Here is a 60,948-nt window from a genome sequence, read left to right on the forward strand (position 1 = left end):
GCGTCCTCTCTGTCTTATGCGGAGCTGTGTCCCCAACGCCTCGCACACGTGTGGCCTCGACAGATGCTTGTGACGTGAGGGGCTTGGCAGCCCACGATTCCGAGAAACTCCCGGGGGAGGTGCTGCCCACCGAGTCCCCTTCTGCGCCCGGCCTGGCGGCAGGAACTTGCTGCCCGCTGCCCGCTTTCTTGGGATCTCGGAATTCCGTTTCCTCCAGGAAAAGGCTCTTATGACATCACAGCGCCCTCTCCTGTGCCGCAGTGACATCACCACCGCCGCTCGCTGCGTCACAAGCCCGTCCCCAAGGCCCTTTCCCTTCCCTTGGAAGCCCCCAACCTCCCCCCGCCCAGAGACAGCCCGCCGCCCGCCCCCGCCAGGTGTGCCTCCGACTCCGACTACGCCCGCCTGCGCGCCGATGACGTCACGCCCCAGCGCTGGCGTCACGTGTCCCCCACCCCCTCGTCGTCGGGGGCGGGGCTTGAGGGGCCCTTCCGGTCGGCGGAGCCCGGCGGCCAGAGCGGCGGCGGCGGCCGAGTGGCGGGCATGGCGGGCGCGGGGGGCGAGGCGCGGTTCGCGGGGCTGTCGCTGGTGCAGCTGAACGAGCTGCTGGAGGACGAGGGGCAGCTGGCGGCCATGGTGCAGCGGATGGAGGAGGTGAGCGGCCGCGAGGGCAGGGCCGCGCCGGCGGGGGCGGGACCGGGACGGGTCGGGGGAGCGGGGGCCGGAACGGGGTCCCGGGTGCGGGGGCCGGAACGGGGTCGGGGGAGCGGGGGCCGGAACGGGGTCGGAGGAGCGGGGGCCGGGACGGGTCGGGGGTGCGGGGACCGGGACGGGGTCCCGGGTGCGGGGACCGGGACGGGGTCCCGGGTGCGGGCTGAGCCGGGAAAAGCGTCCGTGCGCGGGGCTGGGGGCCCGAGGCTGGGAATGGAGCGGGGGTGAGAGCCAGGGGTGGGGTTCTGGGGTCGCAGAGGACTGTGGCTGAGGCTGGTGGGCGAGGAGGGAATGGGGTGGAGATTGGGTTGCAGAGGGGGCTGTAGCGGAGGATTAGGGGTGACAAGCTGAGGGCGCCCAGGGCTTGGTCCGGACAGAGATTGGGGAGCTTAAGGGGAAGGTGGAGGGATACAGAGAGACTGAGGCAGGTACTGGGGGCTGAGTCGACCAGCGGGATTGAGCTTTAGGAGAGAATTTGGGGGGGCTGAGTGACTGTAGCTGGTCTGGGAGGTGGTTGGGGGCTGAGTGTCTGTAGCTGGTCTGGGAGGTGGTTGGGGGCTGAGTGACTGTAGCTGGTCTGGGAGGTGGTTGGGGGCTGAGTGACTGTAGCTGGTCTGGGAGGTGGTTGGGGGCTGAGTGACTGTAGCTGGTCTGGGAGGAGGTTGGGGTCTGAATGTCTGTAGCTGGTCTGGGAGGTGGTTGGGGGCTGAGTGACTATAGCTGGTCTGGGAGGTGGTTGGGGGGCTGAGTGTCTGTAGCTGGTCTGGGAGGTGGTTGGGGGCTGAGTGACTGTAGCTGGTCTGGGAGGTGGTTGGGGGGCTGAGTGTCTGTAGCTGGTCTGGGAGGTGGTTGGGGGCTGAGTGACTGTAACTGGTCTGGGAGGAAGTTGGGGGCTGAGTGACTGTAACTGGTCTGGGAGGAAGTTGGGGGGCTGAGTGACTGTAACTGGTCTGGGAGGTGGTTGGGGGCTGAGTGTCTGTAGCTGGTCTGGGAGGAAGTTGGGGGGCTGAGTGTCTGTAACTGGTCTGGGAGGTGGTTGGGGGCTGAGTGTCTGTAGCTGGTCTGGGAGGAAGTTGGGGGGCTGAGTGTCTATAGCTGGTCTGGGAGGTGGTTGGGGGGCTGAGTGACTGTAGCTGGTCTGGGAGGTGGTTGGGGGCTGAGTGTCTGTAGCTGGTCTGGGAGGTGGTTGGGGGCTGAGTGTCTGTAGCTGGTCTGGGAGGAAGATGGGGGCTGAGTGACTGTAACTGGTCTGGGAGGAGGTTGGGGGCTGAGTGACTGTAGCTGGTCTGGGAGGTGGTTGGGGGCTGAGTGTCTGTAGCTGGTCTGGGAGGTGGTTGGGGGCTGAGTGTCTGTAGCTGGTCTGGGAGGTGGTTGGGGGCTGAGTGTCTGTAGCTGGTCTGGGAGGTGGTTGGGGGCTGAGTGTCTGTAGCTGGTCTGGGAGGTAGTTGGGGGCTGAGTGACTGTAGCTGGTCTGGGAGGAGGTTGGGGTCTGAGTGTCTGTAGCTGGTCTGGGAGGTGGTTGGGGGCTGAGTGACTGTAGCTGGTCTGGGAGGTGGTTCTGGGGCTGAGTGACTGTAGCTGGTCTGGGAGGTCGTTGGGGGGCTGAGTGACTATAGCTGGTCTGGGAGGTAGTTGGGGGGCTGAGTGACTGTAGCTGGTCTGGGAGGTGGTTGGGGGATGAGTGACTATAGCTGGTCTGGGAGGTAGTTGGGGGCTGAGTGTCTGTAGCTGGTCTGGGAGGTGGTTCTGGGGCTGAGTGACTGTAGCTGGTCTGGGAGGTCGTTGGGGGGCTGAGTGACTATAGCTGGTCTGGGAGGTAGTTGGGGGGCTGAGTGACTATAGCTGGTCTGGGAGGTGGTTGGGGGATGAGTGACTATAGCTGGTCTGGGAGGTAGTTGGGGGCTGAGTGACTGTAGCTGGTCTGGGAGGTAGTTGGGGGGCTGAGTGACTATAGCTGGTCTGGGAGGTGGTTGGGGGATGAGTGACTGTAGCTGGTCTGGGAGGTAGTTGGGGGCTGAGTGACTGTAGCTGGTCTGGGAGGTAGTTGGGGGGCTGAGTGACTATAGCTGGTCTGGGAGGTAGTTGGGGGGCTGAGTGTCTGTAGCTGGTCTGGGAGGTAGTGGGGGGCTGAGTGACTATAGCTGGTGTGGGAGGTGGTTGGGGGATGAGTGACTATAGCTGGTCTGGGAGGTAGTTGGGGGCTGAGTGTCTGTAGCTGGTCTGGGAGGTGGTTGGGGGCTGAGTGACTGTAGCTGGTCTGGGAGGAGGTTGGGGTCTGAGTGGCTAGCTGGTCTGGGAGGTGGTTGGGGGGCTGAGTGTCTGTAGCTGGTCTGGGAGGTGGTTGGGGGCTGAGTGTCTGTAGCTGGTCTGGGAGGTGGTTGGGGGCTGAGTGACTGTAGCTGGTCTGGGAGGAGGTTGGGGGCTGAGTGACTGTAGCTGGTCTGGGAGGTGGTTCTGGGGCTGAGTGTCTGTAGCTGGTCTGGGAGGTGGTTGGGGGCTGAGTGTCTGTAGCTGGTCTGGGAGGTGGTTGGGGGCTGAGTGACTGTAGCTGGTCTGGGAGGTCGTTGGGGGCTGAGTGACTGTAGCTGGTCTGGGAGGTGGTTGGGGGCTGAGTGTCTGTAGTTGGTCTGGGAGGTGGTTGGGGGGCTGAGTGACTGTAGCTGGTCTGGGAGGAAGTTGGGGGGCTGAGTGACTGTAGCTGGTCTGGGAGGTGGTTGGGGGGCTGAGTGACTGTAGCTGGTCTGGGAGGTGGTTGGGGGGCTGAGTGACTGTAGCTGGTCTGGGAGGAAGTTGGGGGGCTGAGTGTCTGTAGCTGGTCTGGGAAGTCGTTGGGGGCCTGAGTGACTGTAGCTGGTCTGGGAGGTGGTTCTGGGGCTGAGTGACTGTAGCTGGTCTGGGAGGTCGTTGGGGGGCTGAGTGACTGTAGCTGGTCTGGGAGGAAGTTGGGGGGCTGAGTGTCTGTAGCTGGTCTGGGAGGTGGTTGGGGGCTGAGTGTCTGTAGCTGGTCTGGGAGGTGGTTGGGGGCTGAGTGTCTGTAGCTGGTCTGGGAGGTAGTTGGGGGCTGAGTGACTGTAGCTGGTCTGGGAGGAGGTTGGGGTCTGAGTGTCTGTAGCTGGTCTGGGAGGTGGTTCTGGGGCTGAGTGACTGTAGCTGGTCTGGGAGGTCGTTGGGGGGCTGAGTGACTATAGCTGGTCTGGGAGGTAGTTGGGGGGCTGAGTGACTATAGCTGGTCTGGGAGGTGGTTGGGGGATGAGTGACTATAGCTGGTCTGGGAGGTAGTTGGGGGCTGAGTGTCTGTAGCTGGTCTGGGAGGTGGTTCTGGGGCTGAGTGACTGTAGCTGGTCTGGGAGGTCGTTGGGGGGCTGAGTGACTATAGCTGGTCTGGGAGGTAGTTGGGGGGCTGAGTGTCTTTAGCTGGTCTGGGAGGTGGTTGGGGATGAGTGACTATAGCTGGTCTGGGAGGTAGTTGGGGGCTGAGTGACTGTAGCTGGTCTGGGAGGTAGTTGGGGGGCTGAGTGACTATAGCTGGTCTGGGAGGTGGTTGGGGGATGAGTGACTATAGCTGGTCTGGGAGGTAGTTGGGGGCTGAGTGACTGTAGCTGGTCTGGGAGGTAGTTGGGGGGCTGAGTGACTATAGCTGGTCTGGGAGGTAGTTGGGGGGCTGAGTGTCTGTAGCTGGTCTGGGAGGTAGTGGGGGGCTGAGTGACTATAGCTGGTCTGGGAGGTGGTTGGGGGATGAGTGACTATAGCTGGTCTGGGAGGTAGTTGGGGGCTGAGTGTCTGTAGCTGGTCTGGGAGGTGGTTGGGGGCTGAGTGACTGTAGCTGGTCTGGGAGGAGGTTGGGGTCTGAGTGGCTAGCTGGTCTGGGAGGTGGTTGGGGGGCTGAGTGTCTGTAGCTGGTCTGGGAGGTGGTTGGGGGCTGAGTGTCTGTAGCTGGTCTGGGAGGTGGTTGGGGGCTGAGTGACTGTAGCTGGTCTGGGAGGAGGTTGGGGGCTGAGTGACTGTAGCTGGTCTGGGAGGTGGTTCTGGGGCTGAGTGTCTGTAGCTGGTCTGGGAGGTGGTTGGGGGCTGAGTGTCTGTAGCTGGTCTGGGAGGTGGTTGGGGGCTGAGTGACTGTAGCTGGTCTGGGAGGTCGTTGGGGGCTGAGTGACTGTAGCTGGTCTGGGAGGTGGTTGGGGGCTGAGTGTCTGTAGTTGGTCTGGGAGGTGGTTGGGGGGCTGAGTGACTGTAGCTGGTCTGGGAGGAAGTTGGGGGGCTGAGTGACTGTAGCTGGTCTGGGAGGTGGTTGGGGGCTGAGTGACTGTAGCTGGTCTGGGAGGTGGTTGGGGGGCTGAGTGACTGTAGCTGGTCTGGGAGGAAGTTGGGGGGCTGAGTGTCTGTAGCTGGTCTGGGAAGTCGTTGGGGGCCTGAGTGACTGTAGCTGGTCTGGGAGGTGGTTCTGGGGCTGAGTGACTGTAGCTGGTCTGGGAGGTCGTTGGGGGGCTGAGTGACTGTAGCTGGTCTGGGAGGAAGTTGGGGGGCTGAGTGTCTGTAGCTGGTCTGGGAGGAAGTTGGGGGGCTGAGTGTCTGTAGCTGGTCTGGGCGGTCGTTGGGGGGCTTAGTGACTGTAGCTGGTCTGGGAGGTGGTTGGGGGGCTGAGTGGCTGTAACTGGTCTGGGAGGAAGTTGGGGGGCTGAGTGTCTGTAGCTGGTCTGGGAGGTGGTTGGGGGCTGAGTGTCTGTAGCTGGTCTGGGAGGTGGTTCTGGGGCTGAGTGTCTGTAGCTGGTCTGGGATGTAGTTGGGGGCTGAGTGGCTGTAGCTGGTCTGGGAGGTGGTTGGGGGCTGAGTGACTGTAGCTGGTCTGGAAGGTAGTGGGGGGCTGAGTGGCTATAGCTGCGTCTGGGAGGTAGTTGGGGGGCTGAGTTGACTGTAGCTGGTCTGGGAGGTAGTTGGGGGCTGAGTGGCTGTAGCTGGTCTGGGAGGAAGTTGGGGGCTGAGTGGCTGTAGCTGGTCTGGGAGGTAGTTGGGGGCTGAGTGACTGTAGCTGGTCTGGAAGGTAGTGGGGGGCTGAGTGGCTATAGCTGGGTCTGGGAGGTAGTTGGGGGGCTGAGTTGACTGTAGCTGGTCTGGGAGGTAGTTGGGGGCTGAGTGGCTGTAGCTGGTCTGGGAGGTAGTTGGGGGGCTGAGTGACTGTAGCTGGTCTGGAAGGTAGTGGGGGGCTGAGTGTCTGTAGCTGGTCTGGGAGGTGGTTGGGGGGCTGAGTTGACTGTAGCTGGTCTGGGAGGTGGTTGGGGGCTGAGTGACTGTAGCTGGTCTGGGAGGTGGTTGGGGGGCTGAGTGACTGTAGCTGGTCTGGAAGGTAGTGGGGGGCTGAGTGGCTATAGCTGGTCTGGGAGGTGGTTGGGGGGCTGAGTGACTGTAGCTGGTCTGGGAGGTCGTTGGGGGCTGACTGGCTATAGCTGGGTCTCGGAGGTGGTTCTGGGGCTGAGTTCTGTAGCCTGGTCTGGAAGGTAGTTCTGAGATGGGTTTTACGACTGCGCCGGGGTCTCCGAGGTATAAGATGTGAGGGCTCTGTGTCTCCCCGGGTTCTCGGGGTTTGTCTGTGTGAGGTAATGGCCCTAACAGTTATCCAGGGGCTTGTCCGGTGGGTGGGCCTAAGGGAGGGGCGGTGGCAGGACCCCTTTCCCTGTAAGAGTTCCCCCCCACACCCACATAAAAGGGTATGCTCTGCCCTAGTGTAATCCCCCCCCCCTCCCCCCGAGATTTCCTTGGCTGTTTATTGGAGGAAGATGAACTGGGGGGAGAGGTTTGGGAGCTGACAGCCCATCCCCACCTCTAGAACCTCCTGCCCGATCGCGCTCACGGTAACTGCCCTCACCCTGTGCCTTTGCCGCGTCTGCTTGCTTCTCCCTTTCTCCAGACTCTCTCTGAAGTCCTATCCGGGGGTCTGGGCCCGTCCCGCTCTCCGGCCCACTCTCCCTCTCCTTTGTCTCTGAAGTCGGGGCCTTCCCACTCCCGCCCGCGGGCTGCCCCTCGCCAGAAGCCTGTGGGGGGCTTCGGCTGTCTTTCCCAGGAGGGATTGTTAGCACTGAGCCAGCCCCCTGAAAAGGGGGCTTGTCTGGAGGTTGCACATTCAGAATCCCTGGAAAACCCTCAACAGGTCATTGTCCGAGCCACAGAGAGGCCACTGTAGTGAGACGGTATCAGTCTTCCCCTTAATGCGCCCCTTGTGTTCGCTGGCCTGTAACTTGGCACAGGCCCCGCTGCTCCGAGATGCAGCGGCCCCCGTTTGTGGTCTCCGGGTGGCACTTTCCGTCCCGGAGGATAATGAGCGACAAAACCCATCTTTCCTGACGGAGTGAGAGTTTCACGTCCCCAAAGAAAGAAAACCTTCGCTTCCTGTGCCTGCTTTTCCGTCGCCAAGGAGACCTGTGGTTGGCCGCCCGCAGGCATCTTTCTAGTTCAATAACCAAGTGAGAGGTGTGTTTTTCTTCGTGTAACCCACCTTATTTCTCTCTCTGTGACTGTCCCGGTTCAGGGAGGAGGGGGTCTGTCCTTCTGCCGGCGGAACGTGAATAGAAAGAAGCCGCCTTTTGGTGGAGGGAAGGTTGTGCAAGTCCAGGAACTCGCCGCCCGCCCGAGGCTGTGGGGCCTCGCTGGTCTCCTCTTCCTGGGAACTGGAGGTTATTCTTTAAAGGGAAAGGCCAGTTCATGGAGCCGGTTTTGGTGGCGTGTGGGTTTTGGTGTCTTGTGTTGGCGTAAAGGTGACCTTCACACCTGAGTGTCCGCACAGAGACCCAGCGCGGGCCGAGTCCACTTGTCTCGACCGCGTGGTGCACGTTCATAACTCAGCAGGCGTTTGTTCTGGGGGCGTCGTGCTTTCAAATAAAACAAGGAAGCGGGAGGCCAAGACCAGAATACCGTTCTTAGCCGGCAGCTCACCTGGCCCCCGGCACACGCGGCGAGTCCTGCCGCCCCGGCCCCGGGCAGCGGGCTCTGGAGGAACGGGGGTGCCGCCGAACAGCCGAAGCTCTGCCGTGGCAGTGTTTGCTGGAGTGACTCGTCCGTTTGTTTGGGGGTGGTTGTGAGACACGGCAGAAGGAAATGCCTCGTGAACTGTCCACTCTCGAACCACGTGGAACACGTGTGCTGCGGTGGTAAAGAACACCCGGGCTTTGGAATCGGACAGCCCGGGCTGGACTCGGCCACCCCCAGCTGTGTGAGTGCAGGCAAGTCACTGTACCTCCCTGAGCGTCCGGAGAAGGGTAATGTGGCCGTATTTGTGTCATGGAGTTGGTGTGCGGGTTATGTGAGATGGTGCATGCTAAGTCCTTAACACAGCCCATAGTCGGTGCTCAGTAGTGTAACTGCAAGTTGTTATTTTTGTATTTTGGTTCATCCTCACCTGAGGATATTTTTTTCCATTTCCATTTTCATAGTGGAAGGGAGGGAGGGAGAGAGAGAAACGTCAGTGTGAGAGAGACAAGTCAACTGGTGGCCTCCGGCACGAGCCCCAACCAGGATTGGGGCGTGAACCGCAGCCCAGGTGCGTGCCCTTGACCAGGAATCGAACCCGAGACCCTTCGGTGCACAGGCCGACGCTCTAGCCACTGAGCACACCCGGCCAGTGGTTACAGACCTCTGTAGTTCTCCCTTTTTAGAAAGTTACTGGCAATCCTCAATACCAGGTCACCCGGACACATCCGTAGGCTTGTTTCAAGAACGTTGAGCACATGTTCACTTGCCGTCAGCCTGAGAAACGTTTTGCCTCCCTGTGGTCAAAGGTTTCTGTGCCTCAGTAGGTCTAGGATGAGCCGGTAAATGGAACAGGCCTTTGGCAGCGCGGAATCGCCTAACCTGAACCAGAGGCTCTGTTTTGTTTCCTGTGTGTTTTCTAATTGGCAGAAGGACGTGTTTTAAATTGCAGAGGAAGGCCTCTGGAAGCCCGAGGGGATACTTTGCGGCCACTGGAAAGTGTGGCTGGGTTTCGAAGGCTTTCATTCACTCTTAGGTTTAAAGACAGCGGGTGTGAGCGGCAGGCGTGACAGTCCCGTCTTCCAGGCCCTGTGTGCATCCTTTCCTGTCCTCCTGTCCATGTCGGCTCCCTGTGGGTGGCACACCTAGTGACCGTGTTCGTTCCTACTGCCCGGGGCGCATGTTTCAGATGCACATGTTTTTACTTGTTTTCAGCTATTTGTACGTGGCCTTGTATTCAGAGTTACTTGTACACTAGAGGCCCGGTGCACGAAATTCATGCAGGGGGCGGGGCGGCCCCCCCCCGCCCCCCCGCCTCGGCCCAGCCTGCACCCTCTCCAATCCAGGACCCCCCAGGGGATGTCCGACTGCTGGTTCTCACAATCCTGGACCGCTGGCTCCTAAGCGCTCCCCTGCCTGCCTGCCTGGTTGCCCCTAATTGCCCCCCCCACCCCCTGCTGGCCTGATTGCCCCTTGCTGCCTCTGCATGCCAGCCTGATCGCCCTTAACTGCCCCCCTGCCAGCTTGGTCATCCCCTAACTGCCCCCCTGCTGCTGGACAGGTAGCCCCCAACTGCCCCCTCCCTGCTGGCCTGATCGCTCCTAACTGCCCCCCCCCCCCCGCCACCAGCCTGGTCACCCCTTACTGCCCCCCACTGCTCCCCCCGCCAGCCAGGTCTCCCCACGCAGCCTGCTTTTTAGTCATTTGGTCGTCCCTCACTAACTCCCAGCTGGCCTGGTCGGAGGCAGCCATCTTGTGAGGGTGTGAGGGTTAATTTGCATATCACGTCTTTATTATACAGGATGGTCTTGTATTCAGAGTTACTTGTATTTGGCCGAGGAATTGGCCTTTCTCTCTGGGTCCCCATGATCCCTGTGAACCTCGTGGACCTGCAGGAACTTGCCTGGGGGATTGGGGAGCTACCCTGACCCCTGGGGTCACTCTCCCAGTGTGCCTTTTGGGGAAATGCTGATTGATTGGTGCTAAGGATCCAATTCAGGATTTCCGTTCCTCTGGCAAGTGAGAATGCCCACCTGCCCCACGGTCTGAAGTGCCGTTGTGTTGAGGAAAGCACCCAGTCTCGTCTGGAAGGAGCGGTTTTCTTCTCGGAGGCATGCTCTGCAGAGCGTGTGGGGCCGCCAGGCGGCTGCGGGAATCACAGGGGCTCATTGAAATGGACCAACCTCGCCGCACACGTGGGCGTGCTGGGCGAGGGGTGTGTGGAAGCTAGGGTGTAAACGTCCGCTGTGCGGCCGGCGTTGGTTCCTGTCCGGTCATCACTGCATGTATAACGCCTTCAGCTGCTATGTCTGCCTCTGCTCTCCCGTGGACCTGTTACTTTAACTCTTGAGTAAAAAATGACCATGCTCGGGGTATTTCCCGAAATGTGGTTTTTATCTGATTTTACCTTTTTTTAAAGGAGGCACCCAGCGAGTCGGGTGCCCTTATGTGGGCCCTTGGAGCTCTGTGCTTCGTTCCTCCCCTGACGGGGATAGTGGCCTGCCCGCCTCTCAGGGTTCTCATGGGGCGAGGGCAGGAGCCTGCAGCGGGGCTGCTCCCCTTCTTTAAGGAGGGGATTTCAGGCCTGTCAGCCTGGTCCCTTAGTTCGTCGCCCTCTGCTGCTTCTGCATCGATTGACAGCGCCTTGGGGGACAGAGGCCAGCGCGGAGGCCAGCAGTGTGGTTGCTCCGCCTCCCCTGGGGCAGGTTCCTTGGGAAAAGAGAGAGGATAATGGCCCGGCCAGCGTGGCTCAGTGGTCGAGCTTCGACCTATGAACCAGGAGGTCACGGTTTGATTCCCAGTCAGGGCACAGGCCCCGGTTGCACGCTCCAGCCCCAGTGAGGCAGGGGGAGGGCATGCAGGAGGCAGCTGATCCGTGAGCCCCCCCATCACTGATGTTTCTATCTCTCCTCTCTGAAATCAATAAAAATACATATTTTTAAAAATAATGGGGCCCTAACCGGTTTGGCTCAGTGGATAGAGCGTCGGCCTGCGGACTCAAGGGTCCCAGGTTCGATTTTGGTCAAGGTTGCGGGCACATCCCCAGTAGGGAGTGTGCAGGAGGCAGCTGATCAATGTTTCTCTCTCATCAATGTTTCTAACTCTCTGTCCCTCTCCCTTCCTCTCTGTAAAAAAAAATCAATAAAATATATTTTAAAACAATAATGGGGGATACTAACCAGTAACCGACTGCAGAGGGTGGTCGGGGGATTCAGCGCTAAGCCTGTAGGATGCTCGCCGTGGTCCCATGGCACGGGGGGAGCACCCAGTGAATTCCTGTTCGCTGTCGTTGCTGAAACAAAGGCCCAGTATTTTTGCTGCCATTTCCGGAAGGTTCCGTTTCAGGTCCACAGCGTGGGTCACGGACTGTGCAGGCCATCATCCGGGATGGCGGGGAGCGGGGGGGTGCCCAGCAGGGTGACTGTGCTAGGCTAGTGCCACTGAGCTGCACGCGGTTGAAAGGGGATCTGTGCTCCTCTAAGCGCGACCTGCCCCCCGCCCCCCGCCCCCCCGGATCAGTGTTTGTTACGAGCTGTAAAGGCCTCTGAGCACTGTGAGACGGACAGAAGCGGGGGATCAGGAAGAAGCTGTGGCAGGAAGGCCCGGGACAGGTTTATGACCAGCGAGTTGCCGTCCGCCTCTGCCAGATCAGATTTGCTACGAGCAGGGACAGGACGGGCAGGGAGGCGGGCGGGGCAGGGTGCCAGCGTGTGGGCTCAGTGGCGGAGCAGAGGGGCTCTGGGGATGAACCTGGCAGCCGCGTGTGGGCGGGATTAGCAGTTGGCGCAGGGACATTCCCGAAGCCCAGGTCTCGGGGATGCGGAAGGGCAGGTGAGAGGAACTTGGATTGGAGCTCAGGTTCTGGAGAGGAGGCCGGCTGCGGGCTCCCTGCCACCTCGGTGCCTTGGTGGGGTTGTCCCACCCCTGCCCCTACCCACTGGAGGGGCCCTGCAGCCTCACCCTCCGGACTCTCCCCACCCCCTCCATCACTGACACGTGGTCCCTACGCCTCTTCGATGACTCTCCTGGGGCACGACACATGTTGTGTAAGTCCGTCCCTGCCCCGTGGCCCTGCTGAGCCTGGGACGTGTCTATCCCTGTCCTCGCACCCAGACGCTGCCTGGCCCACGGGAGGTGCCGAGTGCTGCTGAGTGAGTGGAGGGAGCGGGCCGGGGCGGGAGGGGTCACAGAGACCCGCGCCAGCCTGGGTGTGGGGGCACACAGGGCAGTCACACTGTCTGGCTGGCACATGGGGAGCCGCGGGGGCCACATTTGGGGGCCAACTTCCTCCCAGTGCTCGTTGCAACCGAAGGGACTGTAAGAGGTTGAAAGGTCACCAGGAGGGATTATGGGCTGGGAGGAGGAGGGCGGTGGCATCAGAGGGCGGTGACCTCCTTTGCGGACGGGCCGACATCCTCCTGTCCGGGGCCCCGGCAGCCGGCGGACTGGCCGGAAGAGGAACCAGGAGGAGACCCGACTGGTGGCCTCCGTCACGTGCGGAGCTGATGGCTCCGGGGCTCAGCCGACGCGGTTGCTTATTTACTTGGCTTTGGCCACGGGATTGGAGCGGGCGGTGGGGGGGTGGCAGGTACACAGGGCAGGCTGTCTGTCGGGCTCTGCGGCAGCCTCTGCTCACACGCGCGATCTCGGATGCGGCTGGGAGCCCTGCGGTTTATCTCCTCGGCCCCGTGGGGTCTCAGCTTCCATCGTGGGCGGGAGGACTGTCTGACCCAGTGGTGCAGGGCAGGGAGGTTCTCGGTGGGGCTTCTCCACGGGAAGGAGGAGGTAGACAGGTGGGGTGGCTTGGTCGTCACCAGGTTACCCTGCAGCTTGGGATTGTGGGAGCCTTTGGTTTCTGTGCCGAAGAGTGGGTGCGAAAGGCCGACTTTGGGATAGTTTGTGTCAGTACAAGCAGCGGCCTGTGGTTAATGCTGCTTCCAAATCGGGTCTTTTGTGACGGCCAAGGTTATCGAAGGCACCTGGAGGCTACATTGCTACCCGTGGCCCAGTGCTGGGGTGGCCACCGGTCAGCACGTCCGTTAACCTGGCACAGCTGAGGTCGAGGACGACGTGAAACCGCTGAGCCGCGTAGCTCCCCTCTAGGGTAAAGCGGTGTGCGTGTGCCCCAGTAGTGATACATACAGGCGTGCCCCAGCGGGAGGGAGTCACAGTGAGTCTGGACTAGGGAGACCACAGGGAGGGTTTCCTAGGAGGTGCCCCTGAGCCGGGACTCGGGGTGGGTTACTCAGATCAGGAGGGAGAGGGCTTCCGTAGGGCATGGGCGGGCAGCAGGGACCAGGGCGGGGCCGGGTGGGGGGACAGGCCGAGGGGCAGGCAGAGACAGGTGGCCTCATGCCTCTAGCCCAGGCCTGGCAGTTCCTGTGGAGGACGTGGGCAGCCAGTGGGCGGGGGTGGGGGTCAGACAGAAAGCAGGCAGAGCCGTTGGAGGCCGGAAAACGATGGATCAAAAGGCCTCTGGGTGGCCAGTCCCGACGTGGGCGGCTTTCCCCGGGCGCCAGCGCAGCCGGTCTCGCTCTGCTCGCAGTTCAGGGAACGGCCTGAGTCCTGCGGTTTATCCGCCAATGGCAGATTCTTAAGGGTGTCGGGAAAAGCCAGAACACCGCCAAGAAGTAAGTGATAGAAAAGGAGGAGCCAGATTATAAAAAGCTGCACAAAAATGGAAGGGCGGCTGGTAAGCCTCGTGGTTACGACGGGCCTGGGTTGCTAGGAAACCATGGACACCGATTAACCTCCCAACGCGCCAGTTTGCTTATCTTTAAACGGGAGCACTGTGATACCGGGGAGCTGTCTGCGGTGGCAGGGCTCCGTGAACTGCTGAGCCCAGGGCGTGGCGGTAGCAAGTGCCCGGGAGCCAGGAGCGGTCAGTGGTTGGGGCCACTTGGGGGCGTGCTTCCCGTGGAGGCCGGATTGTGTGGGTGCTCACGGAGATTCCTTAAAGGGGTTCCCTAGTAAGCGGAGAGCAGAGCGGTGGTGAGGTCAGAGGGTGTCCCTTTGTCTTGCTTTGTTTGGTCCGCCTGCCAGGGGAAGCTCCCCGAGGGGCACGTGTGGCAAGTGCTTATTTAGGGGATAAGCCGCCATCTGCTTCCATAGCCCACGGCACGGGCTTATCACAGATGGTGCCTAGTTACTTGTTATTCATTCGCAAGGTCAGTTCTGCCTCATCAGAGGCGTCCTGCCTTCTCCGGTTAAAAGGGCAGGGAAGCCCTGGCCGGTTTGGCTCAGTGGATAGAGCAGTGGCCGTCAAACCTCGGCTAGCGAGCCACATGCGGCTCTTTGGCCCCTTGAGTGTGGCTCTGCCACAAAATACCACGTGCGGGCGCGCACGTACAGTGCAAAGTTGACTTAAAACTTTAAAGTTTATTAAGTTAATTTTAGGGAACGTTGTGGAGTGAAAGAAGATGTAGTGTCGAGGATGGAGAAAGGTATGTTGAGATGGTTTGGACATATAGAGAGGATGAACGAAAGGAGGTAGACGAAACAAGTACACAAGACGAGTGTGGATGGGAGAGTTGGAAGGGGTCGACCTCAGCGAACGTACCTCAATCAGATTGAGGACGTTCTTAGCAAAGGCCAGCTTAGGAGTACCCTAATGAAGTTAATAACATTGTACCTACCTATATAGTGTAAGTTTAAAAAATTTGGCTCTCAAAAGAAATTTCAATTGTTGTACTGTTGATGTTTGGCTCTGTTGACTAATGAGTTTGCCCAACACTGGGATAGAGCATCGGCCTGCGGACTGAAGGGTCCCGGGTTCGATTCTGGTCAAGGGCACATTCCCCAGGTTGCAGGCTCCATCCCCAGTTGTGGGCATGCAGGAAGCAGTCAGTCAATATTTCTTTCATCATTGATGTTTCTCTCCCTCTCTCTCTCTCTCTCCCTCTCCCTTCCTTTCTGAAATCAATAAAAATATACATACACACACATACATATGTATATGTCCTATATAATAAAAGCACAGTATGCAAATTGTCCTCAACCAGGGGGTGGGCCGGCCGGGGAAGGGAGAGAGGCCCCGGCCAGCAGCCGCTGGGGACCCTATCAGTGCACGAATTTTTTAAAAAAAGTCAGGGAAATATATAGTATTTTAAATTTCTGATCCCAACAGACCAAATCTAATAACATTTTTTATGTGTTATTATAGAATAGAAATTTAATTACAGAAAACTGGAGAGGAAAATATACAATCACATGTAATAGCACCACTCAGAGCTGACTGTTAACAGACATTTCATACGTTTTCTTTCTTTCTCCGCCAGGATCATTATGTATATACCTTTTTCTGTTTGTTTTGTGTTATTCGCTGGGCCTTTTCTTACCAGAATATAAGAAAATGGCTAGTGGTTGAGCATCGACCTGTGAATCAGGAAGTCATGGTTGGGTTCCCAGTCTGGGCACATGCCCGGGTTGTGGGCTCAATCCCCAGGAGCGGGTGTGCAGGAGGCAGCTGGTCAGTTATTCTCTCCCATCATTGATTGATCTTTCTATCTCTCCCTCTCCCTTCTTCTCTGAAATCAATTATAAAAAAAAAAAATGTATCTGGGCAGTTTTTTTATCAGAATGTTCTTCCATGACATTTAAAATATATATGTATTTCTTTATTGATTTCAGAGAGGAAGGGAAAGGGAGAGAGAGAAACATCAATGATGAGAGAGAATCATTGATCGGCTGCCTCCTGCACGCCCCCCACTGGGGATCGAGCCGGCGACCCAGGCATGTGCCCTTGGCCGGAACCGAACCCGGGACCCTTCAGTCCGCAGGCCGACGCTCTATCCACTGAGCCACACCGGCCAGGGCTTCCATGGCATTTTTAATGGTCACATGATATTTCACTGTGTGGCTGTGTCTTAATTTACGTGGCCATTCCCTTGCTCTAGGATATTTAGCTGCTCTTTTTTTGTTGTTGCTCTCATGTTATATTACAGTTAACACCGGTGAACATACATCTATTAAAGTATTTTTTGAAAATAAGTCTTAAGTATTTAGCCACTTTTAGTTAGAACATCTGCTTCCCTGGATCAGGTATAATTGCAAAGTGGTTTGTTTGTTTTTTGGTTATGAAATTTAAGTAGAATAGCTGGTTCTCCTTCGATTCATCCCTTTCTTCTTTAGCCACAGACTTAAAAAATAAAATTCCCTTCTTAGAATAGCATTTTCTCACATTGACTGGGAGATGGGTAATTTCAAGCACGTGAGAGTGAGTGTTATCTGTTAAACGAAACTCGAAACTCAAGTCGGGTGGCGGGAAGTGCGTGAGGGTCAAGCTGCGCTTTGCACGTCAGAGCACAGGTAGTTGGGGGGTGGGGTGCAGAGCCTTAGCGAGAAACCCAGGACCCGCTGGCTGCACCTGTGTCAAGGCCCCGGCACACCCTGAGCTCTGCGCACACACGGCTGCTTTGGCTGCTGGTCCCGGCCAGAAACTGCTACTGAGAAAAACCGGGTTTCGAAATTGCCTTCCGTTACGCGGCGGGGAGGAGGGGCCATTCATTGACCTCCTTGCACTAAAGCAGGCCAGGGATTGGCCCTGTCCGTCCCTTTATCCAATATGATTGCGTGCCCCCCCAACCCCCCACGACCGTGACCATGACCGTGACCGGGTGGCAGGCATTTCTGCTCCCACCAGGCAGCTGCACCTCTACCCAGAGTCGAGCGTGTTTGCTCTCAGACCGGTTGTTCTGGTTTGGCAGTCACAGCCGTGCCACGATTCCATTCAGTACTGTGGCAGCTGCTGAGCCACCGGCGTGAGGAGAGGGAAAAGTGGGCGCAGGGCAGCACCCACTGCCTGCTGCTCGAGGAGAAAGCAGCTGGAGAACCAGGGGCAGGCCAGCTTGGGGGGAATCGGGGAATTCTAGATGCCGCTCGCCCTGCCCGTCCCGCGCCTGGCAGCTCTCCGCGGGCGAGGCCGCCGTCCGGGCAGAAACACTTCCGTCACTCGAGCTGGTGGGTGCTTCCTTTCTAGGAAGAGACCTTTGTCCCCAACCGGGGGTGGGGAGCCCTTTTGGCCAAGGGCCACGTGGGTATTTCGAACATCACTCGCGGGCCATACAGAATGATCGGCTCAAAAAATAGCCTGTATGTGGCCAAACATTTAATCGACTCTCCCCGATGCCTCGGCTGGGCCCGGCCAAATGATTCCGCGGGCCTCCTACAGCCCGTGGGCCGGACGTTCCCCACCCCTGCCTCCCAAGGAGAAAAGGGGCAGGTGTCTTTATGATTTTGTTTATTCAGTGATTCCCTGTTTCAAGCAAACTGCTCGGTGAGCCGGCAGCTAACTGGTTCCGATGGTCGTGGGTGAGGGCTCTCGGGGCTTCCCTGGCCCCCCTGCTGACACCGGGCTCTGTGGCCAGGTGGGCCCGGCGTGCGGAGCCCTGGCCGGGAGGAGCCTGGGACGAGGCGGTTCCCTGTGATCAGCTGAGTGTCCCCTCCACACCCTGCCCTCCTCCTCCTCCTCCTCCCCTTCCCCCACCCTTCCCCCCCCCCCCCCAGAGCCCCAGGCCTTAGAAGGTCAGTGCTGGTCTCCAGTGACAGTCACAGCTCGGACAGTTCTCGGAACCGCACACCTGTAATAGCCACATCATCCAGGAAGGGGCAGGGCTAGGGCTGTTTTCTCTGAATATTAGCTAATGAGGCTTCCAGGGAAAAGCAACAGCAGAAACGCCCGGAATAGGGTTCCGCCAGGACTAGGAGGCCATCCGTCCAGTTGTGTGAGCCCGAGACCACCTGCCTCTGTCCGGGCGGCCCATTGGTTTTCCAGCCCAGCCTTTGCCTGTGTGCGGTCACTAGCCCTCAGAGGGAGGGACGCACTGATTTCAGGTTCGAGCCAGCCCCACGCGGAGGGGCGGTCCGGGCGACACCCCACGGCCTGCTGCTCTCTGAGGGCAGCCGGTTCTGTCTCAACCAGCGGGACTTCGGGTCTTCAGTCAAAAACAGCCCCCTCGGCCTCTCGGTTCTGCCTGTCGCGTGGGGTGCTCTGGTGGGAGGTTCGATGAGCCGCTGGCCCCGTCCTTCCCCGCAGGCTGCAGTCCGGGGACGGTTTCCCACGCCCACGAGGTTGCCGTCTTTTAGGGCGTTTCATCGTGCTTGCGGCGTTCTCGCTGTATTGTCCCACATCTTTCACCTTGGTAACATGCTGCACAGTCCGACTCTGCAGCCACTGCGGGTTTTTGGTTTTTTATGAAAACTCAAAGGAACGCTTGGGAAGCACCGCGGGCGTGTGGGTAGCACGCAGCTCTGGGCACGTGCGGGCTTGGGGCACAGGGTCCACCTGGAAGCCGCGGGGAGATGAGCTACCCCGGACAGGTGTTCTCACGGAATGGGGGAGGAATTTGGGCTTCCTAATCCCCTGACCTTTCAAATCCAAGGCCACACTCACAGTGCAGGTGGTGCTGCTGGAATTGACCTTGAAGTAACTGGCGAGCTCGAGCAGGTGCAGCACAATGAAGGCGACGAGGTTAAGCTGGCGAACGCCTGCCAGCCTTTCATCACCTAATCCGCGAGCCGGCGGTTTAAAGTCCCGTGCAACCCAACCTTTGCTGCCGTGGAAAACCACGGCAGGCTTGTCTCCGCCTTTGTCTCTGGGCTATAGAGAACTGTCCGTTTAATGTTACCTGGAGAGGAAAATAGCAAAATCCAAAAGGAACCGGTATGTCTCCGAGGGAGGGCCAGTCTGGGTCAGGGACAGCACAGCCCAGATGGGTCTGGGGCCACACACAGGGCAGAGAACTGTCAGCCCCAGGGTCAGCTGCTGGCCAAGTTGGAGTGTCCCCCGCTTGGCTCTGGACTTTGAGCATCAGAAAAATGAGGGACTACCCCCCAGCAAGCTTATTGGTCATTTTTCAAGGTTGCTTGAGCATTGAATCAATCTACTAAACATGGGTTACAACGGGGAGGGCAGGGGTGGGCGGAATCAAACAGTTATCCTGCTCTTTAGCCCTGGCCGGTTTGGCTCAATGGAGAGAGCATTGACCTGTGGACTCAAGGGTCCTGGGTGCAATTCCAGTCAAGGGCATGTACCTCAGCTGCGGGCTCGATCCCCAGCCCTGGTCAGGGCATGTGCAAAGGCAACCAATTGATGTGTCTCTCATATTGATGTTTCTCTCTCTGTCTCTCCCCTTCCCTTCCACTCTCTCTAAAAATCAGTGGAAGAATATCTTCAGGTGAGGATTAACAACAACAAAACAACATTTATCCCGGTTTTCCTATAGAAACCATTTCAGATACTCAAACCGAGGAGGCAAAAAGCTCTCTACAGAAGAATTCCAGCCCTCACGCACAGAAGACGAAATTAAATAATTACTGTTAACTTTAGGAAGTGTGATTGTGGCCTGTAGTGAGAATTACAGTCCTTGCCCATTAGAGATACATATTAAAGACTTTAAGCCTGCAGTGATCAGGTGGCTGAGATTTGCTTTAAGCCCTGAAGCGAGCTTGGGAATGGTGCTGCCTGTGGACCTGGGGAAGGTCCACAGGGACTCCTGACACGTCTCCCGGCTCTGCTCTGTGCTTGACGATATCCGCAATGAAAAGGTAAATCAGAGATAAATAGAAGTGAAACGCAGGCCATTCCTGGGACTTGAAAACAGGGAAATGATAGTAGACTGGACCGTCAGTGGCAGAGAGCAGCTTTCCCAGCGTAATTTACACACAGTCCTGTAGAAACACGTCGAGAGAGACGGTCCTCACACGTGGCGTCGGAGCCCTGGGGTTCCTCACGACACCTGGGACTTTGCTGGTCTCTGACGGCAGCACCTCCTCAGGTTGCACCTCCTCCTTAGAGAAAGGGGGACAGGTCTGTCCAGCCCTCCGCCTCCGAGAGGAGGGGATGGAGGTGATGCGTGGAGAGGGGGTCGCAGGGCCAGGCCTGCAGGGAGTGCTCAGCAAGCGCTGGCCGATCCTGCTGAGGTGGAGGCTGTCCCATCACCGGTGACGCACTCACTCGCATCTTTAAATTCACATCTGTTTTGATTTTGTTTTCTCTTTCCGGCCTTTCATGGGAAGAGCAGGTGCAGTCTGTGTTGGGGGGGGGGGCTGCGGGCGGGGGCTGCAGTGCAGGGCGAGCGCCGCGCAGCCCACGGGCCTGTCTCCGTGGACGGTCGTGAGGGCCTGCTGTGTTCTGGCTGCCGCCTCCCCAGAGCCTGGCACGGAGAGGTGCTCCATACGTGTTTCCTGAAGTTCGTGAGTTTTTTAACGGATGTGTGAGTTTCGGGGCAGCGAGGCCGTCGTCGTCGCAGCCTCGCTCTCCCGTGGTCCTGGCACAATCTCCAAAGACGGGGGGCCACGTCCTGCCACCGAGAAAGGTGTGACGGTGTGAGGCCGGCTCGCGTCCAGCGTGTCTGCATTCTCTGCCTTAGCGGGAGTTTGCTTTAAGGCAGTCACCGCATCATCCGAATTCTTCCCTTTCCGGTTCACCGCCAAACCATGGCCCGCCGTGCGAGCGAGGAAAGCCGTTTCCAGCCCCCAGCGGGTGGTGTGTAGTGATGGTGTGTCTGTGGTGCTGCTGTGGAGCAGTGTATGGTAAACATTTAGGAAGCTAATCTCCAGAGCAGTTTAGCAAGTTAACAGTTAACCGACAGTGGCCTGAGGCCCGAGGTCCTGATCCCTGCAGATTAGGCTGAGGGGTGTTTAGAGAGAGGCCTGTTGGCCGGGGTCAGGTTCTGGGCCTTGGAGTGAGCACTCGATTCTCTTAAGGGGGCGTGTGAGCTCCCATGTCATTTTATTTAACCGGGAAAGCCCTGCTGGTTTCGTCAGCCAGGCTCTGGCAAGACGGCCCCCAGCTCAGCGACTTGAGAGGCGAGTCCTAAAGGTGCGCTTCACCAGGAAACCTGGGCGTAGACCCCAGGGCCGGGGCAGGCCTGGCCTTGGGGGTGTGTTGCCTCCAGACCCCAGGGGTGGAGAGAACAGAGAGGGAGAGAGGGCTGCTTTGAATGGGGAGATGGGTCTGGCCACCTACAGTCACCCCATGGGGAGGGGACCCAGAGAACCCCATCCTCAGTCCCCATCGCCAAGTCCAGCAAGAACTAGAAGGCAAGGGGCCTGTTGAACTGGTCCTGGGGCCCAGCTCAGCCAGTTGGCCCCTGGGGCACAGAGCAGGATGGAGACAGACGGACATTCCAACACCGTGTCAGTGCCCTGGGGCTGCCACAACAAGGACTACAAATTTGGTGGCTTAAAACAGGGATAGGGAATGTCTGGCCCTCGGGCCACATAAGGCCCCTGAAATCACTTGGCCGGCGAAGGCATTAGGGGCGAGTTAATTAAATGCTTGACCAAATACAGCAGGCTACTTCTTAAGCTGGTAATTTGTATGGCCCACGAGTGATGTTATAAATATCCAGGAAAAGGGTTCCCCGTCCCTGGCTTAAAACAAGAAAGCGACTCTCCCAGTTCCAGAGGCCTGAGGTCTGAAACCGGTGCCCACACGCCCCCTGGAGGCTGCCGGGAAGTGCTCCTGCCCTCCCAGCCTCTGCTGGCCGTGGCTCCCGGGCTCGTGGCCGCGTCGCTGCAGTCTCTGCCTCGTCTGCGCGGCCCCTCTGTATCTGCCTAGTCTGTGTGTCTCTTACCAGGACACGCGTGGCTGGTTGAGGGCCACTCCGATCATCCAGGGAGATCTGGTCTCCGGACCCTTAACTTGGTCACATCTGCAAAGACCCTTTTCCCAAACAAGGCCATGCTCCCGCGATCCAGGGATGAGGATGTGGACTCATCTTTGGGGGGGGGGGGGGTGCCATTCCGCCCACTCCAAGCACCATCACTCCCAGGAGTACAAACTCCATTGTGACACAGCAGCTCCCCAGGCCTCCCCCCCCACCCCACCCCATTTTTGATGAATGAACAGTTACCTGAACAAGCACAATGGACTGCGGTACAAATGCACTCACCCCCAAGGTGTGCACTGACCACCCTGCAGTAGATACTTCATGTGGGTGGAGCATGTGGGTTCCACCTCCACAGAGCTGTGCCTCAGGGACGCCCGGCCATCACGTGGGCGAGATTGTACGGCTTGTGGGGCTGTGGGGTGGTGGTGGGTGAGCACCGCAACCACGTCTCCAGCACTAAACGGGGTGTTGAGCGTTTAAAGACCCCCAGCACCACCAAGCATCTCCGTGTGTTTGTTGAAATTCACTAACATAACTCAGTAATGGCACTGACTTCGCTATAAGGACTGTATTACAAGGGGACGCAGAGGACTGCCCCGAGCATGTTGCCGTACGCTGGGTGAGCTTGGAAATGGGCAGGTTTAGGAAGGCACAACTCTCAGAGCTGAGGTAGCCGGACCGGCCAGCGCCAATCAGAATCCCACGTCGCAGAGCCTTCTGCAGACCCAAGCCTCTGAGCCGGCCAGGCTGCCGGCGGGTGGAGGCGTCCCTCTCCCGTCCCCACGCGTCTCATTTGTAACCGTTGCATGTGTCATTCAGGGGGAGTTCACATTTGTTTGCTTTTTGACCTTTATTTCCTGCCATATTCCTTCAACCAAATAAGTAAGTAAGTAGTGACTAGTGTGTTTGAGGTGGAAAGTGCGTTCTGCGGGAATGTTGTCATTGCTGGGAGCATCCCAGAGGGAAAGGGCCGGACGTTCTGCCTGGACAAGTACAATCAAAACCTGTTTTCTTTTCTAAAACAAAGACAGCTGATTTCCCTGCCGCCTCTGCCCTATGGCTCTGCTAACACCCAACAGATTATTTTTATTTTTAAAATATATTTTTATTGATTTCATAGAGGAAGGGAGATGGAGAGAGAGACATTAATGATGAGAGAATCATCGATCAGATGCCTCTTGTACGCCCTCCACTGAAGATCAAGCCTGCAACCTGGGCATCGAACCATGACCTCCTGGTTCCTATGTCGAGGCTCAACCACTGAGCCACGCCGGCCGGGCCAGGTTTGTTTATTGTTAATTAAAAAATAAATTTTTCAGTAAATTTGTACGTTTATTATATACAAGCAGAAAAGAGAAAGTAACAAGGTCACACAGTCCAGAGCCGCCGTTGACTTTGGGGGGACACCCATCCAGACAGCGCTGCTCAGGGGAGACAGATGGGCAGAGATGGCCCCGGCCGTCGGGTCCTGCTGTAAACGCTGCTTCGGCAGCTCATTTTCCTTCCATCGTGAGCAGAAAGGGGAACTGCAGTGAAACCGAGCACAGCGATAAACATGCTTCCTACCACAGCGAGATTATTTCCTGAAAAGATTGCTCTCTGGTTAAGAAAAAGGATCATGAGAACCATCGAGGGTTGGCGACAGTTTTCAATTTCAGGCGTCTGCTGGCTCGGCACCGCGGCTCCCGAAGTGCGGTGGCCCCTCCACGGCGTCTCAGGTTCCTGTACAGAGCGAGCGGCCACAGCGGCCAGGATCGGGAGTCGGGCTGTCACCCGGCGCGGCCCGGGGCCTGCCGAGTGCCGTGGGCTCTGTCCCACCAGCACCTCCGCTGTTTCCTCCCGCCCCCGCCCGGAGCACCGGGAAGGGACACTGAGGGGGAGGGTGTCTTTCTGCGTCACACTGAGCGGCCCCAGCTCTGCTGTGGGGCCCGGGCGTGGGAAGAGGTTCGTCAGCTGCTTAGAAAGAAGCTCCCGCCACCGCAGCCGTGTCCACCTGGAGAGGCTGTGGGTGTGGGCTGGCGGCCACTTAGAAGTCACTGGTTTGTTTAAATGTGAAAACATGAACGCCCGAAGGATCTAAAAAATGACAGCTCGCTCGGTGGGCCTCCTCTGCTGGCCGGTGGCTTTGCCCTCTTCTTTGTGCAGACGAACTGCCTTTTGCTCCTAGCCTGTTGCTTCCTTGTGTTCCCCTCCCCTGGGACTTCCCGGCGTGTAGACGTGACTTTGACCTGACTCTGACCCCGCGAGAATAAGGTGGCCGAGCTGACGCGTGCTGGGCGCTGGCCCGCCGGAGGTGACGGGAGGTTGCCGTGGCGTTCGTGTTCCAGCCGGGCAGACGGCGCCAGAGCACACACTCAGTGCCCATTGCGAGTAGCGGCAGGAAAGGAAGGGGCACCGTGGCCGAGCGTGGCTGCCGGCGTGCAGTTTCCAGGTCGCGTGGCATTTGCATGTTTAGTGTTGAAAGGAATTGCCGCGCCGTGTCTCAGCGGCTGTACGGTGGTGTATTTGTTTTTCTTGGTTCATTCTTTGAAATCTCAGTAGTCGGAGGGAAGACCTCAGGACACTGCCCGGGTGGCCAGCGCTCTGTGGGTTGGGGCAGAGGGAGCCCCTGCTGGGCCCTGCCGAGCCTGTGTGTGGTGCCTGAGTCCGTTCCAAGGCCCGGCCAGCCCCCAGGCCTGGCTCGCAGCAGCAAGAAAGGGGAGGTTCCTGCTGTAGATTCCTAGTGCTGAGCTGGAGGCGTCTCTCCCTTCGATTTGTTAAGCTGTGCCCACTCTTTAGGGCCCGGGGCCCTTCATCTGTGTGTGTCCTGCTGCAGGCGTGGGCTATGGGCCTCGTCTTTGTTCTCTTACTCCACCAAGTTGTGCAGGTGTTCTGCATGTGTGCGTGCATGTGCTCTTCTGCATGTGTGCGTGCATGCATGTGTGGAGCCGTGTGGGAGCCTCCGGTGGGCATGGCTCGAGGGGGCAGTGGCGGCAGTGCAGCCAGGGCCCTACCCTGTGACTGTGGAGAGGAAGGAAGTAGTGAAAATAGGGGTGTGGGGGCAGAAGGGGGGTGGTGTGCAGGAAGCAGGGAGGACTGGCACAGGCTTGAGGGAGAGAACGGGCAAATAGTGGGGACCGCGTGCTGCTGAACCTCAGGTCCAGAAAGCAGGTTGCGGTGGGTGGAAGGAAACTAGAGCAGGAGGGACCACCCTCCATCCCCCCCTCACCTCCCGAGAGGAAGGAGAGGGCAGAAGGAAACCCCTGTGGGGCAAACAGTCCCCTCCCAGCTCAGGGTCCGCTCGCCCGATGGTGACCGCAGCGGGGGAGCTGCAGTGGGCGGGGTGGGAGCGAGGGGAGCAGGCTCAGGGGCACCAATCGCCTTCCCAGGGCCCCAGGCCTGAAGGTCATGGGTCATGATGTCGGCCCACTGGCCCCTCCAATAGTGGTTCTTTAACTTCCCCTGGAGCAGCAGACACTTGGTCTGAAAAAACCTGTTTCCTCCTGGGAGGAGCCAGGTGTTCCCGTCAGCACCGCCACTGAGGAGCGGTCCGGGACAGAGCCCGCCCTGCAGGCTCGCGGGGAGGGAGGTGGTTTGTTCTCTAAGAACGGGAAGCCATCCACACGAGGCAGCCGAGGGGCTGGCCGGAAACTAACACGCTTGGGTTCTCCCCGTCCTGTGTTCCCTGCAGACACAGAGCGTCCAGCTTAACAAAGAAATGACGCTCGCCAGCAACCGGAGCCTGGCCGAGGGGAACCTCCTGTACCAGCCCCAGCTGGACGCGCGGAAGGCGTGCTTGACCCAGAAATACCAGGAGCTGCAGGTGCTGTTCGAAGCCTACCAGATCAAGAAGACCCAACTAGGTAACTTGGGGCCATGAGCTCGGCCAGGAACGGAGCTGGGAGCCCTCTCCCAGCTGCTGCGGCCGGGAGAGCAGTGTTCTTCTGGGGAGACCTCGGAGGAAGGGGCGGCCTGGGGAGTGTCTGAACCGCGAGGCTCCGCTGCGTCACCTGTGCGGTTAGGCCCTCAGAGTTAGTGTTGAAATGATTGTCACCGGGACGTTGCATTTTAATGTCTCACTTTAATTTTCAGCCATGAGAGAAGGTGGGAACAGAATAGAGTCCTGGGAGCTTTGGGTAGGTTTCAGGGAGAATTCTTGGTTAGGAGGTTAAAAACCACCCCCTTAGAGGTCACAGGGGCATCGGATAGCCTGGTCCCCCCACTGTCTCCATAACTTCGGTAAAAATGGGCCAGAACACACCTAGCCAGACAGTGAAAGGGAAGCGGCCGCCTGGTGCCCCGTGCGTGAGGATGCAGACTGCGCAGCCCTTGGGCGTGACAGACACGCACACTCCACCCCGGGCGTGCCAGTCCCCAAGTGGGTGTTGATGTGGCTCAGAGGCTGTGGCTTTACTGTTGGCTGGACTTGGGGACCATCTGCATGTCCACTGGACGGTGATGGGCTCCACGGGGTGGCAGGCAGGAAGTGCGATGTCGTGAGGGGAGTGTGGAGGGAGTCGCATGCTCAGTATCAGCCCCAGTCCCCCGGGGGGCAGGGGGACCTGGGCTCTGGGGCGAGGTGCACCTGTCCTCAGATTTAGTCTGGCTTCCTGGAGAGTCCTCACCAGTGTGACTGCTGTCGCCTCTCCAGCTACAATGCTTGTGCTTTGAAGGGGGAGGGGAGGGGTGTGGTTGAGAGGCTGAGGCCCTGTGATTTCCGAGCGTCAGCCCCCCTGCTCACCCTGCCTCTGGCTTCTTCCAGACAGACAGCCCAGCAGTGCTTCGCTGGAGACCCTGTTAGCACTTCTTCAGGCCGAAGGAGCCAAGATTGAGGAAGACACAGAGGTAAACAGCCAGTGTCCCGGCCCAGTTCCCTCGGGGACGGTGCCTCCCAGGCTGCTCCTGAACCAAGTGGCCTGGGCTGGGGTGCAGCAGGGAGTGGGGTCCTCAGGTGAGGGGTGCCTGTTGTGCTGACCTAGCGAGGGTCTCATGGGCGCTGGGGTGCCATCTGCTCTGAGTCAGTAGGTGGGAAGTGCCCACGGGACTCAGCCAAGCAGTGGAGGCTGGAGCCTCACTAAGTGAGGCCATGAATCTGGGGGACAGTTGTAGCTGCGAGTCTGGCATAGGGGTCCAGATGGGACCCTGGTGGGCACAAGCTAGTTTTGGTCCTGCTGAGCCCATGTGTGTCAGGATGCAGCCAGTGGAGGGAGCAGACGCCTCGGGCTGGCGTAGGAGAGGGTTGGAACTGGGCGCGGTGCTGTCCTATCCGGGCCGTGGGGCCCCCTGCATCCTGAGGCCGGCTCTCCCAGCCTGCTGCCGTCCAGTTTGTGGTTGGGAGGTGGGCCCGTGGGGTCAGCCAGGCCTGCCGTGCAGAGCAGTGGGGGATGGAGCTGCGGTGACCGGAGGAGGGCCCGAGTTGGGAGGAAGTTGGGGTGCCTCTCCGAGCTGCTGGGTGGTGGAGGGAGAGTCCTCCCCCCAGGGCTGGGCTGCCCCTGTGACCAGGTGTCCCCTGCTGCTTTCAGGACATGGCAGAGAAGTTTCTTGAGGGAGAGCTGCCTCTGGACTCTTTCATCGACGTCTACCAGAGCCAGCGGAAACTGGCCCACGTGCGGAGAGTGAAGATCGAGAAGCTGCAGGAGATGGTGCTAAAGGGACAGAGACTCCCGCAGGCCCCGGCCCCACCGTCGTCCAGGGTGCCCGAGCCAGTGCCCGCCGCCCCGGAGGCCAGCGGGCCCCCCTCCGTCATGCCTCGGCGCATCCCGCCCCCTGTGCCTGCAGGACGCTTTGCCACACCGTTTACCGCTGCCATGGGCTCAGCACAGGCCCCGCTGTACCCTCCCCTGCCCCCCCGCATGGGCCTCCCCGCGCAGTTTGTGTCGCCATACCCACCACCTCTCCCCCAGAGACCCCCGCCCCGGCTGCCTCACCAGCCAGGCTTCATCCTGCAGTGAGGGTCCCTCGTCCATCCGTCCTGGGAGACTTGCGCCAGCCTGCTGGCCAGGCCCACACTTGGGAGGGAGCGAGGCCCAGGGCCCAGGGGCGTCTGCTGTGAGCACTAGGTTGGGGTGAGTAGTGTGGGGCCCTGGTTCGTGCTGGTGCCAGTTTGCAGTCTCCATTCTCGTGCGGTTTGTGTTGTGAGCCCACGAACCTGGGGAAGCTGCCCTCCCTCCCCTTTAGAATCATGGTCCTCCCGTTGCAGCTTTTGCGGTCAGCATGGTTCCTGGTTTCTGCTTTATTTTCACGACCGTTTGTCCCAGCCTGCCCAGCCCAGTGAGGGTCGGCCGAGGGGCCAGCCCAGAAGGTGCTCACTGAGTCTGTGGGGTGACAGCCCCCCACTCCCCCAAAACCTCAGTCCTTCAAAGCCACCCGCAGGGTTTGCACTTGGCCCACTGCCCAGTGGAGGTGGGTGGAGCTGGACTTTGCACATCGCTGTCCTCCCAGCTCCCCCCACCCCCCCTCAGCCGGTCCCAGGGTTTCTATGAAGAAATACTCCAATATTTTTACTACGTGTGTACATTTCCTGTTTTATATTGGGGAAGAAAACTTTTTGACACAAAACCATTCAGGGAAACTTTATAAAAAATGCACATGTTGTTTTGAGCAGATGGAAGTGTAGGTGACATGAATCCTGTCACAGGCATAGGGTGCACAGCTTCACCGGTGCCGTGGGGGCTGCCCCAGGCCATGGGATGGCTGCAGCCCCCAGCTGCCTTCAGGAAGGGCACGTCACGCTGTGTTGTAAGAAGTTCGTGCCCTGAACCCAGGTCCTCTTAGCCAATATTCTCAGCCTCTGGCTGGGCCCTGGGAAGAGAGAGGGTGCCAAGCTAGGACCCTCTTCCTGCCCCTCTAGGTGCCCCACGTGCTAAATTCCGAGGTGGGGGTGGGTGTCACCACCTACCTGTGGACAAACAGGCCAGGTGCTCAGGTGGGGAACTCCTGGCTGCTGCCGAAGCTCAGACGGTCTGTCCCAGTGGCCACAGGTGAGGTCACCACCTTTGTACTCAGTGTCCACACAGTTCTCCTGGACTTGAACTCTACTGTATTGTACCTGTTTTCAGAGAAACAGAGCTGTATAGGACCATTTGCTGCCATGCCAGTCAGGGGCGCCTGCCATGTTCTGTGAACCCTGAGAGCAGTGCCACCCACCCCATACCTCTGCCGCTGAGCAGGACGCAGCTGACATGGGCTCCGTGTGGACGTGGCAAAGCGGCTGCCAGGCCGGCCACGCCATTGCTCCAGGGCCATGTCTGAGCTGTGGTTGTGAGGCTGTGGGACCCTTTTTAATAAATAGAGAATTGTTACTAACAGTCCTGTCATTTATTTACCTGTGCGTGATGCTTGGTTCTAGAACATCAGTGACGCTGACTGGTGTGTTGCTGAAGTTAAAAATGAAAGCCACCGAGACGGCGGCTATAGCCGCCTCGTCCAGGGCCCTGGCCCTGAGGCAGAGCCTTTGTCCTGGGTCCTCGCCGGTCTCAGTGGACGTGGCCCTGGCTGCTGCCCACCTGATGGAAATGAACACATTCCTGCTTGTTTCAAATGACAGAAGTCAGTGGCTGACATTCTGCTCTGGGGACCTCCCCACCCCCCGAGGCTGAGCCAAGCCTGGGACCCTCTGCCCGCTGGCCCTGTCTGCGGATGAGCCTGATGCCCTGGGAGGGACTCTCCTCAGTGGGTGGGTACACAAGGAGCAACCACAGCAGCCTGAGCAAGCTCACCCACCACCGGCTCCTAAACAGACACCAGCCATTATTTGTGTAGCACAGTGCGCTGGGGTTTTCCTGAGAAAGCAATTACTTCTTTAAAGAGAATTTGTATCTAACAGTTTCTCTTCCCCAGTGGCTCTAAGCTTACAGGCAGAATCCAGTCCACCCCAATGCAGGCGCTGGCCGGGGCAGGGGTGTGGCTCCTCACCAGCCTTGTGTGGTCCTCTCCTGCCCCCTGGGCTCCTTGGCTCACGAGAAGGGCGGGGGGGGGGGGGAGGGGGGGGGGTGGCGGGACAGTACCTGACCCAAGGCTTCTCATTCGGGGTCTCCAGTTCAAGTGTAGTCGACTTGCACCAATGTTCACTGGAGTGCACTGGGTGAGAGAACAATCTGCTTTAGTCTTCTCAAGCTGTGTTCCCTTATGAATAAGAACAGGCATTGGCCGTGAAAAAGAAAAAAATCTTACCTTTTGCAACAGCGTGGATGGGCCTAGGGCAGGGGTGGGCAAACTTTTTGACTCGAGGGCCACAATGGGTTCTTAAACTGGACCGGAGGGCCGGAACAAAAGCATGGATGGAGTGTTTGTGTGAACTAATATAAATTCAAAGTAAACATCATTACATAAAAGGGTACGGTTTGTTTTTTTGTTTTTTTGTTTTATTCATTTCAAACGGGCCGGATCCGGCCCGCGGGCCGTAGTTTGCCCACGGCTGGCCTAGAGAGTATTATGCTAAGTGACATGAGCCTGTCAGAGAAAGACAAGCACCATGTGATTTCACTCATGTGGAATCTAATGACCAAAATGAACTAACAAAAAAGAAACACTCACAGATACAGAGAACAGACTGACAGCTGTCAGAGGGGCAGGGAGATGGGGGCTGGGTGATAAAGGTGAAGGGATTAGGCAAGAAGAAAAAAAAAACCTCAGACACAGACAACAATATGGTGATTACAGATGAAAGGTGAGGGGAGGAGACAGAAGGGGTAAAGGGGGATGGTGATGGAAGGAAACTTGACTTGGGGTGGTGAACACAATACAATATACAAATGGTGTATTATACAGTTACACACTTAAACCTATACAGTTTCATTAGCCAATCACTCCAATAAGTTCAATGAAGATACAGTACTGACCAGGTAGGTGCTTGTCAAGATACCTAGGCACATTAAAAACCACCACAAAAGCCCACCATCATGGACTCCGGTTCTTGCAAAGTAAACGGACAACAATCATGTAAATGAACAAATCAGTAATATGCTTTCTAGAGAGTAGTGCTATGAATACAACATGGCAACAGGACAGAGCAATTCTTCCATTCAAGTAACTTTTTCATTCATCCCATTTGAAAACACGTTTGTCTGTTACTGCTCGTCTTGCTAACACCTCCTGAGGGTGCCACGTGTGCCAGGCAGCCATAAGCAGTTACACGCATTATCTTCCAAGCCCTCAGCACTCCCACCCAGTGGGTGCTGTGAGGGTCTGCATCTTATACAGGAAGATAGACTCCCCGTCTCCCTTCCAGACAGACACGAGGCTGGAAGAGGCACAACGGGGATTCACACGAATCCACAGCTGTCCAGTGAGGCAGCCGTATGTACACCCTCAGAAATGTCCCCTCACCAGGGTACCCTCCCCTTCTTGCCAGACAAGCTCCGTGAGCTGGAGGTCTTGTCTGTGCGGCTGTATCTCCAGTACCTGGCGTGCTGTTTGGCACAGCAAAGGTGCTCAGTAAATTTTTTTTTTTTTCCAAAGGAAAACAACCCTACAAAAGCACAGGCAGGGGCCCCTCCCTGTTTACGGAGACAAGTTTCCAAAGCACTGACCCACCTGGACCTCAGTCACCCTGGGGACAGGAGTGGACGCCTGTCTGAGGACATGGTGGGAGTTCTGCCAGCTGGGCAGGAGCCACCTTGACCTTTCCTCCCCCCCCCTCCCCCGACCGGCACTGTCCTTTTGTTCCAGATGCTTGATCTAAGGCCAAGGCAGGCGGCCAGGAGCCTTCCCTCTCCCCAGTGCCCTCCTGGGAACCAGCTGTGTGCTGGGGGGAGGGGATCAAGAGCCATGGGGCTGGGGACCTGCCTTGGATGTGGCCTGGGGGCCGTGGAGAAAAGCCCTAAACCACCACTCACCACATAGGCGTAAACTTCCCGGAGAAACCATCTCAATGACACCTGGCAGAAGCAGCAGCACCAGCCAGGGCTGCTGTGGTTGCAATGCCGTTATCACCTGCAGAAACTAAGCGAGTCCCAACCCAGCTCCTGGCCCCCGAGAAATAAACAGCCCGGGCGCAGCCCCTCTCTGGGGCAACAGTGACCACAGTCAAAGTGCATTTTATTGCCAATTGGACCCCAATCCAAGGAAACACTGAACTCTAAGCCCAGAAATGGATCCTTGTGCTCATCCCGACACAGTGGGTACTGGACGCAGGGGGTGGTCCTTGCAGGGCTGGTCCCTTCCCCCAGCCAGGGCCCCACCCCACCCAACCACTCCCCAAGGGGGTCTCAGCAATGCAGTTCTTTCGAGTCCTCCTTCAGTGGCAGGGAGGCCACGCTGGGCTTCAGCACCGGGCGGAGGGGGGCTGCCCCTTCTGTGGAGCACAAGGCCCCGTTGGTCCGGAGGATGGCGGCAGGGCGATGGTTCTGGGCTCCTTCTGGCTGAGCTGGAAACCTCGTGGCCCGGGAGGTGGAGGTGGGCAGTGGGGAGAGCCCAGAGCTGGGCCTCCAGGGCCGGGGCAGCCAGATAGGAATGAAAAACAGGAAGCGGGTGGCCACCGGATTTCAGCGGGAACAGACTCCAGGAGCGAGGGCACCACCTGTGCCCAGCAGGCATGGGGCTGTCAACCCTGCCTGGCCCACGGCAGAACCCGGCCCGCCTCTCCCCGCAGACCACGTCCTCCTCAGCACCCCCATCACTGGTGCCGGAGAGCGAGGCCCGAGGAGAAAGGGCGCTGTCCCAGACCTGCTTTGCCCAAGTCCCATCTCCATGGAATCAGTGTCCCAGAGACCAAAGCCCAGGGAGACTCACGCAGTCCCGACAGCCAGCACTGTGTTCTGCTCACCTCTCACCTCAGACCTCGAGTCCAAAAGGCAGGGGAGGCCCTGCCCACCCCACCCCCATGGCCCTGCTCCCAGCGCGCCGAATACAAACTCACAAGGAAAAGCTCTAGCTGGGAACATACAAATGTCTGTGTATTTCCTGAACCGTGGCTCCGGCCTGCTGAGCCTGGATGCTCTCGGTCCCGTGGCAGGTAGATAACTCACATCCAGGAGAACTGCCCTGTCAGCCCCGCGCGGCCGAGATCCAGGGGCGCAGCAAGGGCTGGACCTCGCGGACACTGATCCAGGCCGTGGGCAGGCCCGGCCACCTGGTGCGCGCGCAGCGCCCCTCAATGCCTCCTTAGCCGAGTCACGGTAGCCACGTGAGACCCAGGCCGCCTGCCAGGCTCCCGCTGGACCCCTCAGAGCCTAGGAGTTCATGAGTTGAGCAGGGCAGACGCCATCCTTTTTGTCCAGCTGCAGGGGTCAAAGGTGAGGTGCTCACTGGCATTGCAAGGGGTGCATAACCAGCCAGGCCCCCTGCGTCCTTGTCTCCTCAGCCCCCACATCTTCCTCTTGAGTGAGCCGAGCTCCCCATGTTGCTGGGTCAGCATTTTGCTCCTGCTGGTCAGGGTTTTCTGACCTTCCCAAGGCCCCGGGTCCCGCAGACCTGGGAGCAAGAGGCTGGCAGCACCCTCCAGGGCCCCTCCCCATCCCAGCACTGGTGCCTGGCACCTGGTGGTCCTACCTGGTGGTCCTGCCTGGGGGCCACACTGGGCTTCTGGGCCAGGGGTGGCTTCCTGGAGGTCCCGCTGTGGGGGGCAGCGCTGGGCAGGCCGGGCTCCTCCTCTGCAGGCGTCCCCACCCCCACGGCCAGTGCGTAGTGCTGCTTCCGAAGCTCCCCCAGCCGCACGCGCTCCGCCTCCAGCGTCTTCTCCAGCTCCAGGACCCGCACCTGCCGGCGAGCACCGCTCAGCAGAGCCCTCTGGGAGCTCGGCCCTAGGGGAGGGACAGGCCTAGAGGCTGCCCAAGCACCAGGAAGTGGGGTGGCTCTGGGGTTGGCACAGGCACCTACCTGGGTCTCCATCTCCTGCTTCTTCAGCTTGATGAGGGACATGCCAGAGAAGTCCATGGTGTCTGTGACCAGAGACGGGGTAAGTGTCTGGGTCCCCGCCCGCTCCCCCCACGCCACTCCCAGGCCCCCAGCTGTCACCTCTCTCTTCGATCTGCTCTTGGCCCAACTTAGTGGAGGCCACCACGTTGGCGGCCATCACGTTGACGGTGCGGGAGCACTCCTGCAGGCGGCTCAGGTGGCGGCTGTCCTTGTTGGCCTTCACCTGGGGAGCGTGGGGTGGGTCAGGATGCAGGGTGGCCCCCATGGGACCACCCATCCCGAGGTCTCCTGGCCACATGCGGTGTATCCATCGCAGCCAGGAGGTGGGGAACCTGAGCAGAGGCTGGGCCGGGCATGGAGCCTCACCTTGGAGGCTGCCACCAGCTGGGCCGTGCTGGCCGCAATCTCGTGGGAGCAGACGATGAGCTCTTCGTACTTGCCCGTGTGAAGCACCACCTTGTCAGCCGACTCCCTGGGGGCAGAGCGGGCAGGGCCTGGGTCTCCAACCCCAGATCAGGGCCACCCCACACTCCCTCCTCAGACCCTGGGCACCACACTCCCTGCTGCCCCCCACCTGGGGCGACATACACCAGCTGCGTGGCTCCCCAGCCGACGGCCTTGGAGGCGGAGATGAGGCCTTCAGTCCACCTTGAGTTCTTGGCGTAAAATTCCTGCTGCGTGGCTGCCCCCTAGTGGCGACAAGAGGGCAGGGCAGACCAGTCAATGACATCACAGGTGGCAATGGGTGCTCCCCAGGGCTCTTCTCTGGGCTGTGGGGGTTCAGCTGACTCCCAGGCAGGTGTGCACCCTGGGGGGTCTCATCACTGAACCCTTCAGGAGTCTCCTGCCCAAAGGAGCCCTGTGGCCTGGGATGAGAAGGGCGCTGGAGCAGTGGCCCTTCAGGAGTAGCTGAGGGACCCCTACCCTCTCCCCCGAAGGCCCAGCTCACCCTGCCGCTTTCCACAATCTCCTTCTGCAGGCTGGTGGATGTGGTCACCAGGAGCCGGATGGCCTGCCAAGACCAAGCCTTATGTCACACTGGGGGCAGCCTTCTCAGCTACAGCCCGCCCCTGGGGTCCCAGCTGGCCACTCACCTTCATGAGGTCTGTGCAGGACTTGAGGATCCTATGGGTTGGAGGGGTGGGAAGAGAGGGCAAGCTGCTGTAGTGTGGCCAGGAAGCCACAGGGGGTTAGGAATTTGGGGGGCTAGGGGGCCTGACACGGGGCCCACAGGATGGGGTGTGCTGCTCATCCCCGTGCTTCTGGAAAGCGAGCAGTTCGGAGGGCAGATGGCTGGTGCTGGGAGGCGGTGGGAACCTGCTTCGTCCCGGGCCTGGGGGCAGAAGTGGGCTCACCTCTCATTCACCTCCAGTTTCACCCCTGAGCTGGCGTGGCGGGCCTGGTTCATCATGTCCTGCACCAAGGACACAGCTGTGAGCCGGCTGGGAGGAGGGCAACGCGGGAGGAAGAGGGCTGCTGGAGCAGCCGCTGCACCAGGAGGGGTGGGCTCGGCTCAGGGCACCACATCAGGGCTGCCTCCCCGTCCAGACCTGCACAAGCCATCTGTCCTTGGCAGAGGGGGGCGCAGCCTACTCTCAGCCCACCCTGCCCAGCGTCCTGCAGGACTGCACCGGTCCTACCTCGATCCTCCGCACGGCCTCCTCGATGGCCGAGGACGTGGCCGCCATCTCCTTGTCCACCAGGGCCCCCAGCTCCTCCTGACGCACGTCCAGGCTCTTGGGCTTCAGCTCCTGGGGGAGGCAGGCACCCAGGGCTCAGATGGGGTGAATTCAACCCCCAACCACCCCACAGGGAGCCTGGGGCAGCAGGACTCGTGCTCTGTCCCCCAGCACCTGGTCAGCCCAAACTGGAGAAAGGTGCAGAAAAGTTGGGGACCCAACCCACTGCCCTCCACCAGAGCCCAGCCCACACTCAGCACCGGGCTGCACCCTCACCTGGCCCAGCTGGAGGATGGCCTGCAGGGGGCTCCGCACCCGGTCGGGCTGGGCCTGCTGCACAGCCTGCGGATCCTGCAGCTGCCCCACGAGCTCCAGAGCCCGGGCCCCACAGTCCCGGCAGGCGTCGATCAGGCCTGGGGGAGAGGGCTGTCAGGGGAGCCGGCGCCCGAGGACCTTGGGAGGAGTCTCCATACAGGCTCCTGCCCAGGCTCTGACGCCAGGACCTGTCTGCAGGCGCCCACCCGCCCTGGTCCACCGTGAGAACCGGCGGGACACAGCCTGGGCCCACTTACGGTCGGCAGGGTCGGTGGGGGCCAGGTGAGAGGTGGCACTGCCGTTGATGATGGTGTCCGCAGCCAGGTGAGAGAACTGGGTCAGGGCTGCCACCAGGGCAGAAGCATCTATGGGCAAGGAGAGGAACGAGACCCTAACGCTGCTGCCATGGAGCGAGTCCTGGCCAGCACCTGGGAGCAGGCGCCATGCCCTCTAAGACAGGTGCCCGCACCCAGTCCACGGATGAGGAGGAGGGCTCAGAGGGGAGAAGGTACTAGGCGAAGGTCATGCAGCTAGAAAACAGCAGAGCGAGAACCAAACCCAGGTCTGTGACCCAGGCCTACAGGGCAGGCTCCCAGGTGGGCATGGTGGGGGCACCTGTTGCGGGAAACCACCCGAAAGCAAGAGGCAGCCAGGGCTGGTGGAACCAGCACCCAAGTGCCCTGGCCTCTCCCTGCCCAGTCCTGCCCTGCACTCACCTGATCTGGAGGTCAGGTACTGTGCGTGGCCCGTCTCCAGGGCGCTCACGGCGTCCAGGGCCACCTGGGCCCTGCTCACTAGGTAGTCTACAAGCAAAGGGAGAAGAGTTGAGGGGCAGACCTTTCCTGCCAGCTGATCAGGAAAGCAGGTGGCTGAGTGCCCGGCCGGCGGCCCTACCCGGGGAGCTGGTGCAGCGCAGGTGCAGGGGGTCGTCCAGCTTGCCCACGGCGTCCTGCAGGATGCGCTCGGCCTCGGCGGCAGAGCGCCGCAGCACCTCGAACTGCTCGTCCAGGAGCCTCTGCTGCAGCCCCTGCTCCCGAGACTCCTGCGGGAGGGGAGGAGGCAGCCTGGAGACCTGCCCAGGTGCGGCCTCACACCAGCTGGACAGGACCCAGCCCAGCCCCTCGCTGGGGAGGAGTCGGAGGACACGCCCAGCTCCACCCCAGGGATGGGGCCCCTCAAGAGTGTGCTGGACAGCTCAGGAGTAGAAAGACAAACACCAGTTAGAAAGGAGGCAAATGGTCTGAACAGACATTTCTCCCAAGACATGCAAATGGGAGGAACACAAAAAATGCTCAATGTCATTTGCCACCAGGGAAACACATCAGAACCACAATGAGAATGAGGCCTGGCCGGTGTGGCTCAGTGGTTGAGCATCAACCCATGAACTAAGAGGTCACTGGTTCAATGCCAGGTCAGGGCATGTGCCCAGATTGTGGGCTTGATCCCCAATAAGGGCGTGCAGGAAGCAGCCAATCAATGTTTCTCTCTCACTGATGTTTCTCTCTCTCTATCTGTCCCTTCCTCTCTCTCTAAAACCCATTAAAAAAAACACAACATTTTAAAAAGCCATCACAAAAACAAATTAAAAACTATAATGAAGTACCACTTGAACCCACTAGGATGGCTAACCACAGACAGACAATGACAAGTGCTGGCAAGGATGTAGGGAAACTGGAACCCACGTACACTCCCAGTGGGAAGGGAAAATGGTGCAGCCACTTTGGAGAACACTGGTAGTTCCTCAAAAAGTTAAATAGCGTTACCACGTGACCCAGAAAATCCACCGTGGTTACATATGAAAAACATGTCCACACAAAACCATGTACACAAATGTCCACAGCAGCATCATTCACAATAACCAGAAAGTGAAAACAACCAAGTGTCCATCAGCTGGCGATGGGTAAGCAACGTGTGGTCCCTCCACACAGCACAATGTCCCTGGGCCATGGAGAGGAAGGAAGTTCTCAAACAGGTGAGCCCTGAAAACCTGCTGAGCGAAGAAGCCGGCCCTACTGTACAACTCCATTTCTATGGAAGTCCGGAACAGTCAAATCCAGAGAAGAGAGCTGATTAGAGGTGCCAGGGGCTGGAGGAGTGGGTGCAGACTAACTGCTTATTGGGGGGGGGGGTTTCTCTTTGGAGGGGTGAAAATGTCCCGGAGGTACCAGATGAAAGCACAGCCCTGTGAGCATAGAGACCCCCTAACTCATCCACTCTCAGGGCTGGGCTGTGGGTATGATGGTCTCGAGCCAGCTGTCACACGGGGTGGGAGAGGCACACTACCTTGTCTGCCAGCCGCCCCTGCAGCTCGGCCCTCTCTTGGGAATGGCGCTGCTGCTCCTGGCTGAGCGCTGCCTCCTTCTCCTGCACCAGGCTCTGGGCGGCCTGCAGGTCGGCCTCCTGCTGCCGCACAGCACTGCTCAGCGCCTCCTTCTCTGCACTCAGCATATCCAGCCGTGAACTCAGCTCCGACCCGCTCTGTGAACACCAGGCGGTGGGCAGGGCTGCCAGGTGCCTACCACCCCTCAGGCCCACCCCACCCAAGTTCACAGTCTTCACTATCCCCTGAAACTGTGAGCTTCTGTAAGGCCAGGGCCCATGTCCTGTGTGTTCCCTGCGTGCTGGGTCACAGCCACAGGCCAGGATGGCCGAGGGGCCACTGAACCAACCTGGTAGCGTCGAGGCGTGGCCCAGTTCACGGGAAGAGGACCCTGACGCCTGTCCCGCCCGACCAGGCCACCCTGGCCAGCAGCTCACCTGCTCCGTGCGGCTCAGGTCCTGCTGCACGCGCACCAGCTCCCCGGACTTGGCCTCCAGCTCCCTCCTGAGCTTCTCTAACTGGTCACTCTGCTCCTCCAGCTGGGACAGGGGACAGTGTGTCACGGGGACAGTGTGTCACAGGGACAGTGGTGCTGGGGGCTCCAGAGTCAGGGTCTATGCACATGACGCACCTTCATCTCTGACTCCCGCTTCACCTGCTCCATCTGGAACACCAGCTGCTCCTTCACTCGCGCCACCTCCTCCTGGTTCTGCTGCTTGGCCGTCAGCTGCTTGGCCGTGTCTGCATTCTGCGTGGACAGGGGATGGGCTCACACTCTGCCGCTGCCAGGCCTCCCTCCTCCCGCCAGTTGCCTGCACGGCCTACCTTCCTGAGCAGCTCGGCGTGTGTGGCGATGAGCTTGCTGTGCTGCTCCTTCAGCTTGGTGTAGCGCGCCTCCGTGACACTGGCCTTCTCTGCAGGTGAGAGGTGAGGCTGTGACCCCAGCTCGGCAGAGGTCCCTCCACTGGGGACCAGACCCTCCCACTGGGCTCGGCCACCCCGGCCTGGCCACGCACTCTCGGCCTCTTCGCGCAGGCTCTGGTTCCGCTCGCCCTCCAGCTGGGCCGCCCGCAGCTGGGCCAGCTCGTGGCGGAGCTGCTCGTTGTCCACCAGCGCCTTCTGCTTCTGCTTCCGCTGCTCTTCCAGCTCGGCCTCCAACGTGTTCACCTGGCCCTTCAGCTGGGAGATGTACCGCTGGGCCTGTGGTGGGAGGAAGGACTGTGTTGGGCCCGCATGCGGGTGCTGGGTACAGGTGCTGGGTGCAGTCGCACAGCCTGAGGCCTCCCCTTGGTCCATGTCCCCTCACCTCCAGCCTGATCTTCTCCAGCTCAGCCCGGAGTGTCTCCACCTCTCTCTTCAAGGTCTCGATCTGGAGGTCCCTGGGGACAGAGGTCGGGCAGGCAGGGTTTTCTGAGGCCCACACAGTCTGGCGTTCAAGTTCAGTCAGCCAGGACAATCAGAAGATCCCGCACAGGAACTGTGGTCTTATCAGCGGCTTCTGGGGATCTGGGTGTCTCCAGTTCACATCCCCCGCCTGTGGCCTCTCCTGACCACAGCTCCATGGAGGCCACGGCCAGCCCTGTCCCAGGGTGTCCCAGGCCTCACCTGTCATCCTTCATGGAGCCATTGGGGGGTCCAAACGTCTGGTCAAAAAGGTCAGCCACCACCTGCCACAGCAAAGCACCGTGAGCCCCACCCTCCAGGCCAGAAGGAAGGAGCTGAGGGAGGCCCAATCACCCCAAACCCCCCTGCAGAATGAGGGGCCACTCACCGCTGGCTCCCCGGCGGGGGGGCCCGTGCTGATCTCAATGAGGTTCTCGGGCTCCTCGTCCTCGGGAGCCTCCTCGGGGATCACCACCACTGGCTTGATGTGCTCAGCCAGCGCCGAGGCCCGCAGGAAGTTGGGGGGTCCCTGCAAGGGCCATAGGTGAGAGCTGCTCAGGGTGCCCCCCCCCCAACCCAGGAGCCTTCCCTGGCCATCCCCAGAGCCCACATGGGGCCCTGCTAGGCACCCGGGGTCGTCCAAGGGCTCAGAACCCAGAGTGGAAAGCAGGGCAGGCACCTCGGGCAGTCGGGGGATCTGGATGAGGCGCTTGAAGTAGAGCATGTCGGACGCTCTGCGGAAGAAGTTCCTGAGGCTGCGGGGACACACGCGGAGGTCAGAGGGGAGCCTGGCCCCTGGCAGCCCCAGCCCCAGACATGCCCGCAGCCCTGCCTGCTGATACCTGTGAAACTGCTCGTGGAACCGGTCCCTGTGGCCTTGCAGGGTGTCTGCTGGGAGACCTGGGGCGGAACAGCTTGATGACTTGCATCTCTGCTCACCACTCTGTGGCCGCCGAGACTTCACATTCCCCCCTCCCTTCCGCTGCCTATTCCTCCCCCTTCTACAAGCCGCCACAGACTAGAGCAGCCATGGGCAAACTACGGCCCGCTCCGGCCCGTTTGAAATGAATAAAACTAAAAAAAAAAAAAAAGACCGTACCCTTTTATGTAATGATGTTTACTTTGAATTTGTATTAGTTCACACAAACACTCCATCCATGCTTTTGTTCCGGCCCTCCGGTCCAGTTTAAGAACCCATTGTGGCCCTCGAGTCAAAAAGTTTGCCCACCCCTGGACTAGAGGGATCACTACCACCCAGCCAAGTCCTCACCATGGAGGGAAGAAATGTGAGTGGACAGGGTGGTCCCAAGACCACGGCCAAACCCTGGGCCCAGCTTCGGAGGCACAGTGAAGCTTCTTTAGACTCAAGTTTGCCCTGGTCTGATATTCGAATGGCTTCAATGCCCCAGGCCAGCGCTGTCCAAGTGGGGCCTGAGGACAAGCCCCTTTCCGAACCCCACGGAGACACTAGCACCGACTGGCGCAGGGGCAGCGAGGGGCCGCTCTGAGACCAGGCGTCCAAGAGACTGGCACACACGTCAACTGCACCGCTTTTCTCAGAGTGTTTGCTTTGAAAACTAGGGATTTTTCATAACAAGTATGTCATTTATATTAATGGGTAATGAGCTCATCGTTGCTACTTCTATTAATTTCTCATCTCTGATCCAGTACATGCCAGTCTATATAAGCCCCCTGGGGCTCAGGCTGGACCTCAGGGGCCGCAGTCATGGTGAGGGGACCGGGGCAGTGGGACTCACAAGAGTGCAGCCTGAACATGAGCTTGACCGTGTAGTGGTAGAGGTGGCTGCAGTCCTGGATGACCTGGATGAGGGGGGCCAGGCGGCACTGGCCTGAAGACATCTGGGACACGGCGATAGCTGTGTTGAGCTGCCGAAAGACTGGAGGGGGGAAGGGGGGGCAGGCAGAAGGAGTGTGAGCACAGGGAGCCAGGAGACACAGGCAGAGCTGACGGGAGCCTAGTGACAGCCCTGGTGTGGAGAGTCTCATGGCATCATCACAGAAGCCTGGGAGGTGCCGTCCTGGGGAGCCTGGCTTTCCCACTCCCAGCTGGGCAGTGAGATTCTGTTCCTCAGATACCAATGGGCTCCTTACATCTAGAATGGGAGCCCCATGCGCTGTGGCTGCTCCAGACTGAGGGCAGTGCTCCCTCAAACTAGGGTGACAAGGTCGGGCAAATGGGATCCAGCTCAGCCTGGACAGGCTTTCCTGAGAGCCTCAGGGTGGCCCTGGAAGCAGCTGCAGCAGCAGAGTCAGGACGCAGCTCTGTAAAACCCGTGACCCCAAACTTGTGCCCAGTGCCAACCTCCCTGGACCCTGACAATCTAGCCTTTCATCAGATCATCCAAGTAGGAGGGACAAGGACAAACATGAGGCTGCCCACCCCCCAGCCCCTCCTCTGGGCAGAGACAACAAGTAGGCAGCCCGCCAGGACGGAGAGCCGCCAGAGCGCCCACACGGGACACGGACCCGGGACACTGCTCCAGACGGGCGGGCCCCAACTCTGAGTCCTCCTGTCACCTTGCCTGCGCTGGGACCACTGGCGAACCTCCATGTGACACGAGAATGCCCAGGAGGGAGGGGACGAAAAGGCTGGAGCTAAGTGCTGACCCTCGCCTTTTTAAAACTTAACTTTTAATTCCATGTCAAGTACATTTTCCTTGTAAAAACTGAGAACACCTATGAAGTTCGATTTGGGGTTTTTCTGAGACACAGCCATTTCTCCACTGAGGGGCGCTCAGGACGTTCCCATCTTTGGCTGCTATAAACCAAGCAGCAAGGAGCAACCCCCGGGTGGGCAACGCCCCTGCACCTCCCTCCAGGAGATGCTGCCAGGATGCCCTTCTCTGTGCTTCATTAAGACATCACTGAACTGGGGGCTTTCTCCACCTTCCCTGGTGGGGACCCCTGTCCCCCCCAACTCAGCCCCCACCCTGGCCAAGAGCAGCACAGGGGTGGGGACAGCAGGACTCAGCTCCTACATGACACATTTCTGCCAGGGTCCAGGCTGGCAGCCATGGCCCTGGACACATGCCCTAGTTGGGTCCGGGGCAGGGCCACCCTCCTGGGCATGGAGGTTCAACGCCAAGCTGCCCACAGGCCCACCCAGACCGGGATGCCAGGAGGCTGCCCAGACACACCTCTTTCTAACTCCCGATTTTCCCTTAAAAAGGCATTTGGGCAGAGACGACAAGTAGGCAGCCCGCCAGCATGAGTCACCCACAAGTTATTCTGAAGCTGTGGCCCACAACAATCACCTCTTCGGCCCTGGGAAGGGGACCCTGAGGTTTCCTGTCCAAAGGCTGCCAGTTCCTGGGCAGGGAAGTCCAACACGACTCAGGGGCCTTTTATAGCGGAACACGGGCAAGATGACCCAAACTAACTCTCTGGGGCGGGAGCTCCTGGTGGCCCCGCCCTGGAACAGGAGTGGGTTCATGTGGTGGCAGGAACAGATCTCACACCGGCCCCTGGAACTATCCCCAAAATTAACCAAAAAAAAAAAAGAAAAATAGGGATATTTTTTTTCATAACAAGTATGTCATTTATGTTAATAGGTAATGAGCTTATCATTACTACTTCTAATTAGCTTCTCAACTTCTCATTTCTGAACCAGTACATGCCAGTCCACATACGCCCCCTGGGGCTCGGGCTGGACCTCGGGCCGCGCTCGCGGCGAGGGGACGGGGCGGTGGGGCTCACAGGAGTGCAGCCTGAACAGGAGCTTGACCGGGCAGTGGGAGAGGTGGCTGCAGTCCTGGATGGACCCCTGGGCAGCGCAGGCAGGAATGGGAAGCCAGGCTAGTCTGGCTCACAGAGGCACCCCTGATTCCTAGTCTCCAGGTTCCCACACCTGGTCCCTCCCGGCTCACCTGATTCAGACAGTTTCAGCTCACAGTCCATGTAATCGAACATCTCCACGGTGAGCTGGAAGCTGCGGGGGAGGCGAGAGGGTTGAGAGAGAGTGGTAGGAGGCATGCCCCTGGGAGACCCCTCCACAGTTCATCAACACGCCTTTGCACAGCACGACGACCCTTCAGCCAAAAACACCTAATTCCAAACAAATCCCATCCCCTCAATGTTATCTTCATCTCCAGGGAACATGACCTTTGGCCCCAGAGAGCCACTGACACGTGGGAACCTGGAGACTTTAGGGACAAACAGGGAAACCGAGGGAGAAGGAGGAAACGGCGCCAGGCCACTCCACCTTCTGGAGAGACTCACATGTCGTTGATGTCAGTCCCAGCTGCCTTCTCCAACACCTCGTCTGTCACCTCGAGGCCCGCAGGAAACTGGGGGTGCTGCAGAGAGGACACCCTATTCAACAGCAGGCCCAGAACCAGTTCTAACTTCTGAGGGAGGGGAAGAGGCTAGAGAAGCCCCCGACCTGTGGAGCTGCCCTCTGCCCGGGGTGCTGGCTGAGGAGGGACTGGGAGGGACCGAAGACCAAGGACAGAAGATGGGACACCTCCAGCCAGGGCAAAGAGGCTGCTCAGACCCAAGGGCAAGGCCAAGACCACCTCCAGTGTCCGCAGAAAACACATCAAGAGGCTCTGACTTCTGGGAACCCCGCATCCCCGTGTCCCCTTGGATCAGGCTGGGACAGAACAGGACCTGCCCTCCACCAGGTCCCAGGACATCAGGAAGGAAATCCCAGGGCCCCTCCGCCCCACGACCCTCCCGAGGACACCACCTTGAGGTGGAAGGAGATCTTGGTCAGCAGGAGTTTGGTGTAAACATTGACCAGCTGTCCGTACCGATCGTGCAAATGGCCCTGTGGAGGGAGGAGCTGGATCAGCGCCCACTGCCCAGGAAGGTGCCCGAGAGTCCCATAGGCCCTGGCACGCCACGAGGCAGATCAGGACGCTGAGGTGGGACACCAGGTGACAGCCGAGTGTCACTCCTTCACCCACCAATCACTTATTCACTCAACAAACGTTAACCAGCCAGAGGCAACTGACTCTTCTCCTGGGAACCTCCACCAATGCCCTTTGTCAAAAACTCTTTCATTTTGCTTTTTTAATCATACTCCTTGCCAGTTTTGCCAAAGCAACTCCTGTGACAAGAGCTCCTTGTCTAGGCAGCAGGCCAGTTCTGGGTTGAGATACTTTATGACAATGCTTGCAGCAGACCGGGAGGCACACTCCAACAGGCGCGTGTCTATGCCCTCCCAGGTGCCTCCTGTCACCTCCTAACACTGCTTCCCCGTGGCCACGCCAGCTGGACGTGCGTCTGCACATGGCACCCTGCTGCTGTTTTCCTGACTTCCGGTGAAACACAGCGGCCCGGGCTCCTGCGGCCCTGGCTCCAGGGGCGCCCTGCCTGGCGGGGCTCTAGCATTGCTCCCAGAGGACAAAGAGGCCAGAGGTTCTCTCTCCACCTCTGATTCTGGAGGGTGCAGGGGGGGGACCTAGATGACCAGCTCCCGGGCTCTCAGACTTGCCCGTGAATAAGAATCTTCTGGGAGCTTCCCGAGCACACAGATTCCAATCTGAGATTCTAAAGCAGCCAGTCTGGGGGCCCAGAAGCCTGCACCCCTCCCATGGGCTCTAACCGCCACCATGACCGTCCAGAACGGGCACTGCTGCGTTTCCTGACTCGGCCTGAGGGGCTGGAGGCGCCTAGTCATGCCTTTGGAACTTCCTGTACCAGGTCTTCTAGAGCAAGGCTGCAACGCCCCCACTGTCACCCCAGAAGGCATCACTAACTTCTGCTCTGAGAAAATGAAGAAAGACACCGTCACAGGGCCCTGCCGTTGCTCCGCCCTGAGTGTTGAGGACTCGAACACCAAGCAGGCCCACGGCTGGACTCCGCGGAGGGTGAGAGATGGGGGCCACCAAGCTCGCCTTTGCACCTACCCATAGCTCCCCAATCTCCCGGATGTTGCTCCGGTACCGCTGGCAGTCATGCAGGACCTGCAGACAGGGGGACAAGGGAGGAGGCTGGAGAACCCAGGGCTGGCAGGAGGGCCCAACACACTGACCCATGCTGGCGGCACGCTGAGGGCGAGGCTGGGAAGGGGCAGGTAGAGGGCAGCAGGCGTGGCGGGACGGAGTCTCTCATTTCAAAGGGACACTCCCTGCCTCCCCTGGGCACCCGCTGCCCCAAGAAGCACAGTGGCTGGAACAGGAGACCCTCTGGGGACCAGTGAACAGAGGCTACTCACGTTGGGGTGCCCATCTCGAAGGACCTTGTGGAGGACATGGCAGAATTTCCAGCTGAGGATGGAGCTGCTGGGAAGCGGCAGGCCGATGGCATAGGACCAGAAGGTGAAGGCCCCCTTTTCATGGTGAGTGCCCAGAATGATGCCTACCAGCGTCAAGGCCAAGTGCAGCATGTAGAGACCAGCGGGGGGACGGCCGGGGGCACTTGGTGACGCCCATCCCACAGCTGCTGAGCCCCTCCCCACATTCCTCCCCCCATCCACCACGGTTCACACAGAGCTCAGCAAAGGTCAAGAAAAAGGGCAATGCCTTAGCCAGTTTGTCTCAGTGGATAGAGTGTCGGCCTGCAGACTGAAGGGACCCAGGTTCGAGTCTGACCAAGGGCATGTACCATGGTTGCAGGCTCCTTTCTGGCCCGGGCCTTGGTAAGGGTGCATGCAGGAGGCAACCGATTGACGTGTTTCTCTCACATCTATATTTCTGTCTTTCCCTCTCTTTTCCAGTCTCTCTAAAAATCAATGGAAAAATATCCTCAGATGAGGATTAAAAAAAAAAAAGGTATTAAAAAAACAATCCCATTTATCATTGCATCAAAAAAATTAAGATACCTAGGAATAAACTTAACTAAGGAGGTAAAAGACCTGTACTCAGAAAACCACAGGACACTGAAAAAAAAGACAGAGGAAGACATAAACATATGGAAGGACATATCGTGTTCATGGAATAGTAGAATCAACATCATTAAAATGTCCATACTACCCAAAGCAATCTACAGATTCAATGCAATCCCCGTTAAAATACCAACGGCATATTTCACAGACCTAGAAGGAACTCTCCAAAAATTCATCTGGAATAAAAAAAGACCCCGAATGGCCGCAGCAATCCTGAGAAAGAACAAAGTAGGAGGGATCTCAATACCAGATATCAAGCTGTATTACAAAGCCACTGTTCTCAAAACAAGAACAGACATATAGACCAATGGACTAGAATAGAGAACCCATAAATAGACCCAAACCACTACGCTCAATTAATATTTGACAAAGGAGGCAAGAGCATACAATGGAATCAAGACAGTCTCTTCAATAAATGGTGCTGGGAAAGTTGGACAGATACATACAAAAAAAATGAAACTAGACCACCAACTTACACCATACACATAAAATAAACTCAAGATGGATAAAGGACTTAAACATAAGACGGGAAACCATACAAATCTTAGAGGAACTCACAGGCAGCAAAATCTCAGACATATGCCAAAGCAATATCTTCACTGATACAGCTCCTAGGGCAGTGATGGCGAACCTATGACACGCTTGTCAGAGGTGACATGCGAACTCATTTTTTGGTTGATTTTTCTTTGTTAAATGGCATTTAAATATATAAAATAAATATCAAAAATATAAATCTTTGTTTTACTATGGTTGCAAATATCAAAAAATTTCTATATGTGACACGGCACCAGAGTTAAGTTAGGGTTTTTTAAAATGCTGACACACCGAGCTCTAAAGGTTCACCATCACTGTCCTAGGGCAATGGAAACTAAAGAGAAAAGAAACAAATGGGACTACATAAAAATAAAAAGCTTCTGCAGAGAAAAGAAACCATCAACAAAACAACAAGAAAGCCCACTGCATGGGAGAACATATTTGCCAATGTTATCTTCGATAAGGGTTTAATCTCCAACATTTACAGGGAACTCATACAACTTAACAAAAGGAAGGCAACCCAATCAAAAAATGGACAACGGACCTAAATAGATACTTTTTGAAAGAGGACATAAGGAAGGCCAAGAGACATATGAAAACATGCTCAAAGTCACTAATCATCCGAGAGATGCAAATCAAAACGATAATGCGGTACCATCTCACACCTGTCAGAATGGCTACCATCAACAAATCAACAAATGACAAGTGCTGGCGAGCATGAGGAGAAAAAGGAACCCTCGTGCACTGCTGGTGGGAATGCAGACTGGTGCAGCCACTGTGGAGAACAGTATGGAGTTTCCTCAAAAAATTAAAAATGGAACTCCCATTTGACCCAGTAATCCCACTTCTAGGAATGTATCCCAAGAAAACAGAAACACCAATCAGAAAGGATATGCACCCCTATGTTCATAGCAGCACAATTCACCATAGCTAAGATTTGGAAACAGCCTAAGTGCCCATTAACAGATGAGTGGATTAGAAAACTGTGGTACGTCTGCACAATGGAATACTACGCTGCTGTAAAAAAGAACTAACTCCTACCATTTGCAACAGCATGGATGGACCTGGAGAGCCTTATGCTAAGCAAAATAAGTCAGTCAGAGAAAGGTAAATATCACATGATCTCACTCATTTGTGGAATGTAATGAACAACATAAACTGATGAACAAAAACAGATCCAGAGACAGAAGCATCGATCAATGCTCAAACCTCAGAGGGAAGGTAGAGGAGGGCGGGGGTAAGGGGGAGAGATCAACCAAAGGACTTGTATGCGTGCATGTAGGCCTAACCAATGGAAACAGACACCAGGGGGGTGAGGGCATGAGCGGGGGGCGGCGGGGAGAGAGGAATGGGGGAATGGTGGGATAAGGATACATATGTAATCAATAAAGAAAAAAAGAGAAAGGGCAAGTTCATGCCCCTCAAAATTAACAGGGCTCAGTGGTCTAAGACAATAGATGGTGTTCCTGAGATGAGGCTCAGAGTCTGACAGGAGCTGCTCGAGGCAGGAGACTCTGCCAGGCCAGGACACAAGAGGACATGCGCCTGTCTCTGTGGAGGTGGACCTCACAAAGCCCCAGTGGCACTAAACCACTCGCACCGTGCCCATGGTCAGCGGCCACACAGGGCAGGCCCACATCCTCCCACCACCCCCTGGGGCCCAGAGCAGGAAGGATACGCCGGGCATGCTTCTCCTTCACGGGGGCCTCCTGGGTGTTGATGGCCTTACTGATGCTGATGGCCTGGAAGGGACACAGGAGGCGGAGTTCAGAAACGGCAACACCCAGACAGACAGGGCAACGCTTCCCGCGGTGAAAGGCACGTGTGGAGACAGACAACCAGACATCTCTCAACCTAACCAAACCAAACTCTGAAGCTTGACATGCGCAGCTCAAACCACAGCTGACACCCGAGGCCACCAAAGCCCCCAGAGCTTCCAGGGGTCTGGGCGGTGAAGAAAGTGGCTGCTGGCTGCAGAGACCACCTGCGCTTAGCTTTCCCAAGGCGAGGCCCAGGCAGGGTCCTGTCCCTCCTCTGGGAGAAGCGGCCTCGAACAGAGCCCTCACCACACGCCGTGGACAGACATCTGCCAGCCCCATCTCGCCATGGCAGGACCCAGAGAAAGGCTGTAAGCTGGCAAGGCCCATACAGCCACTGCGTGGAAAGCCAGGATAAACCCAGCTCCGTTACCTGCCAAGCAGGCTGTGTCTCTCCCGGGTGGGGCAGGAACAGGAGCGGGGTTCGCTGCTACCACCTGGGCCCTGAGCAAGCAGCAATCTCATCCTTGACGAAGGTCCTCTCCCTCCACCCGCTGGAGTCTGGCCTCATCCCCCTTGTGTCAATGCCTCCTCTTCCAAGAAGGCTTCCTGGAGGTGACCGCTCCCTCACCAAAGGCTCAGGGCACCTACTGTCACCCCTCCCACCTCACCCAGGAACTACCACCAGCCCTGGGTTTACTTGTGGATGTTTTATTTCTCCACCTGGCAGCAGGTCTTATAAGCCTCTGTCCCCCAACCCAGCACTGAGCTAGGGACATCAGCGTTTGTGGACTGAGAGGGGCGGCCTGCGAATGACGGGACGGGGACTGACGAATGCAGACACCTCTCCAGGCCAGATTCTCTCCCGCCTCCCACAATTCCTTACAGGGCCACACTGCCCTTTCCCCTCCTCCCCCCTCCCCAGCAGCCAAGAAGCAGCTCACCCACCCTGCAGGCTCACCCACCGTGCAGCCAGCCCTGAGCATCCCTGCCTTGTCAACAGGAAGCATCGAGAGGGGACAGGGCAGAGGGGGCCGAGACAGGGCCATCGCTTCCTTTTTGTGGCTGCAGCCACTGTGCTCCCCGCTGCTGGCATCTGAGCAATAGTCGCTGCCCAGCTCGCCCATTTCTGGTGCATTGTGACCGACTTGGAGCCTGCTCAGAGATTTCCTCTGTAAGAAAAGCAGCCCCTGGGAGCACAGGTGGCCATTCAGATCAGACACACAGGCCCAGAGCTGAGGGAGCTGGGGCTGGGCAGGCAGTTTCTGGAGCCGCCCAGCAAGGCAGGCCGCCCTCCTTTCACACACTGTGCCCATTGTGGCCTGATTCACAGGGTGTGGGCAGTGCTGGGGCTGCGACCATACATGCTCCGGCATCAAGGACGGGCTGGGGGAGCAGCCCCTGCCTGGGGGTACCAGGACTGAGAGGAGCGCAGGCAGCTCTGACTTCCCTGTCAAAGCCTCGACAAGCCACTCACAGAAGGTGCCCTTGGCTACCGGTGCTATTTGCCAGACTCTGCCAGTACAGCTGCCCGAGCCCTCGGCGCCTTCACCAAGAGCCACTGAGCAGCTGTGGGGAGAGCACCCCACCCGGGCAGAATATGTCTAAGACAGGGGCAATGACAGGCACTGGCTTACCCTGTGCCGAGCACAGGCAACATGCCTCCCAGCAACAACCCTAGAAAGTGGTCACGAGCCCATTTTCCTGGTGGGGAAACTGAGGCACTGGGGTTGGGGGTCTTGTCTGCACAACTAATAAGAGCAAAGGTAGGTTTGGCTGATTCTATGTTCTGTGTCTTTAAAGATTCTGTCCACGCCCCCCCACCCGCCCACAGGTGCAGGTGCAGAGCTGGGAAGAGAGGACCACTGAGGCAGTGCCAGGCAAGGGGGTGGGGCCATGCCTCCCCCAGCAGCAAGCAGCTGCCAGCTCATAAGCCAGGCGTGTCCTGTCTCCGGGGTGTGTAACCCCATCCCCCAGCTGCCCTGACATTTGAGCTGGCTCTTCTCACAACTGCCACCTGGTCCAGAAGGCTCCAGGCAGCGTGGAGCCTAAAGCCACTGAGCAGAGCAGGCCGCCCAGAGGAGGCTGGGGACCAGCGATGTAACCACGGCTGGACCAAGTGCTTTCTCCACCCCACGTCCCAGGTGGGCCCCAGGAAGGGCTGCAGGGGAACCCCTCTCCCTCCTGCAGGCCTCCCCCTTTCTCCTCCAGGCCAGCAGCTAGGAGCAGAGCAGAGACCCATCCTGAAGGAGCAGGCTGGCTTGGGTCTGGCTGGGGCCCAGCAGGGTGGGGAGAGGGGGAGGGCTGTTCTTCCTGGAGCAGGGAGGAGCGCATAGCTTAGCTGGGCCCAAGGTTAAGGTCAGGCATCCCCACCTCCCACTTACTTTACTGAGCACCTTCTCATTGCTGGACCCTGGACCCCCAGAAAGAGCCCCTGCCCCCCCACCCCTTTTGGGTGTCTGCTCACCTTGTCACCTTCCTGATGCCACCCTACTTAAGTCTCCATGTACTCGGCACCCACTAACAACGTTTTCCTTATCTGTCTGTGATCCGTCTCCTCACCCTAATGTCAGCACCTCGAGGGAGGTGGTTCTACCTGGCTGGTCGCTGCTGTACCCCAGACCCTAAGGTGCCTGGCACATGGAAGATTTTCTAAAGCATGGCACCATCTGTCAGGCCTGCCCGCCCTCCAGTCCCACCCAACTGCTGGCTGCAAGACCAGGGTTCCTCCCAGCGGGAACACGGCCCCGTTGTGTGCAGGGGCAGATGTGCGGGTCGAGTCGCTCACAAGGAGGCTCAGTGCTCACACAGAGGGAGTCTGTGGACACCTCACAGGGCCTCGATGTTCCTACAGCAGCAGCAGCCAAGCCCCGTCCCAGAAGGGGACATCAGACCCCGGGACGCCCGGGCCTCCCTAGTGGGTCCTGTTGGACTTTCCCCTGATGGGCGCAGAGATGGGGCGTGCAGCCGGCCCTCCTTCAGGCTGGACTCTGTGCTGGGCGATTAGGACCCAGCTCAGTTTCGGGGCTGACAGTCTCGGTGGAGGCAGCCCTATTACTTGGTTCTGTCTACACAGCGTAGCACCCTCATGCCAGCCAAAGGGTGACTGTGGGAAAACTGAAGGGTGAGGGGGAACCTGGGACCACTGTGGGGGTCCTCTCGCACCTGCGTGCCTGAAGAACCCTTCTTCCCTGGGCCCCCTGCAGCCCCCGCCAGAGCCCCTCAGCAGTGCTGACCAGCAGGCGCAGCCCCTCCCGGTGGTCAGGGGATCCCTGCAGCGGAGAGAACTGTCTTCCAGGGAGACAAGGCTGAGTGGGATGGGTGATTGGGGCCCTCAGGTCAGGAGGGAAAACCCAGTGCTGGAGAGCAGGGCCCTGGGTGGAGGAAGGACAGGTGGCCACCATCTTGGGGATCTGTCAGCTTCTCTGAGCCCCAGGGGAGAAAGGGAGCAGCTTTGAGTGGTGGGGAAAGGGAGTCAGGGAACGGCTCTCCCCACTCCTGAGCACAGGCAGGGAAGCAGGACCACAGCAGTACAGGCGGGCCGGGGGGCTTTGGGGAAGGAGCAAGCTGGAGGGTCTGCAAGGACAGAGAGGGTGGGCAGAGGTGTGCCTCCTGGACCGGGAGGGAGGGCTAACAGTCCTGGGCATTCATTCCCATGCTCCTGTGCTGGAAAAATCCAACAAGCCCACACCCAGGAGCCTCTGCAGTCTGCACCTCACTCCACCCCGTGCCCAGTGGTGAGGGAGAGCCTGACCCTCCAGAGCCAGAGGTGGGGATGAGGTTGGGGTGGCCACAGGCCAGAGGTGGGGAGGCACGAGCTTGCACCAGAGACACAGTCAGAATGGCCAGCTCCTCACAGCATGGAAAGGTGTATCTCACGCCACAGGTCTCGATCACCTAACAAGAAAGTGACTTATCCAGCTCAGCCATGTGCCAGGCACACTGCTGGGCACTTCGCAGCTGTGATCTCCCTCAATCTGAGCAACCTTGGGAGCGGGCGGGCAAGGCTTCAGGAAGTTAACCACTTGCCCAAGGTCGCAATGACGAAATGTTGACCAAGTGCTTCTGCCCTGCCTGGCGCTGTTCTAAGCACTTTACACATATTGACTGAGCCCCACACATCCTCCCCCGTAGACTGTGACGAGGAAGCTGCAGCACAGGCCACCTGCCCCTGGTGAATGTCCTCTCAGCCCCACACAGGCCACCTGCCCTTGGTGACTGTCCTCTCAGCCCCCACACAACCCACCCAGTGCCCAGTCTGCACCTCACTCCACCCAGTAGCCTCCTGGGCCACCTCTCTGGGGGGAGGGGCAGAGGGAGCAGAGAGCCTCTCTGTCCCACCACAGGAACCGGCTCCCCAGGACCTGGCCTGGGCTTCACCTCAGCTCCCTCCAGGAGTGGCTCTGTCCTGTGGCCAGGGCGGGGACATCCTGGGAGGCCTCTCAGGAGGGCCCCACTGGGCCACACCTGCCCTGCTTCCAGGAACAATCCTGTCCTTGTTTGTCTAACAAAAATCCTGTGGAGACAATCCCAGGACCAGGCTGGGCAGAGCCACAATGGCATTCGTCCCTGGACGGGCCACACGCAGGGACACACACCAGGGAGCATCTTAGCAGGCGCTGACCCAGGAGACAGGAGACTGGGAGGCAGCTGCAACTGCAGCCACAGGCATGATTCCCCAAGAGGCTGGGTCCTGAGGTGGACTCGGCCATGGACACGGTCAGCAAAGCCAGAGGGCCACATAGGAGGCTCCGGTCAAGGGCTGCTCACAGCAACCCAGCCCCTGCCCCATCAGCTGTGGGGCTTCACGCAGGGCACAGGGGCCCCAGGAAGTTTGGGAAGAGCCACAGTCAAGGGGGCAACAGGGAAGGCATAGTCACTGAGGATGGAACGTGAGCATTTCCCGGCTCCTCAGCCCATCGCACAGCAACACCGTGCTGGGAACACAGCGCTCGGCAAGGGGCTGAGCCGAGTGACTGTTCTCGGGGAGACATGACATCCTCTAGTCCATGGGCGATATTCACCACGGAGGAACATGGACTCGGGGAGGCCCCTTCCCCAGGGGCCCACGCCTGAGGACAAATACAGGTCTTCTCGCCCAGTTCCACAGTGCAGCCGCAGCTTCCCAGACCTCAGACTGCATCCCTATCCACCCGACAAGTGGGGAGTCTCCGCTTTAGAAACTTCCCCTTCCCAGACCACCACTTCCCCATCTGGGAAGCAGGAATAAGAAAACCCCATCTTCCGGAAGGTAAGCACACATGCAGCTTGTCGAAAGCATCGTGCTGTGTTCCAGCCACGTGTGCCTCCCTCTGTCCCTCCAACAAGGCCAGCCAGGTCCCGCCTCCAGGCCGCGCTGTGGCTCCCCACCTCCCAGCTCTGGGCTGAAACACCCCTTCCTGGAGGGTCTGCCTCACCCACCCCCAGGAGGAGCGCATCCCCTGTTGACTTTACCCGGGACATTTACTATCTCACGTACCACTTATTCTCTGTCCACCTCTGACCCTGGACACGCGGCTGGAGGAACCCTGTCCGTCTTGATCCCTGCTGTACCTCCAGTCCCCAAACCCTGGCCCTGGCTGCCAATAAATCTTTATTGGCTGAATGAAAGAGTGAACACTTGAATGGACAAAAGCTCTTTCAAATACAAGTGCTGGTTAAATTCAAGGTGGTGAGTGTTTCTTTCTCCAGCTAATAACTTAGCCACGAGGGTTAAATACTAAAGGCGACTATAAAACAGTTTCTATTTTAAAAACCAACCCCGCGATGAATCAGACCTAAGTCTCCTTGTACTGTTATCATGACCCTTCACAGCGGCTCTCGGCGGGGACAAAACCGTCCTTCAAAGAGCCGGGCCGGGGACTGGCAGAGAGGCGGGTTATCCTGCTTTGGCGTTTCCAGAGCTGTTGGAAGGACAGAAGGATCTCATTCAAAGGCTTCTGCCACCTCAAAGGCCATTGATGAAAGCGAACACAGGATTCTGTAGCCGAGGCGGCAGCTAGGATGTGGTCACATGCAAAGCAGCAGGGAGCACTGGGACGAATCTGCAGCTTGGGGACTTCTGCAGTGGGGAAGCCAGTCCTAAGGCTTCAAGCGCCACTTCTCTTCATTCATATCCCAGACTCTCAATTACGAAACCCGAGGGCTGAGCTGGGGCCACCTGCCCTCCAGGAGGAGGGGCATGAGTCAGGAAGGATGGTGCCACTCACGGGACAGCCCAGCCCACTGCCACCTCTGCCCCAGCTCTGCTGGTAACAAAGGAGGAGGTGGAGATGCACCCCAAGTTCCACTTCCAGAATGGATAGGGAATCACCCCAGGCGGTTTCGTTCCCTGGGCCCTGGTGACATCACTCTAAGACCTGTCTGTCCCACAAGCCAGGGGCCTGAGTCACTCCCTGGCAGGCGGACCTACTGCAGTTTGAGGCTGTTTATTTCAGCAGGAGAAGCAGCAACCCCGCCTCGCCCAAAGTTTTCTCCACAGTGGGAGCCGTGGCCTTTCAGGCCTCACCAAGTGGCGGCTTTGAAGAAGGGAGACTCGCATGGAATCCACGCGCACTGAGTGTGTCCCCTGAGCCACATGCTCAGGGTGCTGGGACACAGGAGGAGCCAACACCTCCCTGCCTGAGAATCTTGGGGTTCAGAGGGTAGTGCTTAGGGGGCCCACAGGTGAAGCGAAGCAATCGTGCCCAACCTTCCATGTCCTCGGCCTCACAGACAAGGTGATATTTGAGTCCCACTCGAGATCAAGTGGACAAGGGAGAGCCTGGCCCAATGGCCCGGCCGGCGTCTCAGGTGAGCCGGCTGGGTTTCCCTGTCCCCCAGCCAAGCAGGCCTAGACTCGACTCCAGTTTCCACGCAAGCTGCTGCAATCGAGTGCCCAGTCTCATTTCATTCACAAACGGCCCTGTCTGCCCAGGTCACGCTGGCCTGGAGCAAGGTCAGAAGGGCAGCGTTTCTGCCAAGGGAGTCACAAGCTGGCTGTCCTAACTCCCTGGGGATTCCCTGGAGTACCTTCCCAGAGGACCATGTCCCTGGAAGCGGGCCTGCTGTCCTGGGGAAGGGGGCCGTGAGCACCTGCAGACTCGCTCTTCTGGAGATCCGCCTCCCTCCCCAGCAGCCCTGGCTCCACTCCTGCCCTGCCAAACCACGGCACAGGGACAGACCCAACAGGACATTCTTTCTACTTCTTTCTGTCTGACCTGCCCTTCTGGGCTCTAGGGAGCAGCTAATGCTGACAGAGCATCTACTCTGCACCAGCACCAGGCGATCCGTCAACTCTCATGACCATGACCTGGGTACAACTATCGTGTCCACTTTGCAGATGAGCCGACTGAGGCACAGTCTTGTTCTTCACTGCTCTGCCACAGCACACCTGTCCTTCCCTCACCTCCTTCATTAAATGAAAACTCTTGGAGGGGACAAGGATGATTTTTCTCACCTGGCCAGTGTGGCTCAGTTGGTGGAGTGTGGTCCCGGGCACCAGAAGGTCATGGGTTTGATTCCTGATCAGGGCACATGCCTGGTTATAGGCTCAATCCCCAGTAGGAGTGTGCAGGAGGCAGCTGATGGGATGTTTCTCACATTGATGTTTCTCTCCTTCTCCCTTCCTCTCTCTAAAGTCATTTTAAAAAATTATCTTTTTCTTCCTATAGCACACTCCAAGGCACCAGAAACAAGCCCAAAGACACAGCATGTGGTCCTCATGAACATGTCATGGGACAAATGAGCATCAGAGATGGGAAGAGTGAGGGAAGGTCTAGCTAGCAGCTTCATCCTCACCCCCATCTGGACCAAGAAGTCAACTGATGGGAGGGGGAGGCTCAGGGGATTTCTGGCAGCCCAGAGTCAGGAAGTCAGCTGCTTGCCTGAGCATCACCAAGAGGACAGAACCAGATAGAAGGGCACAGCTCACCACCCATGACCCACCCCAATGACAGACCTCAGCAGGCAGGTGAGTGCGGCTGGAGTGGCTCATGGCCGGCTTTGGGGGCAGTGTCCTAGGGTAGCTGTGCGCCTAGTTCTTTCTGTCCTTCTCAGAAAGGAACCTTGACTGGCCTTTCCTTTAGCCACTCAACCCATCTGTTCCAGGTGCCCGGCACCCTGCCTGCACGGGGAACACAGCAGGGAGAAGACAGGCCTGCCCCATCCCCATGACAATGGTGGGACGGAGCTGGGGTGTCTTGGCTGTCCACCACATGGCTTAGATTTCTTCTCAAACTTGGGATCTTTTTGGTAAATATTTAAATGAGGCCCAGAAAGGGGTTAGTGACTTAGAGTGTTACAATACCACAGTGTTTGTAAGGAACATGAAGATGCAAGGGTGGGCACATGTGAGCCTACCTGCCTATCACAGAGGAGACTCCATGGAGGGGGCGATGGGCATACATGGGAGAAGTCAGAACAGAGGGACCAGCAGGCGCAAAGCATGGGAATCCGAGAGTACTGTGTGTTTGGGAACAGCTTTTCCAAAGAGAAACTCAAGTTCCCAAACACTTGTCCTGTGGTCTGCCTCTAATAATGAGATTCTAAAGAATTCCTGGCAGGAAAACATTAAAAACAAAAGGAAACAAAAAAACCAATGCCCTGGGCTCCAACCCAGACCAAATGACTCCATATCTCAGGTAACAGGCACTGACATTTTTAAAAGCCTCCCCCACACCCCAGGTGATTCTCCCACCGTGCTGTCTACACCGGCCACGTGTGGCCACTGAGCACCTGAGTGTGTGAGCCCAAATCCAGACATGCTCTGAATGTCAAACACACGGATTTTGAGGACTTAGTAGGAGGAAAGGAATGTAAACTATCCCACTCATAGTTTTTATGGTAGTTACATGTTGTAATGGTTAATTTGAAGACACCAGGCTCAAGAACAGATACGATGAAAAGGAATTTCTGTTGACTTCTTCATGGGGCTGCTAGGAAATGGGAAGTGGTACACGTGGTTCGTACTTGGTTTCTATTGGACAGTGCTGTTCTAACGGGAGAAGGGGCTGAGAAGCCCTGAACGGCAGTAAGTGCTCATCTTTACACGACTTCGGCCCCCAGAGGCTGCAGAGGGGATGTGTCGTCGAGCTGGATGGTCGCCCTTCCGTCCAATCCCTTCCCCACCATTAACACCTGGGCTGCTCACCGCTCCACACGAGGCTTGGCACACTCAGGTGCGGCCCCTCTCTTGTGCTGACCTCATGGGAAGCTTTAGGGATCTAGTTCCACATCCTGCAAGGGAAACTGAGGCCCAGAGAAGCAAAGGGACTCAGAGCTAAGGAAAAAGCAAGACTGGAATTAAGCATTTCCAAGACTGAGTCCTCATCCATAACAGGCCTCAAAGGGAGGTCTGCTTGGTCAGAAATGGCTCTGAAACTGTAAGGCTCTGTGGGGGCGGGAAAGGAAGGGAGAAGGACGACTACCTGGCAGTTTGAGAGCACCGTCCTACCTGCTTTGCATTCTGTATGTATTAGTAACCTATTACTGCTATAATAACACGCCACAAACTTGGTGGCTTACCCCTATCATCTCACAGTTGAGGTCAAAAGTCCAAAATGGGTCTCATGGAGCTAAAGTCCCGGTGCCAGCAGGGCAGCTTTCTTCCTAGAGGCTCTGCAGGAGACCCTATGCCCACCTTTCCCAGCTTCCAGAGGACACCGCATTCCCTGAGAGCGGCCCCAGCCTCCACCTCCAAGGCGCCAGCACTGGATCGCTCTTCCATATTTAAAGGCCATGTGACTGCATTGGGCCCACCTGGCTGACCCAGGCTATTCGCTCCACTTTGAGGTCAGCTGATGAGCATTTTCTCAGCAAGGACTGTCTCTACAGGTTCCAGGAATCAGGAGACGGGCACATTGTTGAGGGGCTGATCTCTATACCTTACAACAGCCCCAGGAGGTGGATGGAATTATCTCCATTTTTAGAGACAATGAGATTCAGGAGTTAAGCAACTGGCCCAGGGACACAGACGAACCCTCCATGCTACCGCACCATCTTTGCAAGGGTACAGGCCATTTTCCGGTTCAGAAGGCAGGTGTGCTGTATCGTGGTGATCTGTGTTCAGACAACACAACCACAAGCCAACACGATTTTCTGACATCCATTTTGGAAAGGGGTTTTATCACCAAAGAGAATGAAGTCGTGGGGAAGAAGAGACCAGCCTTCTGGACACTCCCCCTAGGATTACAAACACACACACACACACACACACACACACACACCACACAACAACCACAAGTACCAGGTACCTTCCCTGAACACTCCTGACTGGGGTGGGGAGGGGCCTTTGTAAAACAGGGGGTGTGGCCTGTTGAGAAAGCTAATCTGTACTCATTTTTCCTATTCCTCACCCTGGAGCCCACCAGGAAAGAAGGTGGGGGGTCATAAGGATGTAAAATCTTAGGAAGCCAAAGTGCTCCTTTGCAACCCAGGGCCCTGTGGTCACCATGAAGACACAGGCGGCGTATTCCAAAGGGGAGGCGGGTCCGTGGGTTGGATGTGCTCGTCTGTGTCCAGAAGCAGCAACCTCAGCTCTCCGGGTCCTTCCCACCAATGGGGTCCGGCTGGCAGCTCACTAGATATTTCTGGGAACGATCTAATTAAATATTAACCATGTGCAAAACCTATTCCTACATCCCCAGTAAGTCACCCTGAAGACAAGCAAAGCCAGACACTGAACCCGAACTCTATCTTTCCAGGAAAAAAAAAAAAAAGGAGCGAGCCCTGGAACCGGCAAATGCTCGTTTCACCCATTAGAAAGTTATTCATCGTAAGGAACGCTCTCAGCCCCAGGAAAAAACCCAACAAGCAAACACCAACAAAACACCTTGTTTTCCAAACCAAAATGTGCGGATCTATATCCGAGATCCCTTCTCTTTGACATTAAAGAAGGTTGCTCCTGACTTAGAATAACCCAAGAGTTTGACCAATAACTTAGCCCTTTAAATCCCATCCTCTCTAATGGAGCAACCAGGCTTCTTTATTCCTCCTCAAAGGCAAGAGAGGGGAAAAAAAAAAAAAAAAAATCAGCGCCCGAGTAAAGCTTCTGACAACATCCAGATTCTCTCTGCCCATTAAATTTCTCCCCATCCTTCCGCAGGTTCCGGCAAATCGATTATGTATTAATGACTTTAAATGCCACATTTGTTTTTATGATGGGCTATCCGGGTTGAGGGGGAAAACAAAACAAAACATACCGTAGGCCAGAGGAGGATGAGCACAAGGATAAACTAATTTGTGGCCAGGTTACTTCTGGCACGAAAGCCTCGGTATCCCAAGGTTTTATGATCACTTTCATCGCTCATCACAAGCACAAAGGTGGAAGGTCCCCCTGGGTCTTTCTTATTTCAAAAGACAGCTGCTGCAGGCAGAATGTGCTAACTTGTTTTGAAAGCAACCGCAGAAGTCGGGGCTCTCTGCGGGGAGGAACCTGCTAATGGCAGCCGCACCCGTCACCATCCAGCCTCCGGCAGGGGAGGGAGGGAGGAAGGGAGGTCCTTTCGGCCTCCTTTATTTCGAAAGTAAGGTGTTTTTTTTTAAAAAAAAAAATTTTGTGGCTATTTCAGCCTTGCTTGACTTCTTTGGGCAAATAAAGAAGTATGCGCTCCCCTCCCCCAGGCCTCCGCACACCTCGGTGTCTGTAAAATGAAAAGGAACCGAAAAAAATAAAATAAAAAAAAACCCAGAAGCACAGCCACGCCGGCATCGCGCGTTCCCCGCAGGAACACGCGTCCAAATACACGCCCGCGCCATTGTTTCCCGGTTAAAATAACCTCCCGGGAGGGCGACGCGGGCGCGTGGGAAGCGCAGGAAGGAAGTTCCCGTCTGCCGGGCGCCCGCCCGCGTTTCATCGGGGCTGGGAACCGGCGTGTGCGTGGGCCCGCGCTCGGGCGAACAAGTCCGGCCGCATTCGTGAAACTTTTCGCCCGGCAGGTAACCAGCCCCGGCGCGGCGGGGAGACAGCCCGGCGAGGAGGAAACCGGGCTTCCTCCGAGGAAACGCGCTGCTTCCCGGAGACCAGGCGGCTCTTTGGCGCGGAGGACGGGGGCGCGCCGGCCGCACCTGGGCTCCGCGCTCACCTTGACCCCCCGCTGGACCACCGCCGCGTCTCGGCTTCCGGCCACCGCCGTCCCCACTCGCACCTCAGGCCCCGGCGCCGGCGCGCGCTTCCGGTTCACCTGCGCGCGGGGCGGCTTCGACCGCGAAGGCCGGGGGGTGAGAGGCTGAGCGGCTGAGGGGATGCGGGGGGGAGGGAGCGGGGAGCGGCCGGTGGCCGGGCCCTAAGGGACGCGAGTGAGCGGACAGGGGAGAGGGCGCCGCCCGCCAGCCCCCCGCCCCCCGCGGGCCGCCGCTCGCCTGGGTCTTGTCGAACTGCTCCCGCTCGGCCTCCAGGCTGTGGCCGGGCCTGCGGCTCAGCACCCGCGCCGGCACGTTCTTGATACTGTTCATCCTGCCGCCGCCTGCGCTCCCGGCCCCGGCTCCGCGTGAATGAGTGCGCCCCGGCCGGCCGCCCGAGCCTAGGCGCCGCGGAGCCGCCGCGCCCCGCCCTCCCGCCCGCCGCTGCCCGGCTCCCCGCCCCGCCCCTCGCGCCGCAGCTCCGGCCCCGCCCCCGCTATAGCCACGCCCCCGCCTCGCGCCACGCCCCCTAGCCCAGCGGGTCTGGCCCAGGCCCGCAGCCCCATCAGGCTCGCTCCACCTGCTCCGTGGGCGCACTCCTCCTTCCTCCCGATTGGGGCTCGGCCATTTCCCTTCCCGCACACACCCCACCACCCCGGGATCACTAAGACTTGTCTACACCAGCCCCGGATCTGGTTCTTTTTTTTTTCCGTTTCAGTCTCATTACTTTGTGTCACAATGAATACAATTAAGCAGCCGCTCTTTGTGCATCTCTAATATCACCGCAGCTGGTACCCCCCGCGGGGCGGGGCGTGAGCTTTCAGAGACTGAGGACACCTGCGTGGGGCCAGGAACCGCGAGGGGACTGGAGAGGCAGGGCAGGGACAACCTGCAGACA

General features: G+C 58.2%; 1 protein-coding gene and 2 long non-coding RNA genes across 12 annotated transcripts; 1 reads left to right on the forward strand and 2 right to left on the reverse strand.

Annotated features, from left to right (window-relative positions):
• The first annotated feature begins 15,391 nt into the window (after positions 1–15,391).
• LOC118678191 lies at positions 15,392–22,189 on the forward strand. The gene is made up of 2 exons (XR_004974796.1): positions 15,392–18,325; positions 18,823–22,189. It is a non-coding gene; the product is annotated as an uncharacterized LOC118678191 (long non-coding RNA).
• A 400-nt stretch (positions 22,190–22,589) lies between these two features.
• Positions 22,590–29,530, reverse strand: LOC118678190. Of its 3 annotated transcripts, none has more exons than XR_004974794.1 (3): positions 29,430–29,490; positions 29,264–29,336; positions 25,319–28,533 (listed from the first exon to the last, which is right to left on the reverse strand). It is a non-coding gene; the product is annotated as an uncharacterized LOC118678190 (long non-coding RNA). The 3 variants fall into 3 exon arrangements; XR_004974795.1 differs by having other exon boundaries at positions 29,264–29,353; positions 29,430–29,488; XR_004974793.1 differs by having other exon boundaries at positions 22,590–28,533; positions 29,264–29,530.
• Positions 29,531–31,274: 1,744 nt separating this feature from the next.
• Positions 31,275–60,473, reverse strand: HIP1R (huntingtin interacting protein 1 related). Of its 8 annotated transcripts, XM_036353624.1 has the most exons (32): positions 60,291–60,470; positions 47,873–47,936; positions 44,992–45,134; positions 44,684–44,740; positions 43,519–43,599; positions 43,050–43,126; positions 42,698–42,759; positions 40,568–40,708; positions 39,653–39,710; positions 39,490–39,565; positions 39,199–39,339; positions 39,033–39,094; positions 38,734–38,806; positions 38,444–38,627; positions 38,253–38,341; positions 38,059–38,175; positions 37,865–37,966; positions 37,391–37,585; positions 36,002–36,149; positions 35,824–35,910; positions 35,365–35,472; positions 35,069–35,205; positions 34,754–34,864; positions 34,469–34,527; positions 34,208–34,238; positions 34,063–34,125; positions 33,702–33,802; positions 33,480–33,585; positions 33,213–33,336; positions 33,075–33,136; positions 32,748–32,954; positions 31,275–32,476 (listed from the first exon to the last, which is right to left on the reverse strand). In XM_036353624.1, the coding sequence occupies exons 1-32, from the start codon at positions 60,381–60,383 to the stop codon at positions 32,429–32,431; spliced, it is 3,207 nt and encodes a 1,068-aa protein (XP_036209517.1). In that variant the 5' UTR covers positions 60,384–60,470; the 3' UTR covers positions 31,275–32,428. The 8 variants fall into 8 exon arrangements, 3 of the variants coding, with proteins under 3 accessions (XP_036209517.1, XP_036209518.1, XP_036209520.1); XM_036353625.1 differs by lacking the exon at positions 34,063–34,125 and having other exon boundaries at positions 60,291–60,471; XR_004974823.1 differs by lacking the exons at positions 31,275–32,476; positions 32,748–32,954 and having other exon boundaries at positions 33,118–33,136; positions 33,688–33,802; positions 60,291–60,472.
• Positions 60,474–60,948: the final 475 nt, after the last annotated feature.

Source organism: Myotis myotis, unplaced genomic scaffold (assembly GCF_014108235.1).
Source record: "Myotis myotis isolate mMyoMyo1 unplaced genomic scaffold, mMyoMyo1.p scaffold_m19_p_20, whole genome shotgun sequence".
Classification (NCBI taxonomy): domain Eukaryota; kingdom Metazoa; phylum Chordata; class Mammalia; order Chiroptera; family Vespertilionidae; genus Myotis; species Myotis myotis.

Excerpts from the sequence above, each read along its gene's own strand:
- HIP1R (XM_036353624.1), bottom strand. The coding sequence starts at position 60,383 with ATGAACAGTATCAAGAACGTGCCGGCGCGGGTGCTGAGCCGCAGGCCC. Across the intron at positions 39,095-39,198 it reads CCCCCGCCGGGGAGCCAGCG|GTGGTGGCTGACCTTTTTGA; the intron begins GTGAGTGGCCCC and ends TTGCTGTGGCAG. Across the intron at positions 33,803-34,062 it reads AGATTGTGGAAAGCGGCAGG|GGGGCAGCCACGCAGCAGGA; the intron begins GTGAGCTGGGCC and ends TGTCGCCACTAG.